This window comes from Triticum dicoccoides, chromosome 4B, assembly GCF_002162155.2.
Source record: "Triticum dicoccoides isolate Atlit2015 ecotype Zavitan chromosome 4B, WEW_v2.0, whole genome shotgun sequence".
In the NCBI taxonomy this organism is placed as follows: domain Eukaryota; kingdom Viridiplantae; phylum Streptophyta; class Magnoliopsida; order Poales; family Poaceae; genus Triticum; species Triticum dicoccoides.
Window position 1 is genome coordinate 160,671,263 of NC_041387.1, and position 72,089 is coordinate 160,743,351.

At 49.1% G+C, this 72,089-nt stretch overlaps 1 protein-coding gene and 1 non-coding gene across 2 annotated transcripts; one reads left to right on the forward strand and one right to left on the reverse strand.

Annotated features, from left to right (window-relative positions):
- Window positions 1-30,785: 30,785 nt before the first annotated feature.
- Window positions 30,786-36,128, forward strand: LOC119295553. The gene is made up of 2 exons (XM_037573978.1): window positions 30,786-33,843; window positions 35,137-36,128. The coding sequence occupies exon 1, from the start codon at window positions 32,291-32,293 to the stop codon at window positions 33,719-33,721; it is 1,431 nt and encodes a 476-aa protein (XP_037429875.1). The 5' UTR covers window positions 30,786-32,290; the 3' UTR covers window positions 33,722-33,843; window positions 35,137-36,128.
- Window positions 32,654-32,760, reverse strand: LOC119296448. Its single transcript, XR_005145215.1, has one exon. It is a non-coding gene; the product is annotated as a small nucleolar RNA R71 (small nucleolar RNA).
- Window positions 36,129-72,089: the final 35,961 nt, after the last annotated feature.

Consider the following 72,089-nt stretch of genomic DNA (forward strand, 5'->3'; position numbering starts at 1 on the left):
CCTTGGTCTCATCACTGAGGGAAATACATATAGCCATTGTGCTACATCATCCCTCCCTCTATGGGGAAATACCGACGTAGTTCTAGCAGACATCACCGATCTGTTCAAAAATATGAACGTTAGGAATCTCGGTGGGACCGACTGGAACAACTCGGTGGGACCGATGTGCTAGGGCTTAGGGCAGACATCATCTTGGTGGTGCAAATTGCATCAACTCGGTGGGACCGAAGTGAAGCAATAAGCAACAGAGAGTCTGTCAAGCCAACTCATTGAGACTGATTGCATAAACTCCGTGGGACCAAAGTGAATGCAATAGACCACAAAGCGCTGGCAAGGCCATCTTGGTGGGACTGATATTTGTATCGGTGTGACCGAACTGTTAGGGTCTCTGGCAGTGGCTATGTCAAAGAACTCGGTGGCTCTGTGTAGAAAGAATCGGTGGGGCCGAGTTTGGAATTAGGATTTTCACATATTTGGATGGAGAAAGTGGGTGAGGTTTTTGGAGCAATATCAGTAAGCACTTTTACCAAGTAGATCATTGGATTTCATATGGACTCAATGTGATCTTGGATCACCTAAATAGAAATGAAAAGTCTTGAGCTTTTGTCAATCTTTGTCCTTAGCATTTTGAAGGGGTTCCACATCCTCTTGTCCTTGCTGCTCCACTTTTGAACCTGTCTGAAATATACCGGATAACACTATTAGTCGAACAAAAGATATGTTGACATTAATTACCAAAATCACCCATGGAGCACTTGTGCTTTCAGAAGCTATGCCCTTATTTCTCTTCTGTCACATGGTCTTATCGGCTCCTGAACATTTCTTCTTGGACTTGCCCTTCTTCTTGAAACTGACGGTCTTATTGACCACCAACACTTGTTTGTTCTTCTGCATTCCAGCCTCTATAGTCTTCAGCATAGCGAAAAACTCGTTTGCGCTTTTATCCATACCATTCATGCTGTAATTCATGGTAAAACCATCGTAAGATGGGCAGAGTGAAGAAAGCACAATATCTGTATCGACTGTTGGAGGAATTCCAAATTCCAGAGAGCAAGCCTATAAACATAGCCAGCTGGCTTCACTATATGCTCACTCATTGAGGAACCTTCTGCCATGTTGCATTCAATCAAGGTAATGGTTATTTCAAAACGTTCGGTCCCTGCCTGCTTCTTGTACAGTGCATCCAGTGACCCAACTATAAATTGAGTACTTGATCGTTCAAAATGCTTCTGTAGTTCAAGATCCATACAAGTCAACATGAGGCACTGGACTGGCTCATAATCATCATTACGAGCAGCCAAAGCATCTACAGCTTCTTGTGGTGCATCCTTTGTAGGTGGATCACCCAGGGGATGATCCATCACATACTCCTTAGCATTCCTGAGAAAAAATCTCAGGTTCTGGATCTAATTTGCATAGTTTCCACCATTTGCAGCCAACTTTTCTTTCTCTGGCATAGGGGATAAGTTGAACATATTGGGATCTACAATGATAAACACAAGATTCACTAAAGACAATGTTCATAATTATTATGCACTAGTGTTTAAACGAACTTTAATATATATAGTGCACTCCCACTCAAACCAATATCTCTCATAATTGAAAGCGAGTGATTCAAGACCCTGATCTCGTTCACAGTCATTAATGTTGACATCACTAATGACGTGAATTTTGACCGGTGGGCAATCTTCTACCGATCATATCCTCATATGGCTCTTGTTCATCTTTCGGTGCTTCATGCTCCCAGCTCAAAAGATTCTTCCAGGACTTCAAGACAACCGAGTGCTATATGCTTGCTCGGTCTGACCTCAACTACCTCTGGATCCCTACCTCCGTGTCCTGCGCTCGCCGCTGCTCGCTCACCTCCCCGTTGTTGCAGCCGCTGCAGCTTGCGTCGCCGTGTCCGCCACATGCCCGCACGGCCTTGCCCACAGCTCGCCGCGCCTAGCGTCGCTTCCCGCCGTGCACTGCAGCGCCGCTCGCGCACCCTGCTCGCTCATCGTCGCCCGGGTTCGGCGCCCGCTCCACCACCCGCGCCCAACCCTTCGCCCATTAGCCCACTCTGCGGCCTTGGCCACTGACCGCTGGGGCCCGCCCTGTAAAAACAAAAATAGAATTTAAAATAAATATCAATTAATTAGTTAATTAAGTTTGCTTAATTAACTTGACATTAATTAAGCTGCTAATTACCTGGTTAAGACTTGTAATTAGATGAAACAGAGAATGACAGGGGGGCCCACCACCTATTGACCTGTCAAACGTTGACTGGTCAACTAGGTCCCCATGGCCCACATGTCATCCTCTGTGTACATTTCTTTGTACACAGGGCTGGGTACCTTTAGCATTTTATCTTTTAATTTTGAATTAAAATAAATTCAGAAAATGAATAAAACTTTGAATATTAATATAAAATAATTTGTAACTCGGATGAAAATACTTTATACATGAAAGTTTCTCAGAAAACATGACAATTCGGAATACGCACTCCATTCGTCTGCTATGCGTCCCTAGCATAGAGAACATGGAACCGTCCCACTCCATTTCACCTGTCCGAATATGCCAAACTCCATGAATACTTTCCCGGATGTTTTCCCCCTTTGCTGGTATCACCTAGTACCGCGTTAGGTCACCGCTAGCACCGCTTATTACCATGTCATGCATCTATTTCCATTGTATTCATTGTTTCCCCTCCTTTCCCTCTGGTAGACTTCGAGACTCACGCCACTGCTCCTGACATCGACTAGACTCTTGATGACCCATCCTTCTCCGCAAAGCTTCTAGGCAAGCAAAACCTCCTTAATCATCCTGATACCGCCTACTCAATTATTTCTACTACTTGCATTAGAGTAGTGTAGCTGTTACTGCTTATCGTTTTGATCCTATACTGCTGCATAGACTGTCTTTGCTACTACTGTTGATACCTTTACCTGCAATCCTAAATGCTTAGTATAGGATGCTAGTTTACCATCGGTGGCCCTACATTCTTGTCCGTCTGCCATGCTATACTATCGGGCCGTGATCACTTCGGGTGGTGATCAGGGGTATATACATACTATACATGATAAAGTGATGTGACTAAAGTCGGGTTGGCTCATAGAGTACCCACGAGTGGTTCATGAACAGGAGGCTGAAAGGACATGTTTCCTGACGGCCCTCTAAGTGAGTCTTTGTGGCGGAGCGACAAGGCAGGTTGAGACACCTAGGAGAGAGAGGTGGGCCTGGTCCCTTGTCGTGTTTACAGTTATTTCATAATAACACGCCTAAAGAGTTTTGATATTTTATCTGAGTTGGTCTTTTTGCCTATACGCACTAACCAACTACACGGGGACAATTATGGGCACTCAGCGTCGTAGTATGATCCAAACCTCTTCAGACATCAGCGACTGAGTGGCGTGCATCGGGTTGGACTGGAACACTTGCACTTGTATTAAGGGGGCTAGGTCTGCTCACCGGCCATGTTCGCAACACGCAGGAGTGCAAAGGGCGATGTGTTGGGGAACATTGCATGGGAAAAAAAATTCCTACGCTCACCAATATCAATCTAGGAGATGCACATCTACGAGAGGAGAGATCGGATCTACATACCCTTGTAGATTGCTAAGCGGAAGCATTAAGAACGTGGTTGATGTAGTCGAACGTCTTCGCGATCTAATCATGATCCGTCCATGAATTCCCGATCAACTGCCAAACGGACAGGACCTCTGCGTTCAACACACGTACGGCTTGATGACGCCTTCACCTCCTCGATCCAGCGAGTGATGGTGTAGTAGCTTAAGTTCTCCGGCAGCACGACGGCGTGATGGCGGCGACAGTGGAGAAATCTCAGCAGAGCTTCGCTAAGCAAACTGAGAGAGAGGAACTACGAGGGAGAGGAAGGGCAGCACTGTGGCAATGAATTGGTGCGGCTGCCCTCCCTCTCTACCTCTATATATAGGGGGAAGGGAGGTGGTAGGGGAGCCCTAGGGTTTCCCCCTAGGTGGGGCGGCGACCACCAAGGGGAGGCGCCCTAGGGTTTGGGTGGTGCCCCTAGGTGCCTTGCCTCCCAAGCAAGGGAGGGCCGATACCCATAGGGGGGCGCACCCCCCTCCTCGCTGAGTGGTTTGGGGCTTGGGGTGGCGCCCAACTCCTTGTGGGCTGGTGTGCCGCCTTCCCTTAGCCCACGAGCCCCCCAACACTTGTCAAGGTCCCCGAAACCATTTTCGGTCTTCCGACGATAACCCGGTATCTCCCGGAACACTTTCGGAATTTGATTCCCATCGTCCTATATATCAATCTTCACCTCCGGACCATTCCGGAGTTCCTCATCATGTCCAGGATCTCATCCGTCCTAACAATCTTCAGTCACCAACACAATAACTCAACTATACTTAGATCATCACCAAATGTTATGTGTCTAGACCCTATGGGTTCGAGAATGATGCAGACATGACCAAGGAAATGTAATAATAGCATGGATAATAAACGATTATCATGAACCACTTTATTACTGCCTCTAGGGATATTTCTAACATGATGGGCCCAAGACCTTTGCGCGCTTAGGCTATAGACCGACGTGCTGGCCTCTCTGTTAAGCCTAGGTAGGGTTGCAACATGTTGATTTTCTAATGACGGGCATGACCCAGGAAAGTGTGTTCAGCCAGAGTGATCGAGCGTGTTGGGCAATGTGGTGCACCCCTACAAGGAAGTTGATGTCCGGACCCCGACTCAATTCACACCGATCTAGCATGTAACACCTCATATCACTTTGCGGCCTCACACACGGTATTCCCACGGGTGTCGCCTTACCAGGCCCGGGACCGTTTGCGCCTTTTGGCACATGTATATGATAGTGTCGCTAGCATCCATATGACAAGGAGCCTGGGCTGACATGGCTAGTCGTGAACCCAAAGTGGCACTAGCTTACAGGTACAGGCATACATGACCCATCAACAAACGTGTCGGTCATCAGCGTGTGAATCCGGACTGTAGCAAATGGGCTAGCAGGACTCCGGTAAACCGGGCTGTAGTAGGCTAACAGGACTCCGGTAGACACCGCGTGACATTTCCCCAAAGGGACAAACACATGAATGTAGAAGGACACATGCCGGCCAGCCTAAGTGTTCCGGAAGAGTAGCAAGCTACCATGGCTCAGTGGAAGCACTAGAAGACATTTCCCGGTAAGAGAGGCTACCAAGGATAAACAACTAGATAGTCAGATCCCACACATACCAAGAATTTCCATAACATACACACAATATGCTCGATATGTGCAAATACAACATGGCAACACAACATGACTCTATAACTCAAGTATTTATTCAATAGGCTCCAAGGAGCGAGATATTACAAACATGGGTCTCATGACCCAACATTCAGAGCACACAAGTCAAAGCACAAGCGGAAGCTTAACATGTTTGAGTACAGACATCTACAAATGAAAAAGGCTGAGAAGCCTGACTACGTGCCAGATCCTGCCGAGGGCACAAGATCGTAGCTGAGGTAACAAGCTAGACGTCGAAGTCCACACGGAACTACTAGCGAGACTGAAGTCTCTCTGCAAAAACATAAATTAAGCAAACGTGAGTACAAATGTACCCAGCAAGACTTACATCAGAACTAACTACATATGCATCATTATCAACAAAGGGGTGATGGGGTTTAACTGCAGCAAGCCAGCTTTAACTCGGTGGCTATTCTGAACTACGACCGCAAGTAACTCTTTTGAGGTGGCGCACACGAGTCCACATATTCACCATATCTATACACCACTATGGATCAGCTCCCGTCTTCCTACGAGAACGCCATCCATAGCACTCACGCTTATCTTGCACATTTTGGAGTATGCACTTTCACTTGTCTATGACCTATACAGGCAACCCAGAAGTCCTTTACCGCGGACACGGCTATTCGAATAGATGATGTTAACCCTGCAGGAGTGTACTTCTTCACACACACTCTCGCCACTTACCACCATGTACACGTCGTGTATCTCGGCAACCTTCAAGCATAAACCTGGCGAGGGAGTTGGCCACGACCTGACTAACCATGCAAGTCTCTAGTCCAGGTTTATCGCCTATTCGGGTTCCATCCGCAAGGAGATCCGGCCCGGGTGTCGCTCACGGCCCCAAACGATGTGTGCAGGGTTCCCAAACCCTCCTCGACAGATGGATCTACGCTTGGTTCACCGTGCCATGGTGCCTAGTCTGTCCCAAGCCCACCTGTACCGGGTGCCACTTGGTAGACTACTAACACTACCTACAAACACCAGAAACTAGTTGCAACTCCTGGACAGAGATCAGGTTGATTAATAAGTCGAGAGGGGCACTTAAGCATTCCAATGCATGGTAGTAACTATTCATGGATCACAAACACAGAACTCAGTTCCTGAGGACGGTTGCAATGAGACAACCCACCGTGTACTCCTACATGGCCTCTCACCGCTACCTTTACCAAATGGTGTTCACACACTTAGCTCTCAACAGTAGGACATGTTCACCACATTCCAATTCATCCCCGATGAATTAGACCTGACTCAACTCTAGGAAGAAGCAGGCATGACAAACAAGCATGGATGAGTAGGCACATCAGGGCTCAAACAACTCCTACTCATGCTAGTGGGTTTCATCTATTTACTATGGCAATGACAGGTCATGCAGAGGAAAGGGGTTCAACTACCGCAGCATGTAACAGTTGAATCGTTGTTGTCCTAATGCAGTAAAAGAGAGAAAGAGCGAGAGAGTGGGATTGTATCGGAATTAACAAGGGGGTTTTGCTTGCCTGGCACTTCTGAAGATAGTATAGTTCTTCATCGGTGTCATTGATCTCATCATCGGAACACGTCAACTGAGAGTGGACAACTACCGGCAACAGAGTAGGAAACACAATCAATGCAATGCACAATATGATGCATGATCATGACATGCAAAAATGATTGTGTTGGGATAATGCCACCTAAACCATATGGTTTGAGTCATTTTGAACCAAAAGGTTCAATCCCAAACCCAACTTATGAATTTAAATAGTGCCTTATCATGTTTTGCACCAAACAGCAGATTTAAGTTGCTTAAACACACATGAAACTAGTACAGATGGATAGATTGGATTTTTTGATCATTTTTCATATATAAATCTTTGCATTTGGAGTTACGGATTAATTTCTATGAATTTTAGAAGTTTTGGGCATTTTCTGAAAATAAATATATCGTTTAGATTTATTTAAAAACCAAAAAAGTGGTTACTGTATCAGCATTACGGCAGTGTGACGTCAGCAAGTCAACATGGGTCGGTCACGTCAAACCTGACCTGTGGGGCCCACATGTCAGTGACTAACTAATTAATCTAAATTAACTAACACTCACCTAGTTTAGTTAGCCGGGCAAGGCCCGCATGTCATGGACCCAGGGGGTCAAATCCCTGGTCAGGAGGGTCAAACCTACTGGCGGCGTGACGCCGGCGAGGCCATACGCGGCGGACGGCTGCGGGATTGCGTCTCCGGCGACCAAACCAACGGTGGAGGCCATCTTCGTGACGAGGAGGCTTGGTCGCATCAACTAGTGCCATTGGTTTCGCCGGAGGTGGCCTAGACTGACGGCAGCGTCCACTTGGGAGGCGGCTGAAGTTTGGCGGGGAGGGGAGAAGGAGCTACAGTGCACGGCGGGGGCCGGTGTTGGTCGTGTTCGCCTCCTGGGAGCTCGGTGAGCACGGCAGCACGCTCAAAAATTGGCGGGGACGACTGTGGCCACGGCAACGACATGGCACGGTGGCAGCAAGCTCGGCCGTGGTCGGAGGACGGGGCTAGGGGACGGGAACGGAGGGGGCGAGCAAGGGAGAAGCAGCAGGAGCTCACAGCGGTCCTGAAGATCAGCACGGGAGTCTCGGGGACGGCCTGGCTGCAGCGAATCGACGACGGGGAGGTCCGGCGACCGGCGGTAAGGAAGATGACGACTGCGTTGCTTTGGTGCCTCCGGGCTCGCGAGATTCGTCAGAGAGGATCCGCTTGAGGTAGCAGAGGCGATGGATGACTCGGGGAGGCAAGGCGTGTGTGGTGGTTGCGGTGGAGCTCGTCGACGTTCTCGGGCAGTTGCGGGCGGTCGCGAGAGAGAGGGGCAGAGAGGGGAATCGCCACGGCAGAGAGAAGGAGAGGGCCAGGGGGTGCGTGGCGGCTTTAGCCGGTCCAGGGCGTCGGCAGAAGCAGGAGGTGGCCGGGGCGAGTGGCCGCCCGCGCGGGGCACACGCCCGACGTTCTTTTGTCCCAAGGAGGAGGAGGACTAGCACTGTGGGCCAGTGGGCCGCACAGTGCTGGGCCAGCTAGGCTGCGACAGGTAAGCCCCAGGTAACTCTCTCTCTCTCCTTTTCTTTTTCTTTCTCTTTTCTAATTCTGACATTTGTTTCTTGACTTAGTAAAAATGGCTAGGCACTTTCAAAAATCATTCAACTGACTGAGGTCATTGTTTGGAATATTTCCAACAGTAAACATTTCAGTTTATGATTATTTGGGCATTTAATATATTTTATAGGATTTAAATGCCCAAATGCAAATACTATATGATTTAATTCAGTGACCCCCAATTGACCTAGAAAAATGTGCAATATTTTCGGCAGAGGTTCAAGACCAATCCAAGGATGATGAACATTTTTGGGAAGGCATATTGGGTTCATTGAAAATATTTTTATTTGAACCTAGTTGAATTCTTTCTGATGCTAGGGTTTGGTCAATCCCCGTTTCAACTTAAATAGAATTTAAACATGATGCAACAAGATGCAAAACACCAGGCAATACCAGAAGCTAGGGATGTGAAAGCTCACCTCCACTAAACAAGAATCTCGTCCCGAGATTCAAGACGTGACGTAAGAAGACATAGGGGACACAAAGCTGACAGGATCTTCACGATCCAACTGTCCTTCTCAAAGATGTCAATTCATTGCTTCATATTGATCTTAACATCTTTGCTTTCGAGATCTTCATCCAACATGATGATGACAGAGAGAAACTGTACAGGAATTGATCTCCTCGAAGATTGAGCACTCAAGATCAACTCATGGAGTGGGATGTAAGAACATCTCTTGAGTTGAGACACGAAGCACACATCTAGAGGGATGGAGTGGAATAGATGATGAGGGTTCACTAGGTAGGCAACAATTTCTCGCTTAAAAAGGTGGTGAATGGTTGTCAACGTAGCGAGGATTTGAGTTGCCAAGATACCATAACGGGCACCTTGGGGAACGTGACTCATAGAACTTCCCTTAAGTGGCAAAAAGAATTACTTCTGATATATAGATCATTGAAACTCTTATACCAGCCTGAGGCAATCACAAACGATTGTTTGAAAGAGTTCGAAGGAAAGTCATATTCAGTTTGGAAAGAAAACTAGAGTTATAAGACAACTCAGCAAACGGAAAGCACATTCCAGATGATGCCAAGGATATAACCCAGTGACTGAGCATGCTCTCAAGAGCTTGAGCATTTCCATATTCATCAAGGTTTTACCATTATCCGTGTCAAGGATCCTGGCGACACATCATACTACCATGATAAATAGTGATGGACGATGTAGATGGAAAAGAAGATAACACCTTCTCAGATTTCACCTTAGTGAGGCCAAGGGAACAGAATCTAGATGATCGACCGAGAGACATTTAGCACTCCGCTTCTAATGTTCTCCTTGATGTGCTAGCATGACCCACTTATTGAAATGGTTTGGTATCTAGGATATCGAATTAAAGGTCGGACTCCGAGAGCTAAAAAATCCATAAAGAACAACTACTGGAGTAAATCCTACGAAATCCTTATGGGGATGTGGCCAACTTCCTCAATCAAGATACTACAATAATAGGTCATCTGGATGGGTGTGTTGGCCACGACATCCACTTTACTAGTTTATAGAGAGACCAATATTATAGTTCTTGGGAAACGTTCCAACCATCATATCTGCCTGAGATTCAAATCTGGTTGGTGTCAGAATATTCCAGACTCATCAAGTCTAGAAAGAAAAATTAAAGTTTGCAACACAAATCAACGAGAAGACATTGCGAGATTCTCGTGGAATGAACTACGATAGCAAGCTCCAAGACATGAGCTGGTTCTGCTACACACATGTGAACATGCTGTCTCAAACAAGCATGACCACGTAGTTGTCTTATAATAAAACACTACCGAGTTCAGATGGGAAATCCATCATCGAGGATATCAAAGTCCTTACATAAGTCCGGATTAGCTCTTAAGAAGGAACTTCATCTCCCTGAACAAATCAATTAGTGGCTTGGTGTGCTACGGAATACATATGGAGTGGAGGTAATTAATCTACCAAACCACAGTATACTTTGCACATGCATGACCGACTTGGGACGATTCCAAAGGAAGCAAAAAACAATCTTTCTCGGATCCATGGCGGCAGCTTACACCAAGTGCACGTGAATTAGAGGAGGTCACTTCTCTCATCTAACATATGCTTCATGAACGGAACATGAAGATAATGCTTATAGAAGTTTCCAATGCTAGTTGGACGTTCAGCATGAATCATGGAGAAGATATCAATGTTGCTGATGGAATCAACAACAATTCATCTAGGTTTCCATATAAGTGGAGTTCCACAATTATGTGAACAAGGTGATAGCATTGGTCAGACCAAGAGATATAATGGTGTATGCTCGAGGAGAAAACCACGAGTAAGACAACATTACGAACATCGTTGGTTCTGATTTGATTTGAGGATAGCCCATACTCAAATCAAAGTTTGGACAAGACAATAAACACAACAACTGATCACGGGGATGAGTTGATGAAGATATCATCTCTCTTTAACACACATCCAAGATACCCCTTAAAATGATCTAAATTGGACAAACTTTTATCTTCCAACTCTCCAAGTTGTTGTTTAACTTATCCAACTAGCTCAGGGTATCCGACACGGATTCTTGGAGAAAGGGTGGTTTGCAAGAAAACCAACTTGATAACGAACTCAACATAGCGGCCAGGTGACGACCTGGTTATACTTCCGAGAAGATAACCGAAAAATCACGAACCACCAATATTTTACTAAGCTCGAGAACAATATTCTTTCGAGGCAAGACGATGTGATAAAATAAGCAAGGGTTGATGCAATCCTAACTCATTGATCGAAGATTGTACCGGAAATAAGGACTAGATAGCACAATCAGTCTTAGAGTGATGACTCAAAAACCAACACGCTAAGAACGATATTTTGCATTAACTACCAAGCAACAAGGTTGCTAGGAGTATTGACTTCACACATCATGGTTCACTTGTCGGCATTATGGTTACAACAACACTGGAATCGAGGAATGAGGAATGAGGAATGATGGAGAGAAGTATCACTACATTAAGAATTCATAGAGGGTGTGAAATCTCACGATACTCTTGCTATGAAAGAGGGTGATACTCCGAGGTAGAACAGTACAAAATCTGGATTGGCATTTGATCTGCGGGATACAACTGCTTTGATCAAATCCTAGAAATGGATAAGGTACTGGAGTTTGATTCTCCTGGTCATTCCAGAATAGAATGGCTTGACTGACCACCAGAATAATAGGTGTCAATGAACACGAGTGCACAACTACTCCTGACTATCAATTGATAGACGAGGGCCAGAAAACAACTAAAGAGGGACAACTCAGAAGAACATGCGATTTTTTGAGTTGTGGATGCATAGATTAGCATGTCGAACGAGTTCGACATATTTCTTCCGGTAACCCATGCAGAAAGGTAGAACTGGCAGAGTCATAGCATAGAATTGTGAACTCGTCGAGAGCACTCTGGTTGTGATCTTTTGGTTCAACGAGGAACTTCTGCCATAAGAAGTTCATGGTATTTGGAAGAAGGATATATCACAAACCTCGAAGTTTATTGCAAAGGCTGCTAATATCCTAAAGGAATGAGCAAACACTATCAACTTGAAGTAGGTAGGGTGAATCTTGGGTTCAGAAACCCAGGAGTAGAATACCTACTACTAAGTGGCATCACGGGATGCTTTTAAGAATGATGGCCAGAATCATCACACTGGGACACAAAACATGGCTAGTTTACTTAGGTAATATTCTAAGACATCTAGGGCCATAATAATAATTCCAACATATATGTCAAGGCAATAAAATACCTCAACACACTGGTAGTGTGGTAGATCTGGCAGGAAAAAACTTCGAAACGGTAAGAAGGGATTTGCAAGTGCATCAGACTATTTTAGAGATCTGGGATGACTCTGACATCATAACGGTTGTAAATGCTCAAAAAAATTTGAGACATCCTGTAAAATGGTGGCATAGCCACTCTACATCATAATATCAAGGTTCCGAGACCAACTTTGAACATACGGAAATAGAAGGAACTGAATTGAGGCTTGAAATCATCAATCCTATAAGTCTACGGATTAGTAACACGTGATCCTGATAGAAGAAGAGAAAACCTAGTTTCTTAACCCCGTAGGAAAGATAGGATGACTCAGATTAGAAGGCATAAGGTAAAGGAGTAAAAAGAGCCTTACTTTCCATCCCATAATCAATTCCCTTATATAACTAAAGAATTTCTAGACTCAACTTCGACCAGTTTGGCTTGGTAATCCTACAGGCAGTCAGGCTCTGATACCAAAGCTATCAGGACCACGACTCAATGGCACACCGATCTAGCATGTAACACCTCATATCACTTTGTGGCCTCATGCATGGTATTCCCATGGGTGTCGCCTTACTAGGCCCGGGACCGTTTGCGCCTTTTGGTAGATGTTATGATAGTGTCACTAGCATCCGTATGACAAGGAGCCCGGGCTGACATGGCTAGTCGTGAACCCAAAGTGGCACTAGCTTATAGGGAAAGGCATACATGACCCAGCAACGAACATGTCGGTCATCATGAGTGAATCTGGGCTATAGCAACTGGGCTAGCAGGACTCTAGTAAACCTGGCTGTAGCAGGCTAACAGGACTCCGGTAGACACCACGTGACATTTCCCCGACGGGACAGACACAGGAATGTAGAAGGACACATGCCGGCCAGCCTAAGTGTTCCAGAGCAGTAGAAAGCTACCAAGGCTCAGTGGAAGCACTAGGAGACATTTCCCGGTAAGAGAGGCTACCAAGGATAAACAACTAGATAGTCAGATCCCACACATACCAAGCATTTCAATAACATACACACAATATGCTCGATATGTGCAAATACAACATGGCATCACAACATGACTCTACAACTCAAGTTTTATTCAATAGGCTCCAAGGAGCGAGATATTACAAACATGGGTCTAATGACCCAACATTCAGAGCAAACAAGTCAAAGCACAAGCGGAAGCTTAACATGTCTGAGTACAGACATCTACAAATGAAAAAGGCGGAGAAGCCTGACTACCTGCCAGATCCTGCCGAGGGCACAGGATCGTAGATCAGGTAACAAGCTAGACGTCAAAGTCCACGCGGAACTACTAGCGAGACTGAAGTCTCTCTGCAAAAACATAAATTAAGCAAACGTGAGTACAAATGTACCTAACAAGACTTAAATAACAACTAACTACATATGCATCACTATCATCAAAGGGGTGGTGGGGTTTAACTGGAGCAAGCCAGCTTTAACTTGGTGGCTATCTTGAACTACGACTGCAAGTAACTCTTTTGAGGTGGCGCACATGTGTCCACATATTCACCATATCAATACACCACTATGGATCCGCTCCCGTCTTCCTACGAGAATGCCATCCATAGCACTCACGCTTATCTTGCGCATTTTAGAGTATCCACTTTCACTTGTCTATGAACTGTACAGGCAACCCAGAAGTCCTTTACCGTGGACACGGCTATTCGAATAGATGATGTTAACCCTGCAGGGGTGTACTTCTTCACACACGCTCTCGCCACTTACCACCATGTACACGTCGTGTATCTCGGCAACCTTCAAGCGGAAGCCTGGTGAGGGAGTCGGCCACGACCTGACTAACCATGCAAGTCTCTATTCCAGGTTTATCTCCTATTCGGGTTCCATCCGCAAGGAGATCCGGACAGGGTGTCGCTCATGGCCCCAAACGATGTGTCCAGGGTTCCCAAGCCCACCTCGACTGATGGATCTCCGCTTGGTACACTGTGCCATGGTGCATAGTCTGTCCCAAGCCCACCTGTACCGGGTCCCACTTGGTAGACTACTAACACTACCTACAAACACCAGAAACTAGTTGCAACTCCTGGACAAAGATCAGGTTGATTAATAAGTCGAGAGGGGCACTTAAGCATTCCAATGCGTGGTAGTAACTATTCATGGATTGTTGGGGATATAGTTACTGAGTGTAAACCGCCCAGGAGGGGCCGGTTCACGCTCATCTATATGGAAGCCCATGAAGATGAATGCTATGGCATTTTAACTATGTAGGCTTATAGGCCCAGAGCCCAATGCCGGATTAGGGCCCATAGTAGTAAACCGGCATAGATGTATAACTTGTATTGTAAGTTAGGGAAAGAAAGAGAGCGAGCCGTACACTTGTATGAGCCGGCCTCGAGATTCTGTAAACCGGACGGGCGTCAACCTGTGTATATAAAGGGACGACCCGGCGGCGGTTCAGGGACAAGAAACAACAGCTCGAGAGAGAGGTAAAGCGGATTCGCTCCCTGCTCATCGAGATCAATCAATCCCACAACAACTGGATCGTAGGCTTTTACCTTCACCTCAAGGGGCCGAACTAGTATAAATCTCTTGTGTCCTTTGTTCTCGTTTAATCCCTTTAAGCCAATCTCGTTGCGATGGCTCCACGACTAAGTCCTCTGCTAGGACATCTGATGTGTTAATTCCACGGCAGTTGGCACCCACCGTGGGGCTATCGCACGATGGTTTCGAGTTCTTAAAGGGAAACTTTGAAGGACACAAAGGGTACACGGTTGGCCGGATGACCAAGAGTCATCGCGGCAAGCTCGACATCAACGATGCAGGCTCGGGCCCCGAGGCCGGCTCAATCGAGTACGGGTACTGGGTCCCCTTTGGCGGAATTCACGTTTTCATCAGCAAGATCGGTGAACCGGGCTGTGAGCCAGACATCTCCACCGACCTCGTCGAAATGGCTCAGCATGCAAGTCCTGCCCGGGTTCAGCCTGCCATGAAACGTGCGTTCATAGGGTTCATCCATGGTGCGGAATCTGAACCGGTGTCCGACGGTGAGATGGACATCTACTCAGATGGTGAATCATCCACTGGCGAAACCGGGTCGCTGTACCAATTGCAAGATGGCCGGATTGGGGGATATTCCGATGGTGACAGTATTCCGGGCCCGTTTGAACCGCCAAACCGGGTTGTAATCTTCATGGCTGGTACACAACCCACCGTTCAATCTTCATCTACAGAAGCAATGATCTCTGGATCGGCAGCGGCGGCAGGAGGCCCTGCGCACCGGTCGGCTCAAGTTCTTGCTGGTTTGCTGGATGCTTTGACGACATTGTTGACCACGGCAGTCACCTCGGAGACCCAAGATCAGCATAATGCGGATGTTACAAAACTAAAGGATCAAATAACTCAGGCCAAGGCGGACTTGGTGGCTGAGGAGGTCAGGATGAGTGAAGAGCAGGCCGCTTTAGATGCCCAATCACAGCAGATCCAGGCACAGAATTACCGGCTTATGTTGGATCAGAACGCGTCAAACAAAGTAATGAGGAGGAAGTACTGGTCCCGCCAGCCACTGGTTTACGAAGGAATGAATCTCTTCAATACACCAGGAGTCGGGCCTAGTAATGCGGCAGCGGTAAACCAAACCGAGGCACCTGGGGCGGCGCCAGATCAGCCGCGGGTGATGGACCCGCCTCAATGGACGGACAACTTGCCGCAATACATAGCAATGCCACCAGGTCACTTCTCTAGCCTTTGGATAACATGATTGCTGCAGCGTCACATTTGGCGGCTATTCCGATGGAGGGTGATTCACTGGCGGCGGTTGAGACACGACGGGCCAGGGATCTTCTTCAAGCCGCTGTTGTGCAGCAGCAGGCTTATTCCTACAGCCAAGATAGAATACATTCAACCCCCCGTCCGAGCAAGAGTTATAGCAGTCACATGGATGAACCGGCTGTGTCGAGTAGTGCGCGGCGCCACGATGCCCCTCGTGGGCCTAATCCGGCGCACGGCGGTATGAATGCACAGGATGTGGTGAACAACAGCAGAGCACAACGTGAAGTAGAGTTAGCAGCACAGTTGGCGGTGCAGTACCAGAATCAACCCGCTCCGGTTCAGCCAGCGGCATCAGTTGAACGTGGTTTGGCCATTAGCTCTTGGGGAGTACCATGCCTCACCCCGGCTCTGCGTAATGTGCGGCTGCCCAAGGATTTGAAGGGTCCGTGTAAAGTGCCTAATTATACCGCCGATCAACCCCCCGAGGCGTGGGTTGAAAGTTATGAGATGGCAATGGAGATGCTAGATGTGGATGAAGTGGCGTGTGCAAAATAATTCACCATGATGTTGGAAGGAATGGCTCGTACCTGGCTGAAGAGCATGCCCGCTAACTCGATCAGTTCATGGAGTGAGTTGAAGGCCCGGCTTATAGCAAACTTCAAGGATACGTGCAAGCAACCCATGTCCATTGTGGATCTGGCTGCATGTGTCCAAGGAGAGAACGAATCAACAACTCATTGGGTGCGTCGGGTTTCGGAAATCCTGCATTCGTCAGGCCGCATTAATCCTGATACGGCAATCGTGACCTTGGAGGGTAACTATCGGTTTAAGTCACTAAAGATGAAGTTGGGACGGCTCAAGCGTCACTGCAATGATATGGGAACGCTTATGGCAGCTCTGGTTAAGTATGCTGATTCTGATAATACCAAGGACCCCGATTCTGATGAAGAAAAGCAGGAGAAAGGAAAGAAGACTGCCAGTACAAAGAGACAGCATAACCAGGCGAGCCACAGAAACAATGGTAAGCGTAAAGCGGACAATTCAGATTTTGTGGCTAACACCAATATGCAGGATAATATGTAGCGCCGTCAGGGTTAACCGCCCCAGCGCGGTGGAGGCATGAATCTGGAACGGTTGTTAAACCAGCCCTGCCCAAAGCACGGGACAAAGGAGGTTCCAGCCACGCACCTCTGGAAGGATTGTTTCATCATGAGAGAATTCAAAAACTCTGATCTCTTTCAGTATGATCAGGGTCCATCCAACGGTTCTGGTCCAGGGTTTCACGTGTCGGGTTATGGCGGCGGCGGTTCAAACTCAGGATTTCAGAATAATCAAGGCAATCAGAACAACCAAGGTGGTCACAATCAATAGAGTAATCAGGGGAATCAGCAGCAGTCGGGTTATCAGAGCAACCCGAAGCAGTTAAATGGTGGACAAATATCATGTTTTCACTACTAGTCTGTGCAAACGCGATCAGAAGCTCCATAAAAAGGGCAGTAAACTCTGTTGAGCCGGCAGTGCCCCGTTATCTGCGCTGGTCTGAACAACCTACTGTTTGGAGTCGGGACGATCATCCGCCCCGGGTTGACAATCCAGGCCACCTAGCTTTGGTGGTTGCACCGCAGGTTGGAGGTTATAAGTTCACCAAGGTGCTCATGGACGGAGGGAGCAGTATCAATATCTTATATTATGAAACCTTCCGGCGTATGGGGTTAACAGATAAGAATCTTAAACCGTCCAACACCGTTTTTCACGGTGTGGTGCCTGGTAAATCGGCTTACCCAGTTGGTAAGATACCTCTGGTGGTGGTGTTCGGTGATGATCATGATTCAAGATCAGAAACAGTGACCTTTGAAGTGGTTAAAATCAGAAGTCCGTACCATGCCCTGTTTGGACGGCCGGTTTATGCTAAATTCATGGCAAGGTCGTGTTATGTTTATCTGCAGCTCAAGATTTCGGGTCATAAGGGGACCATCACTGTTCACGGTAGCCGCAAGATTGCTCTGGAGTGTGAGGAAGGTGATGTGGCTTATGCTGAGTCGGTTTGTGCAACGGAGAAGTTAAAGTTTTATAAGGACAATGTTGATCCGGCAGATATGACTTCTCTAAAGAAGCCCACTACAGAGCATGATCCGGCTTTGAAGTTTAAATCGGCCGAGGAGACTAAATTGGTTGATTTTGTTCCTGGCTATTCATCCAAGCAGTTCAGCATCAGTGTCAACTTGGATCCAAAATAGGAAAGCGCGCTCATCGAGTTCATCCGTGAGAACCGGGACATCTTTGCATGGAAACCTTCTGACATGCTAGGTGTACCGAGGGAACTCGCTGAGCACACTCTTAACATTGATCCGAAGTTCAAACCGGTCACACAGTTTCTTCACTGTTTTAATGAAGAGAGGCGCAAGGCCATTGGTGAAGAGGTAGCCCGGCTATTGGCAGCAGGGTTTATTGTGGAAGTGTTTCACCCAGAGTGGTTGGCTAATCCGGTGTTGGTACTTAAGAAAGACAGCACTTGGCATATGTGTGTGGATTACATAGATCTGAACAAGGCTTGCCCAGCTGATCCCTTTGCCCTCCCTTGTATTTATCAAATCATTGATGCTATGGCGGGTTGCGAGCGTTTGAGTTTTTGGATGCTTATTCTGGTTATCATTAGATCAAGATGGCAGTTAAGGACCAGGAGAAGACAGCTTTCATCACTCCCTTTGGAGCCTCCTGTTATGTGTCTATGCCCTTTGGGCTCAAGAGTGCCCAGGCGACTTATCAACGCTGTGTGCAGAATTGTCTTCATACTCAGATTGGGCGCAATGTGCATGCTTATGTGGATGATATTGTGGTAAAATCCAGGAAAGCAGAGACACTCATAACTGATTTGCAAGAAACGTTTGATAACCTGAGACTTTATAGAATGATGCTCAATCCGGCTAAGTGTGTTTTTGGTGTACCGGCTGGCAAGCTCTTGGGTTTTCTGGTGTCAAACCAGGGCATTGAGGCTAATCCGGAAAAGATCAAGGCTATCACATCCCTGGCTAAACCGGCATGTATCAATGATGTTCAATGTTTGGCGGGTCGTATCGCGGCTTTGAGCCGGTTTATCAGCAGGTTGGGAGAAAAGGCATCCCTCTGTATCAGATGTTGAACAATACATATGATTTTGTCTGGAGCGATGCTGCTGATGCGGCGTTTGAGGACTTAAGAGGTAGTTAGCTGAACCGCCAGTTCTTGCTGCTCCAGTTAATGCCCGGGCTATCAGCGTCGCTATTGTGGTGGAGTGCAAGGAGGCTGGGAAGGAGTACCCGGTTAAAAGGATAGTTTATTATATCAGTGAAGTGCTCATTGAGTCAAAGCAAAGATATCCGCATTGGCAGAAGCTGGTGTATGGGCTTTTCATGGCAAGTCGAAAGCTTAAACAATATTTTCAAGGCCATCCCATCATAGTGGTCAGTTCCGCTCCTTTGGGGGATATAATCCAGAACAGCGAGGCAACTGGCCGGGTTGCTAAGTGGGCCATTGAGCTTGGACCACACGGTTTGAAGTATATGCCGCGAACAACTATCAAGTGTCAGGCCCTTGTGGATTTCATCAATGATTGGACAGAGTTACAAGCACCGGAGGAAAAACCGGACAACACATACTGGACTATTCACTTTGATGGGTCCAGGCAATTGGAGGGCTCGGGGGCTGGAGTTGTCCTTACTTCCCCTCGAGGTGATAAAATTCATTATGTTCTTCGCTTAATGTTCCCTTGTGCTAACAATGCAACTTAGTATGAGGCCTTACTCCATGGTCTTCGAGTTGCTAGGGAAATGAAGTTAAGTCGGGTACGATGCTTTGGAGACTCGGACCTAGTGGCCCAGCAAGTTTCAGGTACTTGGGATTCTAAGGATCCACTCATGGCGGCTTACCGATGAGAGGTGGATATTGTTGCTAGTTACTTCAAGGGTTATCAAGTGGAGCACATTGATCGGCACAAAAATGAGGCAGCTGATGCTTTAAGCCGGCTGGGATCTCAGCGTAAACCGGTGCCGCACAATACCTTTCTAGATGTCTGGCACAACCCATCAGTTCAGTTGCCTACAGAGGATGACCTCGCTATTCCTGATCTGGAGGCACAATTGGTGGCCGCTTTACATATTATTCCTAATTGGACGGTTCCATACTTGGCGTATATGAACCGGGGCGAGTTACCAGAAGATGCTATTTTGGCCAGACAGATAGTACGGTGATCCAAGTCCATGGTTATTCACAACGGCGAGTTACACCGTTGCAGTGTCTCTGGTGTGTTCCAGCGTTATGTTTCTCCTGAAGAAGGCCATGAGATTCTACGAGAGATTCACGAAGGAGACTGTGGTCATCATGCCAGTTCAAAATCCTTGGTTGCTAAAGCTTTTCGTCATGGTTTCTATTGGCTGACGGCTCATGCTGATGCTAAGGACTTGGTGAGGCGGTGTGACGGTTGTCAGAAATTCTCACGACGAGCTCATGTTCCGGCTCAGGAGCTACGAATGATTCCCATCACTTGGTCATTTGCTACTTGGGGGCTTGACATGGTAGGGCCTTTCAAGCGATCCAAAGATAAGAAGACCCACCTGTTGGTGGCGGTTGACAAGTTTACTAAATGGGTTGAAGCAGAGCCAGTAAGTAAGTGTGACGCGGCCACGGCGGTTCAATTCATCAAAAAGGTGATCTTCCATTTTGGTTTTCCACACAACATCATCACAGATAATGGCACGAACATCTTCAAAGGTGAGATGGAGGACTTTTGTCAACGAGAACACATCCGGCTTGATGTGTCGTCCGTGGCTCACCCCCAGTCTAATGGTCAAGCTGAGAGGGCTAATCAGGAAATTTTGAAGGATATGAAGCCTTGACTTATGGTTCCTTTGAAGAGGATGCCAGGTTGTTGGGTGGAAGAATTACCATCTGTTCTATGGAGCATAAACACCACCCCCAATCAATCTACAGGTTATACACCTTTCTTTATGGTTTATGGGGCAGAGGCGGTACTCCCAAGTGATATTCGTCATGACTCGCCCCGAGTTGCCAACTATGTTGAAGCGGACAACGAGCAAGCATGTCAGGAAGCACTGGACCTGTTGGATGAAAAACGGGATATGGCATTGGCTCATTCGGCGGTTTATCAGCAAGACCTGCGGCGTTATCATAGCCGCCGGGTTAAAACAAGAACCTTTCAAGAAGGCAACTTACTGCTTCGGCTCATCCAGGATCAAACTGATATGCACAAGTTATCCCCACCTTGGGAAGGGCCTTTGTGGTCAATAAGAATCTGCACAACGGATCATACAAACTCATCGATGTTCGAGAGCACAAAGACTCACGCAAATCGGAGGAGGAGACCCGTCGGCCGTGGAATATCGCTCATCTACGGCCTTACTACACCTGAGCCATAGCCTCTCATTATGTACATTTTTTGACAATGTATATATTATGATCAATATAATAAACTGGCATCCTTGCAACAAGCAGGGCCTCTTCCGTTCTTCCAATATTTCTTGGTTACAAGGGGGATTCTGCTTATAAAGCGATGTCATGTTTGTCTATTAAACCGGCTATCATGCCACAATAAAGGTTGGGAGCTTCACACCCAAGGGGCCAAAGAGAGTATTATTGCTAAAAGCACAACTCAATCATAAGCACCCATTGAGCACAGCTCACAAAGTTACTTGGGGGCTCTTTGTGCAAAGCAACAAAGAGTTTGAAAGGACCCTTGTAATTGGCTATCAAGCCACGGCTTGGAAGCCTGGTGTATTCAGCTAAAACCCCAGGTTAACCTGCCTTCATCAAGTAAGCCACTCCTATCCAGGTAATCCTGGCATGACCCGTCAAACGTTTGACAAGTCAATCTTATACAGACCCTGAACTTGTCAAAGTTAAAACGACGATTGGTTAGTTGGAGGCCCATCTTAAAAGGCTTTGCCAAATGGTTTAACTCAGCGGTCTGGTAGCCCATGAAAAGCCTCAAATTTGGGCCTGGCAGCCCTTGAAAAGCCTCGACTACAAGTTTTTATTTGATTTTGTTTTTGCAAAGTTTTATCTCTTCTGACAAGGTTCTAAGTTAAACCGGCGTCTACTGACCCGGCCCGACTATATGTCATTACATCAACCCGGTGTTTCATAACACGGCGTGGCTTACAGTTCAGTTGTTAGCACATAATAAATTATGAACCGACATCTCTTAAATCCGGTCTGGCATTGACTATAAGTCGCCAGGATGATCATCCGGTGTTTGTCATAACCCGGCATGAGCTATTATGCACCAGCACAACATGGTGGGAGTTTTCAAAAACTCCAATTTGGGTTTTCAACCTTACAACAAAAGTTGGTAAACCAACGAAAGTGATTTAATATCACAGGTATGATATATTTCGTATTTTATTACTTTATAACCTTGGATATGAAAATTCGGGTTCTGTATTGAGTATGATAAGCCGTCCGGCGGTAAACCACCAGGATATGTTTAAGTTTTTCAAATTCAGTAGGCAGGATTTTATAAGAAATAACAAGGCAAATAAAGCAAGCATAGCAACAATCATGCCAGATTACAATATCAGGTAGAACTGCACGATGGCAGAAGGTCAAAGTATTTCCACTAGCCTATTACAAGGCACTTTGATGCCCAAAAGAATAATTGTTTGTTGCCCACAATGCTATAGGTGAAAATCAAACCGGCTCCCGGATTATGATTCGTCACCAGGCTGACGTGAAGTTGAAGGATCATCTCACGTCGGTTCAACCTCCTCCTCCTCACCCAGTGGCTGGAAGTCAAGGGTGGCCCAATCAATCCTGGTTAAGGCTTGAAAGACAGCTTTGTTGCTTATAAGATTGGACGTTTCAACATCAGGGGCATAGGTGTGCTTACGGATTGGAGGGATAAGATTCTGTGCTTCTTTCACAGCCGCGTCAACCCGTTTGTTGTCTGTGTCATAGCTGGACCGATAGACAGAGAAGTCAACCTCTTCAGCCAATTGGCTTGCCAGCGGGTGCATCTCTTTTGTCAAGGCTTTGAGGGCTTCATTATCAAATTCTAATCCGTCTTCTTGTTGACCAGGATAGCCCTTTGCGATATCTGCCGAATCAAGATCAGCAATCCAAGCTTTGGCTTGAGTTAGTGCTGTTAAAGCGCCAGCTCTTGCAGCAGATAGCTTTACCTCTTCCATCTGGGCCGGGGTTATAGATAATTTGGTCAACGTATCCTTGATCAAGGTAGGTGCCGGTTTGTTGAAGGAGGCCGCACAGATGACTCATTGAGCACCAGTATACAATTGTTCTATCAACGTATAGGCTGCTTTCAACTACATCCGCATATCCGAGCCTAGATGAGCAATACGACAACCTGCAACGGTTTAAGAATTTGCTGCTAAACCGGTAATTTCAAAGATGTTTAACAAAGGTTCTCACAAAGAGTACTTACCAAATATTGCTGAAGTCATAGCATTGACTTGATGCTTTAGCCCAGTTAGCTCCTCTGCCACCGGTTTAAGAGCTGCTTCGGCATCTTCTGCTCGCTTTAATAAAGCAGCCTTCTCGGTTTCCCAATTCACCCGCTCGCTTTTGAAACCATCCTTTAATTGCTCCATGGCAGTTAAAGCACCCTTCAGTTCATCTTTGGCGTTGGAGGTTTCTGCTTGCTGGGACTTGATGTTTTCTTGAAGATCAGCAATATGGGAATCTTAGTTATTCAAGTCAGCCTGCAAAAGACAGATGATGAAGATGTTAAGATTTTTCTCAAAGTCCCAAGCACATAACAAGTTATACACTTGGCACTTGGGGGTTAATGCGGATTGCTTCTTTTTTGACTATTTTTTAAAGTCCCAAGGCTCAATACAAGTATTAATCTTGGCACTTGGGGGCTAATGCATAATTGATCAAAAAATCAACGGCGAAGGAAATTCAACAAGGGCAAGTTTTCAACAGAAAGTCCCGGTTCATCTCGAGGAGATAAACCGGCCCTTGGGGGCTACACAGTTGAAGTCTGTTTTATCTAAAGTCCCGATTCATCTTGAAGAGATAAACCGGCCCTTGGGAGCTACAATGGAGTTGATATACAATACAAAGAAAATTTATGAAGTGTTTGGAATGGAAGTTACCTCATAGCGCTCCTTCATCAAGTTGACTAAACCGGCCTCATAGCCACGGCTTTTATATAGGCGGTTTAGGTATCCAGAGTGAAGTTCTTGAGCGGGGAGATGAGCATAGCTTGACAGATCAGTCTTCCATTTGCCTTTCCCTACGGCAGCAGATTCACTTTGGCACTGTGCTTTGACAAAGCGACAGGATTGCTAGGAGAAGTATGGCCAAACCCGGTAATCACAACATCATCAGTTGCTTTATTTGGGCTCGCCGGTTTATCTGAGGCTTTGATTGGGCTCGGCGGATCAGTAGCTGGACTTGGAGGATTGGCAGCTGGGTTTGGTGGATTGACATGAGGACTAGCCGGGTTAACCTCTGGCGGATCAACATAAGTGTCGTGACCTTGTGGCACATGATCATCCATAGCAATATCGGCATCTCCACCAGCACCTTCTGAGGTCCTCTCCGGTTCAATATCATCAGTGGGGGCATTGGTTTTGGCTTTCTTGCTGAGTCAGGCTTTGGCGCTACAAAATGGCAAACAGAGGTTAAATTGGTAAACTGGCGCAAGAAGGCAAAGCTAAAATTATTATACTTACCCAGGGACGGTCTTGAGGGGAGGCATTTGCGTGGTTGATGAATCGCCAGAGGATGAATTGGAAGTTACCTGATAATTTGAGTCAGACGGATTAAGAGGGTATCGGAAGTAACCCGCCAACGAATAAGACTTGTTAGAATTACAAGAGACCTCTGCACGGCGCTTCCGGATTGGGGTATCAGGTAAACCGGAGGAAGTGACTTGCTGGCCACTATGCCGGGTTGTGCGACGGGCTTCAGGATGCTGTGGATCCAAATGAGTGAAAGGATGTGAACGTTTCACTTTCTCGACTGCGCGATGGAGTTTTCTTACTGCCACAAGATCGGAATTGGAGGAAAGAGAGATTACCACTACATGGTCAGCACGGCTAGCTTCCGCATCATCCTGGTAATGGTCGTAGTCAATAAGATGTATGAAAAATGAACCAAGGGAGTCAAGTTCTACCCCTTGTTCCGAGTCATCAACATCTTCGGGCGGATCAGAGGACTCGGTAGTTTTCTTCTTGGCTGGCCTCTTTGTGGCCTTGCTCTTGCCACGAGGAGCCCTCGCCGGTTTGTCTTGAGCTTTTGCCGGTTTGTCTTGAGTTTTCCTCTTCCAGAAAGGATCTTTGGCCTGTAAGAATAAAACAAAAGTCTATCAGAAAAATGTTAAAGCAAAGACGGATTGAAAGCAGAAGGGGAAAATCTTACCGCTAGCGGTTTGTTGGAGGCATAAAAGGGACGCAACCTAGTCTTGCTGCACTTAGAAATCGGTTCATCTAGCATCTTTTTGAGAGACTTAGTGACTTCATCATCGTTCATCTGTATTTCAGTGGTCCTTGACATCCCCGGTATACTCATGCATCAACCTGGTGCGGCGGCTTAAGGGTAGGATACCCCATGAAACCCAGAACGGACGAGGTCCATGCCGGTTAAGCCGTTTGCTAGAAGATCCCGGAGCTTAGCAAGTTGTGGTGCATATGTTTGTCATTCTTTGGCAGTGAGACGCTGAGGCAGTGGATGTCCATTGCTGAGCCGGTAAGCACGGTAACCCGGCAGAGGGTTTTCATCAGCAGGAGCGGTGTTCTGACAGTAGAACCATGTTTGATTCCAATCCTTGGGGTGGTTGTGATGTTTGGCATGAGGAAAATCGACTTCTTTCCTTTTTTTGAATCGACACTCTGCCATGTTCAGTATTGGGGCCGTCAGAAAATTCAGTATGTCGGTTTAAGTGGAAGAAGTCTCTGAAGAGTTCAATAGTCGGTTCTTCTTGTAAATAAACTTCACAAAACACTTGGAAATTGCAGATGTTGGACACAGAGTTTGGTCCAATGTCTTGAGGATGGAGTTGGAAGCTGGCAAGTACATCACGGAATTTTTTTGATCCGGGAGGGCTAAACCCTTGGTCCAGATGCTGCATAAACACAACCACTTCTCCATCTTGAGGTTCAGGAGGGTTTTCGGCACCTGGGACTCTCCAATGAATGACTTCCTTCTTTGCCAAAGCGCTAGTTAGAACATATCCAGTGAGTTGTTCTTCTGTGATCCGGGAAGGAACCCAGTTGCAAGAGGATAATTGCTTGGCCATTTTTGAGGACAAACTCTAAAGGAAGTGCAAACGCCAGTTAACGGTTCAAGATTGATATGCACAAACCGGTATCAAACCAGAGAATGTAATCAAAGCATGTGTGTACATTAAACCGGATATGGATGTTTAGGAAAACACAACGGTTTACGTAAAGGCTAATGGTACCTGCCGGATTTTCGTTTTCTATAGGTTAAACCGCCTACAGTGGTATGAAGGACAACAGATCTGAAAATTGCTAAGTGCTACACAAACAGGTTTCATAGCTAAGGATTATTATTATGGATCTAGCATAGTTCAGGAAAAGGAAAAATATCAAAGCCCTAAAATGGCGACAGCGGAACAGAAAGGATCTAGATGGGGTCTATTCGTAGTCAAAAGGATGCTATGGTGAGGGGAACTAAACTATAGCTTCGGCCGCAGAAGAAAAAGGTCAAGTTGATCTAGATTCGATGAGGTAGTAAAGGCGAAACAATGAGCACAGACAAACACTGATGAACACAGATGAGCACCGAAACCCTAATGCATATCTAGGGTTGAGGGAAGAAGGCTTACCGGATTCATAGGAGTAGCAGAGGAGAGCCGCGGATCTCTGGTCTATTCAGGTTGATGCAACGGCCAGGGATGATGCAGCGCTTGAAGGTCGACGGCGGCGGCAGAGCTATCGGGCTTCAGCATCGAGAGGAAGAAGAAGAAGTGCGGAAGGGGAAAGGGAAGGACCCCTGGGCCTATTTATAAGGCGAATGGATAAGTAGGCAAGCGCGAGAATCGAGGAGCCGGAAGCAGTGAAATGGGGCACAGCTGTCGCCTCGATCTTTGGAGTCAGTTATTGAAAGGGAATCTTTATGAGTTTTTTATGAAGATGATGTCATGGCGGTTTACGGTGATTTCCGAAGATGATGTCATGGCAGTTTAAGGTTAATATGAAGATGTTTCAGATCAGAATTTTTCTAAGTTGAAGATTGACATGAACAGGTTCAAATCAGTCTGGGGCCTAATGTTGGGGATATAGTTACTGAGTTTAAACTGCCCAGGAGGGGCCAGTTCACGCTCATCTATATTGAAGCCCATGAAGATGAAGGCTATGGCATTTTAACTATGGAGGCTTATAGGCCCAGAGCCCAATGCCGGATTAGGGCCTATAGTAGTAAACCGGCATAGATGTATAACTTGTATTGTAAGTTAGGTAAAGAAAGAGACCGAGCCATACACTTGTATGAGTTGGCCTCGGGATTCTATAAACCGATCGACGTCAACCTGTGTATATAAAGGTACGACCCGGCGACGGTTCAGGGACAAGAAACAACAGCTCGAGAGATAGGTAAAGCGGATTCGCTCCCTGCTCATCGAGATCAATCATAACCACAACAACTGGATCGTAGGCTTTTACCTTCACCGCAAGGGGCTGAACCAGTATAAATCTCCTGTGTCCTTTGTTCCGGTTTAACCCCTTTAAGCTAATCTCGTTGCGATGGCTCCACGACTAAGTCCTTCTGCTAGGACATCTGACGTGTTAATTCCATGACCTGGATCACAAACACAGAACTCAGTTCCTGAGGACGGCTGCAATGAGGCAACCCACCATGTACTCCTACATGGCCTCTCACCACTACCTTTACCAAATCATGTTCACACACTTAGCTCTCAACAGTAGGACATGTTCACCACATTCCAATTCATCCCCGATGAATCAGACCTGACTCAACTCTAGGCAGAAGCAGGCATGACGAACAAGCATGAATGAGTAGGCACATCAGGGCTCAAACAACTCCTACTCATGCTAGTGGGTTTCATCTATTTACTATGGCAATGACAAGTCATGCAGAGGAAAGGGGTTCAACTACCGCAGCATGTAACAGCTGAATCGTTGTTGTCCTAATGCAGTAAAAGAGAGCAGGAGCGAGAGAGTGGGATTGTATCGGAATGAACAAGGGGGTTTTGCTTTCCTGGCACTTCTGAAGATAGTATAGTTCTTCATCGGTGTCATCGATCTCATCGTCGGAACACGTCTAGTGAGAGGGGACAATTACCGACAACAAAGAAGGAAACACAATCAATGCAATGCACAATGTGATGCATGATCATGACATGGAAAAATGTCTGTGTTGGGCTAATGCCACCTAAACCAGATGGTTTGAGTCATTTTGAACCAAAGGTTCAATCCCAAACCCTACTTATGAATTTACATAGTGCCTTATCATGTTTTGCACTAAACAACAGGGTTAAGTTGCTTAAACATACTTTAAACAAGTGTAGATGGATAGATTGGATTTTTCTGATCATTTTTCATATATAAATCTTTGCATTTGGAGTTACGGATTAATTTCTATGAATTTTAGAAGTTTTGGGCATTTTTTGAAAATAAATAAATCGTTTAGATTTACTTAAAATCCAGAAAAGTGGTTACTGTATCAGCATTATGTCAGTGTGACGTCAGCAAGTCAGCAGGGGCCGGTCAGGTCAAACCTGACCTGTGGGGCCTACATGTCAGTGACTAATTAATTAATCTAATTTAACTAACACTAACCTAGTTTAGTTAGCCAGGCAGGGCCCGCATGTCATGGACCCAGGGGGTCAAATCCCTGGTCAGGAGGGTCAAACCTACCGGCGGCGTGACGCCAGCGAGGCCAGACGTGGCGGAGGGCTGCGGGATTGCGTCTCCGGCTACCAAACCAACGGCAGAGGCCATCTACGTGACGAGGAGGCTCGGTCGCATCGACTAGTGCCATTGGTTTCGCCGGAGGTGGCCTAGAACAACGGCGGCGGCCACTTGGGCGGCGGCCGGAGTTCGGCTTGGAGGGGAGAAGGACCTACGATGCACGACTGTGGCCGGTGTTGGTCGTGTTCGGCTCCTCGGAGCTCGGTGAGCACGGCGGCATGCTCAAAAATGGGCGGGGGCGACTGTGGCCACGGCAACGAAATGGCATGGCGGCGGCAAGCTCGGCCGTGGTCGAAGGACGCGGCTAGGACACGGGAACGGAGGGGGCGTGCAAGGAAAAAGCAGCGGGAGCTCACAACGGTCCTGAAGATCAGCATGGGAGGCTCGGGGACGGCCAGCGAATCGACGACGGGGAGGTCCGGCGACCGGTGGTGAAGTAGATGACGACTGCGTTGCTTCGGTGCCTCCGGGCTCGTGAGATTCGTCAGAGAGGATCCGCTCGAGGTAGCAGAGGCGATGGACGACTCAGGGAGGCGAGGCATGCGTGGTGGCTGCAGTGGAGCTCGTCGGCGTTCTCTTGCGCTTGCGGACGGTCGCGGGAGAGAGGGGCAGAGAGGGGAATCACCACGGGAGAGAGAAGGAGAGGGCCAGGGGGTGCGTGGCGGCTTTAGCCGGTCCAGGGCGTCGGCAGAAGCAGGAGGTGGCCAGGGCGTGTGGCCACACGCGCCCGACGTCCTTCTGTCCCAAGGAGGAGGACGACTGGCACTGTGGGCCAGTGGGCTGCACAGTGCTGGGCCAGCTAGGTTGCGAGAGGTAAGCCCCAGGTAACTCTCTCTCTCTCTCTCTTCCTTTTTCTTTCTGTTTTCTAATTCTGACATTTGTTTCTAGACTTAGTAAAAATAGCTAGGCACTTTCAAAAATCATTCAACTGACTGAGGTCATTGTTTGGAATATTTCCAACTGTAAACGTTTCCGTTTATGATTATTTGGGCATTTAATATATTTTATAGGATTTAAATGCCCAAATGCAAATACTATATGATTTAATTCAGTGACCCCCAATTGACCAAGAAAAATGTGCAATATTTTTGGCAGAGGTTCAAGACCAATCCAAAGATGATGAACATTTTTGGGAAGGCATTTTGGGTTCATTGAAAATATTTTTATTTGAACCTAGTTGAATTCATTCTGATGCTAGCGTTCGGTTAAACCCCATTTCAACTTAAATAGAATTTAAACATGATGCAACAAGATGCAAAACACCAGTCAGTACTAGAAGCTAGGTATGTGACAGTTGATCTATTTGAATAGCCGTGTCCATGGTAACAGGACGCTTGGAGTTGTATTCCGGCCTCTGACATTTAGAACTGGATACTTAATAAAACACACCCAGATAAGTTCGAGAGACAACCCGGTGATCGCTCTCCCACAGGGCGATTAGGGGAGGATCACCGAGTAGGATTATGCTATACATTGTCACTTGTTACTATACCAACTACTCTCTCTTCTACTGCTTCAAGATGGAGGCTGCCAGAAGCGTAGTCTTCGATAGGACTAGCTTCTCTCCCTCTTATTTTGGCATTCTGCAGTTTAGTCCATAGATTCTACCCTGATAAGTGCATTTCATATATATAATTTGGCACTCAAATTTAGCATCTATCGTGATATATCCATCCATTCTTACTATGAACTGTGATATATTTGGATGAAAATCATATAAAAGATCATTTACTACTCAGTGGTTTGTTTTGCAGAAAGTGCGAGAAGGCACTATAAATCTTCATGATTCCGACATTGAGGATAACTATAAGAGTTAAGGGCAGGAAAGATGAAGAGGAACAAGACAAGGAGCTAGAAGAGATGAAGAAAGGACTTGGGTGAGAAGAAACGAAGTAAGCAGAGGTGCAAGTTAAAGGAGAGAGGGACCTTCTTGTGAAGAAGAAGAAAAGGAGAAGGGCCAATGTGCAAATGGGCAGATCTGATCGGAGGGGAACAAAATCCCTAGCGGCATCCTTCTTTCTCCTTGGGCCTGGCATCTCACCTCTCTCCTTCTCCACCACCAGCCGCCGCCACGGCCAGGCCGGCGTGGTGGTGCGCCTCCGCAGCTCATCCATCCACCAGCACCACCATCACACGGCCATCCCACCACATCACCCATCTCCATCCACCAGCGTTGCATCACCACCTCGCGCCATCCATCTCCCACCTCCAGCACCACCGCGCCTCAACCCCACGCTCGCGCGCCCAACCAGACGAGGCGTCTGGTGTCCTATGCGACTCTCCCTGCCCCCTACTGAATCTGTTGCTGCTCTTCTTGTTGCGCCCGACCTCTGATGCTCCTTCTTCCCCTGCCTTGCTGCTGCTCTCTGCCTAACCTCCCCACGCCTCTGTTGTTCTTCTTGCCCAAACCATGCTGTTACTCCTTATCTGAACCTACTGTTGCTAATGCGCTCTGCTGCTTCTTCTCCCATGTCACTGCTGCTGCTCTTCTTTTCTTTCCCCTACTGCTGCTCCTTCTCTGAACCTCACGATGCTGCTCCATCTCCTAAACACTGCTGCTCCCAACTCCCTGCTGCTATCTCTCTCTACTTCCCCTGCTACTCTTCTTCTCTAAACCTACCTGCTGCTGCTCTCTCTCTCTCTCTCTCTCTCTGAAATTTCTGTAACTTTGAGAAGTTTATTGTTCAGTACTTTGTAATATTCAGCATTGAGATGTTTTATTACATGTAATATTCAGATTTGTTAAGTGTAATATCCTACTATTTGGTTCAGTTTCGAAGTTCAATATAAATGCTTGATTCGTATGTCCTTTGTCCTGACTAGTTGATACCTTGTCACTTTGAGAAATATTTGACTTGTCATACTTTGTTTAGTGAAATAGTATTCTTCATATGTGTGTGGTGTCCTATGATATATATACATATGTGTGTGTTTGTAATGTGAGTTATATCAATTCTGTCGTATATCCATGATTCTTCTCTCTGTACATGTTAGATAAACCAATGTGTTCTAGTCTTGTTGATTCTCTTGTGAGATGATGTTCGCCTGTGTTAGTGTTCTAATTTCTCAAGCATATAGAAAATACCAAAAAGAGAGTGAGTGCAATCTTAATCTCCCTATGTTGTTCTGCATTTTCTTTGTCATCAACCTTGTTTAGTTTAGGTTTATTTTCTTACATTCATAATCTGAATTGTGTTACCTAGCTTTAGCCGAGCATAGTTGCCGTCGCCTAGTCCCTGTGGAGAACACGACATCCGTAGTTTGGGGCGTAAAAACCCCGCTATACTTTCAATAGATTATTTTGGCACCGTTGCCGGGGACTAGCGTCGAGCGATTGTGTTAGGCTATAGACTAGATTTACTTTAGTTCCTTGTTCAATTCGTCGTGTTTTTCATTTTCAGTGTTTTTCCTCTACTTTCCCCCATTGTTGCTTCGGCTTATTAGGATACTAACCTTCCAACTAGTGTTTACTGTTTATGAGTGTGTGTAGGGAATCATAAATCTTTGGTGGTTGTTCTATAGTTACACTTGGTTAAGATATGGCATTGCTTCGTGATCTTTGGATGCCAAGTAGTCAATGTTATATCACAGGACCGGTTTGGCCAACTATTGAGGTAGAGAATTTTGAGATGAAGCCTGGTCTTATTGCTTTGGTTCAACAACAACAGTTTGGAGGACTGCCCACTGAGGATCCTTATGAGCACTTATACCGAGTCATGGAGTATTCAGGTCCAGTCAAGTACCATGGAGTTCCTCAAGATGCTATCAAGTGCATGCTATTCTCATTCTCCCTCCGCGATGATGCTCGTGCTTGGTATCGATCCTTGCCATCAAGGTCATACAGTTGGAATGAGATATCGCGAGCTTTCTTGGATAAATATTTACCACTACACAAGCAGTCCACAATTCGAGATGCGATCTTCAATTTCGTTCAGCGTGAAGGCGAGAGCTTGTATGATGCTTGGGAGAGATACAAAGCCTTATTCAGGAGATGTCCTAATCATGGGCTCGAGAGATGGTTAGAGTTGCAGATATTCTATAGAGGATTGACTTCGAACACTCGAGTTTATGTCGATATGGTAGCGGGTGGAGCTATTACAAACAAGACACTTGATGAAGCTTTTCTGCTGATTGAGAGCATAGCTTTCCACCAACTTCAGTGGTACAATAAGAAGCCCACATCTGATTCATTGGTTTGCTTGCAAAAAATCACTACACCTCAACCACCAATTCTTACACAAAAGCTCGAGCCTCTATCTCAGTTTGACAAGGTTGAGCTTGCATGGATTATATTTGACGATGATGACACCATTCTAGTGGACACACACGCTACAGATCATCTAGATACTAGTGTTGGAGATTCAGTTTTGCATTGTGATGATTCTTCCATGGATGAGCCAGAGCTGCAGTTCGTTGCTTTTGATATTGAGGAGTCACCTTTAGTTGATATTGATCATGTGCTGCTAGAGCCAGATATGGACAAGTTCGCCTTTGATGATGTTAGCCGCATTGATTCTTCAACACTTGAGCCTGAGATGGAGAGCTTCATGGTTGATTATGGTGAGGTGGATTCAGATGTCAAGGAGTCAAGCTCTATTTCACTTGTTGACACAAGTGCGGTGGAAATTTCTACTACCACACCTCACTTGGTATCTTCAATTGAGGTAGTCCTGAAGCTTCTTCCCAAGTATCTTAGGTATGATATCAGCTTTCTCGACAAGATATGCCATATCATGGATACAGCCTATGCACCATGCGATTTATTGATGATATCTATTTATCATATGCTCAATAGATATGCTTATGTGATAGGATACTCTATTGATGACATAGAGGGCATTGTCCCTATCATTTGTATTGGCTTGGTTGTTCAGTGTGCTTTCAGGTTTATGCTTGTGCACCATTCATTGCGGGCTAACCAAGTTCGAGATGACATTCCCTGGGATCCTGGTGGATTCACGGCATGGTGATGAGGATAAGCAAGGAGCACACATGAAGAGAGAAGCTGGAGCATGCATGAGGAAGCAAAAGGAGAGGAGTCGCAATGCACGAGGATGTGGGAGTGATCGAGTGAGACCTACATCAAAGCCCGGTGAGCTGTTCCGTGACCCATTCTGAATATCATAAATACATGCTCAATTCAATTGCTAGTTGGGTTGCCTGAGCTAGTTATTACTTGTTGTCAAGCTGAAATTCACCTTTGGCATTGTGCTTGATGTGAATTTGTGAACTTGATTTCTGAATGCCTTGTAAACTAGTGATCTACACCATGCATGCTTTGCTGAAATTTGTGGAAGTTATTAGTTTTGAGTGCTCAAATCCTAAGTACACTAGAAAACAATCATTTTCTGTTTTTACCTTGATACACCTAGATCACCATGTTTAGATGCTGAATTTGTGCTAAGTGTGTTCCAATTGAGAGCAATCACCTAACCACTATGGATTAGCATGCTATGTTCCCTAGATCGGTAGCATGTGAACCAGACATGGGGAAGTGATGATTCCTATTTTTGTGCTTATGCGTTGTTCATTTAAGATAAATAATAATGAATAAATAAGTCTGGCTACCTACAGTAGCATGTCATGTTCCCGGGATCGGTGGCATGTGAAATCGGGTTAGCTTGGGCAGTAATTAATAATAATAAAAATGTAATTGTTGAACCAGGTGTATACCATGTTCTCGGGATCGGTGGTATGTTCCTTTGGGGAGACAAACAAAAAAATTAATAAAAATTGGTTGAGCCAGGTGTATACCATGTTCTCGGGATCGGTGGTATGTTCCTTCGGTGAGACTAATAAAATAATATGTGTGTTTCTTTCAAATTCAATAAGTGGTTCAACCACAAAGTCATATTTCTGCAAATAAGAGATTTAATTCTAGTTCTTTTTGTTCTCGGGATCATGCTCTCTTTAGGAACCATTTGGCGCAGTCATCATTTAAACTTGTTGATCCTCTTTTATCACTGTAAAAGTTTAAAATGGTCATGCTTACTAGTATCCTACTGCTTTGTAGCACTCCTAACCATTAATTTTCACTAGCTAAGTCTGAAGCATGCCTTGTTTGGAGATCTATTTTACCAGGACATTCCTTACTCAGTTTACTGTTCATTATCTTGCCTTTGTCATATTCCTTTGCTTGAGGACAAGCAAAGATTTAAGTGTGGGGGAACTTGATAAGTGCATTTCATATATATAATTTGGCACTCAAATTTAGCATCTATCGTGATATATCCATCCATTCTTACTATGAACTGTGATATATTTGGATGAAAATCATATCAAAGATCATTTACTACTCAGTGGTTTGTTTTGCAAAAAAGTGCGAGAAGGCACTATAAATCTTCATGATTCCGACATTGAGGATAACTATATGAGATAAGGGCAGGAAAGAAGAAGAGGAACAAGACAAGAAGCTAGAAGAGATGAAGAAAGGACTTGGGTGAGAAGAAACAAAGTAAGCAGAGGGGCAAGTTAAAGGAGAGAGGGACCTTCTTGTGAAGGAAGAAGAAAAGGAGAAGGGCCAATGTGCAAATGGGCAGATCTGATCGAAGGGGAACAAAATCCCTAGAGGCATCCTTCTTTCTCCTTGGGCCTGGCATCTCATGTCTCTCCTTCTCCCCTTCTTCTCCACCACCAGCCGCCGCCACGGCCAGGCCGGCGTGGTGGTGCGCCTCCGCAGCCCATCCATCCACCAGAACCACCATCACACGGCCATCCCACCACAGCACCCATCTCCATCCACCAGCGTTGCATCACCACCTCGCGCCATCCATCTCCCACCTCCAGCACCACCACGCCTCAACCCCACGCTCGTGCGCCCAACCAGACGAGGCGTCTGGTGCCCTACGCGACTCTCCCTGCCCCCTACTGATTCTGTTGTTGCTCTTCTTGTTGCGCCCGACCTCTGCTGCTCCTTCTTCCCCTACCTTGCTGCTGCTCTCTGCCTAACCTCCCCACGCCTCTGTTGTTCTTCTTGCCCAAACCATGCTGTTACTCCTTATCTGAACCTACTGTTGCTACTACGCTCTGCTGCTTCTTCTCCCATGTCACTGTTGCTGCTCTTCTTTTCTTTCCCCTACTGCTGCTCCTTCTCTGAACCTCACGATGCTGCTCCATCTCCTAAACGCTGCTGCTCCCAACCCCCTGCTGCTATCTCTCTCTACTTCCCCTGCTACTCTTCTTCTCTAAACCTACCTGCTGCTGCTGCTCTCTCTCTCTCTCTCTCTCAAATTTCTGTAACTTTGAGAAGTTTATTGTTCAGTACTTTGTAATATTCAGCATTGAGATGTTTTATTACATGTAATATTCAGATTTGTTAAGTGTAATATCCTACTGTTTGGTTCAATTTCGAAGTTCAATATAAATGCTTGATTAGTATGTCCTTTGTCCTGACTAGTTGATACATTGTCACTTTGAGAAATATTTGACTTGTCATACTTTGTTTAGTGACACAGTATTCTTCATATGTGTGTGGTGTCCTGTGATATATATACATATGTGTGTGTTTGTAATGTGAGTTATATCAATTCTGTCCTATATCCATGATTCTTCTCTCTGTACATGTTAGATAAACCAATGTGTTCTAGTCTTGTTGATTCTCTTGTGTGATGATGTTCGCCTATGTTAGTGTTCTAATTTCTCAAGCATATAGAAAATACCAAAAAGAGAGTGATTGCAATCTTAATCTCCCTATGTTGTTCTGCATTTTCTTTGTCATCAACCTTGTTTAGTTTAGGTTTATTTTCTTACATTCATAATCTGAATTGTGTTTCCTAGCTTTAGCCGAGCATAGTCGCCGTCGCCTAGTCCCTGTGGAGAACACGACATCCGTAGTTTGGGGCGTAAAAACCCCGCTATACTTTCAATAGATTATACCCCTTTATGTAGATCTGATGTAAGTCTTGTGAGTACTTTGGATGAGTACTCACGGTTGCTTTGCTACCTCTTTTCCCTCTATACCCGGTTGATGTGATCAGATGGCGGATCCCAGGAGCCAGCTACCGCCGACGAAGATGACTACTATCCCGATGGTGCCTACTACTACGTACAGGCCGCCGACGACCAGGAGTAGATAGGAGGCTCCCAGGAAGGAGGCCTGCACCGCTTTGATCTATATCCATGTTTGTGCTAGCCATCTTATGGAAACTTGTTTAACTTATGTCTGCACTCTGATATTGTTGCTTCTGCTGACTCATTTAGTGTCACCCCTAGTTGGTTTTGGAGTATTGACGACAAACGTGGTTGAGGGACTAATGTGATTGTGAGATTCACAGGAGAACACAGGTAGAAGTCCCTCATTTATTCAGCTTACCTATTATAGATGACCCCTAAAAATATATGAAGACATTGAAGACAATGGTGGTCCATGAAGACATTCACGTCGAAGATAATGACGTGTGAATACATTCACTTGACATCAATGGAGTGCGAAGATGTAGTTTCTTTCGTTGGTTTATTTTCTTCTTTCTTGAGTCATAGGAACCACTGAACTATTAAGTGGGGTCCAGGTGAACAAAGTCTGAAAACTAACGTGATGCTCAACCCAAATCCTATGTCTTCGAGTGAAGATAATAAGAGAAAATCTTATTCGGAGTTGGATGAGTCAGCTTTACTTGTAGTCCAAGTCTAGCTACCGCATGTGTTTGAAATCCTACCATTGGACACGTGTCAGTTCTGTAGGATTATGGGATCCGCAAACCCTTGATAGGTTCAAACTCAGGGGGGGTGCAGATATCTCAACCTACCCAGCCTGCCTACTCGCGATCCTCCTAAGCCTAGCGTGACAAGCTCAAAGAGACAAAGAGACACAATAGTTTATCCTGGTTCGGGCCACCTTGCAATTTAATACCCTACTCCAGCGTTTTGGTGGATTGCCTCGAAGGGCTGAGGATGAACTAGTAAAGTGGATGGACTGGCCTCAGGAGGTGAGGTGTTCTTGAGCTGGTGTGGTGTGACCTAGTTCGACTTGTTCTGCCTCTATGGTGGTGGTTGGTCCTATTTATAGTGGCCTTGGTCCTCTTCCCAAATGTCGGCGAGAAGGGATCCCACAACGGCCAGATTTGAAAGGGTACAAGTTACAACTTATCCTGACAAAAGTAGTCTTCTCCTGCGAAAAGCCTCTGGTCGTGACACTGCGGTGGGCTCGTTGATGACCTCCATCCTACCTTCCTGGCGGTCTTGGTCTTGTTGCACCAGAATGGAAACCTTCGGCTAATTCCTCGAGACTCCGCGCCTATGGCTTGCCTCCCTTGCACCAAAGAGGAAACCTGCACTCTGCACCCGCGTGGCACCCGCCTGGCCTTGGTCGTCATGGCTCACATCAGCTGACCCTCGTGAGGTGATCCTTGCATAGAACTCTCCGCCCCTCGGAAGCCAGCCTGGGGAGGCCGATCCCCTTGGGGGTCTTGGCATCGTCCGCCTCGCGAGGCTTGGCCCCTCGCGAGGGTCTTGTGTTGTTGATGCTGAAGCTGGGCCGTACCAGGCCGTCGATGGAGCCAGGTGGTGGGCCACAGGTAGGCAGGGCTGGATACCCCCAAATCCAGGACGCCGACAGTAGCCCCGGGGCACAAGGCACGCTCAGACTTGGCTTCCACGCGAAGATAAAGGGCAAGTGCGGAGCTCCGCGGGCCCTAACCGCCTGCAGCCTTGATGACACATGGCGGTTGATGGGACGTGGGCGACTCCGCTCCCCCACGCTGCCTCGGCAACTATTTCCATCAGACAAAAGGGTTGCCGTCCGCCGCCAGGCTTTTATTGCCCCTTATTTGCCTTGCTCTAGATCCCCTTCTCCTAGCAGCAAAATAACTCACCAGATCTGCCGATTTTCCCCCCAATCTCTTGCTCGATGGCCGCTTAGAAGACCACGTCTTCTGCCTCGGCTGCCAGCTCCACCTAGTACGAGCCAGTGCCGCTGGCGCCCTGTGTGGCCGGGGAGAAGCTCCAGACTGCGCACGTCCTGACGGTGAGTGAAGACAACGAGTGGAAGGAGATGGCGCTCCGGGTTGCCACCGCTGTGCTGGAGCCTGCGAACGACACTTTCTTTACCTTCTTCATGCACAACGTCTACTCGGGGCTGGTGCCCCCATTCTCCCGCTTCTTCTACGCCGTTCTTCACCACTATGGCCTCCATGTGCTCCACATTCATGCCAACTCCATCCTCCTCCTGTCCATCTTCGCCTTCTACTATGAGGCGTTTATGGGGGTGATGCCCTCCGTCGCCATGCTCCGCCACTTCTTCTTCCTTCACATTACTGGCGAAAATCCGGTTGGGTGCATCAACTTCGTTGCGGCGCGGGGTGGTAATGCAATCTCCCGCGCCGGGAAGAAGGTAGATGATGCCGTGAAGAGTGGGTTCTGATGGATGCCAAGTGCTCCCAGAGCTCGTTGGAGCTACCGACCAAACTCCCCGTCTCCGACAAGGGGTGGTATTCTAAGAAGATCACCGACCCTTCCATGACGCCGTTGGTAAAGAAGATGGAGAAGGACCTAAGGAGCGAGAAGCTGACGGGGGCATGTTCACCAAGGAGTTCTTGAGGCAGTGCATAGCGCCTCTCCAAGATCGCTCCCGCCCCCTGTGGAAGCTTGGCGGCGTTGACGACAAGATCCACCTACGCCAGGATACCCTTCCCGAGGAGGAGCTAAGCAAGGTGTTGCTATACTTGACAGGGAAGGACCCGACTTATCCTCTGGAAGATTGGCTCCCGCTGTACTGTCGGGATGACGTCAAGGAGGTTGCCGCTGCTATGCCGGTCTTCGATGAGTTTGGGCTTGTGCGGGCAGGGCCTTCCCCGCTACCTACCGCCTTGGTGCACCTTTCCTCCGACGATCAATCCTTCGAGGCCACCGAGGACGGGGTTGTGGAAGAATACTCTGCCCCGCAGTAGAGGGAGCTCCTCCGCGACTCCCCTGACAATGATGATGATGAGCCTCCAGTGGTGGAGGTGTCGTGCCCTTCTGGAGTAACCACGAGATCAGGGTGTCCTCTTCAAAGCAGCCCAAGCGGGCGACCATGAAGAAGGGCAGGACCGTGCTGCTTCCTCCGGGCAGTGTTCCGCCTTCGCCGACTATGTCCCGAACGGCACCAACCGCGAGCTCTCCTGCTCCCAGCAGTTTAGCACTGGCTGCCCCGCCTCAACGCCCGTTGTTGTGCCTGAAGAGGAACTATGTCTTTGCCGGCCAGTAAGTCGTTTCCTTAGCCTTGTTTGTTGATTCTTGAAGCGATGCTTTGCGTCTTTGTCTGTCATTAGGCATCAGCCGTCAAAGAAGCAGAAAGAGGACACGGAGGTCACTTAGGTCGAGGGCGTTGAAGGGGCTGCCGCGGCCCTGTCGAATGTGAATGCCGTGGCCCCGCAGCTCTGGAGGTGGTGCCGTCTCCCCAGGGCGTGGAAGCCCATCCTCAGGTGGTGCCAGTGCGTTTGGCGAGGCCGACCCCACCGACACCCACTCTTGCTGCGGCTGCTGAGGTTTACTGGCCTCCGGAGCCCCCGGTCCTTCCTGAGGCTGAGGTTTCTTCCGTCTTCGCACCGAGGGCGTCTCCTCCCTTTCCCAACTTGTGGTCGAGCCATGGCACTCCTGCCACCTCCGGGGCCCTGGAGAAGGCATGGGCGTCACTGGACCTCCTCCAGGGCAAACATCGGGGCCTGGATCGTCGCTCAGCGCAAGGACGCCTGGGGATGATTTCTGGTTGGCTTCAGGCCGACGCGTCTATCCGCGCGGCCTGGGGATATGCGGAGGAAGCCCAGAGGTGCTTGTGGTGGTTGCCTCCGAGCGCAACCTGGCGCGGAAGGATGCCACAGAAGGTGAGGATCAGTGCCGCGTGGTGGAGGATGAACTGAAAGCTCTTTAGGATCAGCAGGCTGCCCAGGCCAGCCAGCTCCAGGAGCGGGAGGAGAAGCTGAAGGCCCAGGAGGCTGCCATCGCTGATCGAGGCGCCGAGGTTAAGAAGTCAGCCTTGGAGCAGGCTGTGGAGCGCGACCGCCTGACGAAGCTGAAGGAGGAGGCAGAGGCGGCGCAAGCGGCCCTTGTCGAGGCCAAGAAGGTGGCCCCCTTGGAGCGCAGCACCCTTTCCTCCCTCGAGGTAAATTTCCACAAGGCTCTGAAGTCGCTCTTTGGGGACGATTACTCGAAGAAGGCGGCGGTGACGACCCCGAGGGATAGCCCTGCTACTCTGCTTCCTGAAGTCTTGGTGGTGCTCGAAGATGCTGTCAACGGGGTTGCCTCATTGGTGGAAAGCGAGGCGCGCTCACTTTCTTCCTTAGTGTTGACGTGTGTCTTCAGCCATCTCTATCTTCAGGATGCCGGCTTCGACCTCTCCTCCTTCCTTACTCCGATGGACTCCGGCTCCCAGGATTCTGCTGCTGCCACCATGAAGAGCTCCATGGACGCCATGCTGAGTAAGTTCTTGGTCGTCGGTCCTCCGACCGAGGTGGTTCGAACGGGCGACGCGCCTGGCATCGAGGCTCCTCTAGAGGGCAATGGTGATGCCCACGTTTGAAGAGGTGGCTTGGGGACACTGCTTTTCCCTGTTCGTCCTATATCATGTAGCTTGCCTCGAGGAAGCGTTTAAGACTGTTTGCTTGGAACAATATGTTTTGTAATAATTAGATTATGTTCCCTCAACTTTTCCATTCACTTTGTTGTTCTGCGTCTACAGAGCCAGGCCCCGCGCATATCTCAGCCGCCGTTGGGTCGTCCGGATCACCAGGACGAGCCCAAGGGGTGAGGGGCTACGTGACTAGTTAGGCTCCTGAGATGCGATGCTCAGGAGTCCTCCTTGACGTGCGAATAGCTTAGGAAAAGGTGAAGGAGCAAGCCTTGGTGTTCTGCGTCGGCAGTGCCGGGCCCCACGCATGCCTCAGCCGCCTTTGGGTCATCCGGATCACCATGACGAGCCCAAGAGGTGAGGGGCTACGTGGCCAGTTAGGCTCCTGAGATGCGATGCTCAGGAGTCCCCCTTGACGTATGAACGACTTGAAAAAGAAGGGTGAAAGCCCGGCCTTGGCGTTCTACGTCGGCAGGGCCCAGCCCCGCGCATGCCTCTGCCACCGTTGGGTCGTCCGGATCACCAGGACGAGCCCAAAGTGTGAGGGGCTATGTGACCAATTAGGCTCCTGAGATGCGATGCTCAGGAGTCCCCCTTGACGTACGAACCGACCATCATACCTTTTCCTCACCGAGCTCTTGCTTGGGAGGGGTGCGTGAAGACCAGGCCCGTGAGGCCTGGCGAGGTGGGGTACGGAAGGCGTGAGCTGAGCGCAGCCCCCGTTCCCAGCCCCCTCGCGCTACCCTCCCGAGGGACAGCAGCACGGTGAGGCAGGTCACTGAGCCTAGAGGCTCCCTAAGGTTAATGTGGCCACGAGGCCACCCCCAGTTGTTTATCACTAGCGTGGAGCATAGCGCTTTTGCTCTTGCACGGGCATAGCCGCTCCTCGGCAGTGTCAACGGCCAGCGCAGAGCATGGTGCTTCCACTGGCACGTGGGAGGGGGCTCCCTCTGAGGAGAGCCCCCGGGGCGTGTACAGCCCATCCCTGACACGTGGCTTGCATGACAGGGCCGAAGAAGGTGTGTATGGGCACCCGTGAGACAGCGCGGGACTCACGAGGCCCTACCTCAAGGCGGTTTGTGCCTGTTCTTGATTGGGGATGCTTGTGTTAATCCTGCGAGATGGTTAGGCAACCTGCACCGAATGAGTCTCCTGAGGTTATTGCATGAGAAGGCCAGAAACCAACGACCCTAGGAGGTGACTTGAACGGGGCCGGCCCGCCAGACAGAGCTTAGCTGTTGGGTTTATCGATGTTGTAGGGACGGACCCAAGCACACACGCCGTGCCCAGTCTTCTCATGAAAAGATCCCGAGGAAAAATAGCCGGCGCGCGGTTCCCTTGGTCACGAGGGCACTAGGTCGCATGACCTTACTCATCCGCCAGTGATTAGCTCATGCGAGAACAAGGCACCAAGGGCCACGGGAGGTGACGTACACGGGGACTGGCCCGTGAGCCAAAGGTCAGCCTCTTGCATTTAGCAACGATGCAGGGATGGACCCGAGCACAGACATCATGCCAGTCCTTAATCATGAGGCGGTCGCAGGAGGCCTTGCAAGGGCGCTAGACGTTGCTAGCGACGAAGCGTCGGTGAGGCAGTTAATAATTCAAAAGTAGCTTGCAAAGGATTGTAACTGGCTCTGATAGATGCAGAAGGGATACAAGTCGTAGGGACGGACCCACACGGCCTGGGGATGATGCAGCCCGAGGGGCGCCCGCAGATTGAACGAACTAAAGTGATGTCACCTGGTACCGTCACTGAAGAGGTGTTGAAGTAGCCAAAAAACGTGCGCCACTGGAGTCGTTCTTCACGAGCCACTCCAGTGCTGAGCCTGGGGAGGCTTAGAGGGCCTGGGCGGCTCCTGAAGGTGCTCCTCCATCTCCGCCAGGATCGCCTGGTGCCTGGCCTCGCAAGCCGTCAGGGCGTCCCTCATCCAGCGTTGGAACGCTTCAGCCACGCCCGGCAGGCCGAAGGGCATGCAGACGTAGCTATGAGGTGGACCCTCGCATCGGCCAACACGAGATGGACACATGAGCTACCGAGACGTGGCCTGTTGAGCTCGGGAATGTCGATGCAGACGCGGAACCCTTTACCCTCGCCAGGGACCGTGAGCTGTGCCACGCGGCAGGCAACGATCGCCTTGCAGAGCCCTTTCTTCTTGAATCTCCTTGATTGCCTTGCTGATGAACTCCTGAACGCCTGGTGCCTCACGCCTACTGCCTTCTCTAGGGAAGCATGCTCTGAAGAGCACCTCCACATGGTGCCCGAGCGCCTCCCTCGTGACCTTGGCTAGGTCTGAGGCGCCCTCGAGGAGAGCCCCCGAGCCCAGCCTGAGAGGGGCATCGGGCGCGCCTTCCTATATGATGGGTGAAGGTGCCGCGTCCGGGGACGCGAGGCTCAGCACGGCATCCTCGAGCAATGCTCTTTCACGAGACCCCTGTCCCAGATGCAACCTCTTCGTCTTGGGGGCAACCTCAGGAGGGAGGGCGCCGTCTTCGTCTTCAGGGTTCTCGACTGCTGCAGCCTGGAAGGTGCGCTCGAGGAAGCACACCCGATCCTTCACTTGGCACGCGACCATGATGACGCCGCCGCTTCCTGGCATCTTGAGGATGTTGTAACCGTTGTGCGTAGCTGCCATGAACTTGGCCATTGCCAAGTACCCTAGGATGGCGTTGTAGGGAAGGTGGATGTCGGTAACATCGAAGTCGATGAGCTCGGTGAGGTAGTTGTTGCGCTCACGGAAGGTGGCATGGAGGTGAACCTGCCCTATCAAGTGTGTAGAACCGCCGGGCACTCCTAAAAATGGCTTGGTTGGGTGAAGCTGGCAGTATGGCACATGGAGCCCGTCGAATGTCTGAACAGACAGAAGATTGAGCCCTTCTCCGCCATCAATGAGAGTCTTGGTGATGACCACATTACTGATGACAGGGGAGAATAGCATGGGGAGTGCGCCAGCGGCGGCCGCGCACTTGAGCTGGTCTGAGCAGTTGAAGGTGATGGCACACTTGGACCACCTGAGAGGGTGAGTTGCTTCGGGCTTGGGGAGTGTCGCGTTCAGCTCGCACATGAACTGCTTGAAGATGCGGTGGGAAGCTGGGGCTTGTGAGCCGCCCAAGATGCAATTGATGGCTTGAGGCTCCTGGAAGCCCCCAGCCCCTCGTCCTGGTGGTGATCTTCATTCCTTCTTGGCGGTGGAGGTAGAGCAGCATTGCCCTGAGGGCGCTCCTAACGAGGCTTCTCTCTCCAAGCGCCCTCGCGAGGGTGGCCCTGCCAGCGATCCTCACGGGGCTGGTCGCGCCACTCCTGACGATGGTCGCGTCCGTCCCAGCGTCCTCCACCTCGGCCGCCTCAACGACCGTAGCCTCGATAGTTGCGCTCGAGGCGTCGACCGAGGTGCCTATCGCGGAGGGCCATGAGCTCCTGGCAGTCGTTCATGTTGTGGCTGTGAACATTGTGGAAGACACAGAATGGTCGGTTGCTCTTGGATGACACGGGGTGGTCGCATGCGTGCTTCATCTCTAGTTCGGCCACAAGCACGGCTGGCCCCTTGCGCTTCACGTCCTTGGTCTTGGTCTTCTTGTCTTCCAGATCAGTATCGGGGAGCTCGAGGAGGGAGAGGCGTTCCTCCTCATCCCTCGCGCACTTGTTCGCCATGTTGAACATCTCCAGAGCGGTGCAGAGATCCTCGTGGATGGTGAGATCCTCCTTCATCTTGACATCACGGACGCCATCAGTGGATGCTGAAATGATGGCCTCGTCCGACACCTTGGGGACCTTGAGGAGAACATTGTTGAAGCGCTGGATATACTTCTACAGGGTCTCTCCAGGTTGCTACTTGATGCGATGCAGGTCACCCGCGGCCGGCAGACGGTCACGAGTGCCCTGGAAGTTGGCGATGAAGCGGCTGCGCATCTCCTCCCAGGAAGAAACAGACCCCTCGGTCAGGTTCAGGAGCCGAGAACGCTCACCATCCTTCTCGTCGAGAACCAGCTCACCATTATCTTCTCGTCGCCGCTGGCCGCCTCGATGCTCAGCTCTTAGAGCCGCAGTAACTCGGCGGGGTCGGCGGTGTCGTCGTAGTGTGGAGGCAGGTCAGGCTTGAACTTGCTTGGCCAGACAACGTTGCAGAGCTCCGAAGTGAACGCGTGACATCCTGTCGTAGCCACCAGAGGTCTTCGAGGGGTCGGAAGCTGGTCTTGGTGCACGCGCACCACCACCTCCTGTGTCGGCACGCGGGCCTGGTGCTGCGGTGCTGGAAGCACGCGCGCTTCTCCTTGGGGATGCTGCACAACTTAGCAGCTCACATCCTCTTGAGCTGGTGCAGGTCGCGGCAGCTCGCACCACGAAGGCACACGCCTTGGCTCGATGATGACGCCCTAGGCCGGAGGTGGTGGATGAGCCCCATGCGCCACGTCGCCCGCTGCAGGTGGTTGCTGAGGCTGCGAGCGAGCCGGCTTGGCGGAGCCCCCATGCACGACGCTGACGAGCTCAGTGATCCGCTCGAGCCACTACTCTTAGAGGTCACCAGCCGGGCGGTTGCGAAGGAGCTCCCGCGCCATGAGTAGAGCGTCCTGCGCATCCGCCTGGCCACGACGCGCGTGGGATGACGAAGTTGTTGGGGTCAGTGACTGGGTAGCGGTGCACCCGTCACGATGCTTTGACGGGTGCAGCGATGAAGCTTGCTGCTCGTGGCCGGCAGGGCCTGTGGCGGCGGTAGCCACCGGAGACGGAGCGCGGAGGGCACAACCCTCACCCACCGGGGCCGTCTGGGCGACGAGGGCGGCGACTGCGGCCTGACGCTTAGCATGAGCCCGGCGTGCGTCGGCCATGGAGGTGTCAGAGTGGCGGTGGGTCAGTCGACGGAAGAGAAGGTCCGACGCACACCTACCTAGCTCGCCAAATGTGAGATTATGGGATCTGCAAACCCTTGATAGGTTCAAAGTCTGGGGTGCGTGTAGAGATCTTAACCTACCTAGCCTGCCTACTCGTGATCCTCCTAAGCCTAGCGCGACAAGCTCAAAGAGACAAAGAGACACAACAGTTTATCCTGGTTCGGGCCACCTTGCGGTGTAATACCCTACTCCAGCGTTTTGGTGGATTGCCTCGAAGGGCTGAGGATGAACTTGTACAGTGGATGAACTGGCCTCAGGAGGTGCGGTGCTCTTGAGCTGGTGTGGTGTGAGCTAGTTTGACTTCTTGTGCCTCTATGGTGGTGGCTAGTAGTTTTTATAGTGGCCTTGGTCCTCTTCCCAAATGTTGATGAGAAGGGATCCGACAACGGCAGGATTTGAAAGGGGACAAGTAGTACAACTTATCCTGACAAAAGTAGTCTTCGCCTGCGAAAAGCCTCTAGTCGTGACGCTGTGGTGGGCTCGTTGATGACCTCCGTCCTGCCGTCCTGGCGGTCTTAATCTCATTGCACGAGAATGGAAACCTTTGGCTGATTCCTCGGGACTCCACGCCTGTGGCTTGCCTCCCTTGCACCAAAGAGGAAACCAGCGCTCTGGGCCCTCCTTGCGACCGCCTAGCCTTGGTCGTCATAGCTCACGTCAGCTAAGCCTCGTGAGGTGATCCTTGCATAGAACTCTTCGCCCCTCGGAAGCCAGCCTGGGGAGGTCGATCCCCTTGGGGGTCTTGGCATCCTCCACCTCACGAGGCTTGGCCCCTCACGAGGGTCTTGTGTTGTTGATGCTAAAGCTGGGCCATACCAGGCCGTCGATGGAGCCACGTGGTGGGCCGTAGGTAGGCAAGGCTGGATACCCCCAAATCCAGGATGCCGACAGGTCCCTTAGTGACCCAGGGTCATTTCAGACATATCATGTCGGGTTGCCTCTAGGCTATAAATAGCCCACACCGTGAGGGAGTTCTGGATTAGGGCGTCCTCGGACAGCCGGACTATATGCTTATGTCGGACTGTTGGACTAAGAAGATACAAGATTGAAGTCTTTGTCCCGTGTCCGGGTGGGACTCTCCTTTGCGTTGAAGGCAAGCTTGGCAATTCGGATATGTAGATTCCTTCTCTGTAACCGACTCTGTGTAACCCTAGCCCCTTGCGGTGTCTGTATAAACCGGAGGGTTTAGTCCGTAGGACGAGAACAATGATAATCATAGGCTAGCTTCTAGGGTTTAGCCTCTACGATCTCGTGGTAGATCAACTCTTGTAATACTCATATCATCAAGATCAATCAAGCAGGAAGTAGGGTATTACCTCCATAGAGAGTACCCGAACCTGGGTAAACATCGTGTCCCCCGCCTCCTGTTACCATTAGCCTTAGACACACAGTTCGGGACCCCCCTACCCGAGATCCGCCGGTTTTGACACCGACATTGGTGCTTTCATTGAGAGTTCCACTGTGTCGTCACCATAAGGCTTGATGGCTCCTTCAATCATCTACAACGATGCAGTCCAGGGTGAGGTTTTCCTTCCCGAACAGATCGCGGATTCGCACTACGGGCGAACTCGCTTGGCCATCTGGAGCAGATCGATAGCTATGCCTCTGGCCATCAGGTCAGGTTTGGAAGCCTGAATTATACTGTCGACATCAGCGGAGACTTGATCTTCAACGGATTCGAGCCCATGACAGGTGCACCCTACAGTCGTGACAAGCATGACCTAGATCTGCCATCGGACGGTGTTCAGGAGATCACACCTCCAGCTGCCCTGGCTTTAGATCCAATGCAGATAGTGCCATCCGAGGACGGGAGGATGGACCCCGCCATAGAAGCCGCACACTTAACGACGATAGAGCCAAACACAGATTTCACTTCCAATGAGGTCTGTGTCATCGGACCCTCGGACTCGTCCCCGGCCATAGGCTCCGAACCGCGTGTATCCGCACCCATTGGATCTAACTGGGCGCCGATCATGGAGTTCAGCTCCATGGATATCTTCCAGCACTCGCCCTTGGGCGATGTTCTAAACTCATTAAAATCTCTCTCTTTGTCAGGAAACCCTTGGTCGAACTATGTCCAGCTTGAATGGGAAGCGGAAGACGAAGGAATTCGTTACCCACCCATCACCAACTTAATAGCCACTGTCGACGACTCAACCGACATGCTTGATTTCAACTCCAAAGACATCGACGGTATGGATGACGATACCGGGGTAGAACAGGAACCACCGCCCATAGGGCGCTGGACAGACACCTCATCATATGACATATACATGGTGGCCACACCCAAAGGAAACAATGGCGAGGAGCAAAAGGATGCAACGACTCCTGAGAAGCAGCCAAAAGCGCCGATGTCAGCGACGCCGCTCTAAACCCTGCCATAGCAAAAACAGCGATACCGGTACAAGAAAGAATAACACCCCGGACGATGCCGAAGACAATGAAGACCTCTCAGACCCCGCGATGAAGCAAGACGAGCAAGGAGACGGCGAACACGGTCCGGGGCCGCTGTCCGATCACAGCGATGCCGAAGACAAAACTTATAAAACTGTCTCCGGAGAGGATAATAGTCCGCACAACGATGCACACATCATCCCGGAAAAGCACTTGGAACAAGAGAACCTCCACAAGAGGCCTATTGCCACCGCAAGGAGCTTGATGAAGCAGAAGCAACGGCTTAAAGCTGCGCAGGATACACTCAACCACAGATGGAACGAAGCGACCAACACTAATGAAAGATACGACGGTGATCACCAGACAAAGAGCTACCCAAAATGTAAGCTGCTTCCTGAATTCGGCGACGAGGCTATCATGCCCATTCCACCGAACACTACAGCCGTCAGACCCACGCCACGACACACCCAAGTACAGTGGCGCCGCACACCCCCTGTGCTCCACCGATGAGGTGCTGGATCATGAATTTCCAGAGGGGTTTAAACCCGTAAACATCGAGGCATACGATGGAACGACAGACCCTGCAGTCTGGATTGAGGACTTTATTCTTCACACCCATATGGCTCGCGGAGACGATCTCGACGCCATCAAATACCTTCCCCTCAAGTTGAAAGGACCAGCTCGGCACTGGTTGAAAAGCCTCCCCGAAAATTCCATTGGAAGCCGGGAGGAACTCGAGGACACTTTCAGGGCTAATTTTCAAGGGACATATGTCCGACCTCCAGATGCAGACGATTTAAGTCACATAATTCAACAATCCGAAGAGTCATCCCATAAGCTTTGGAACAAGATTTCTCACCAAGAAGAACCAAATCGTTGACTGTCCGGATGCCAAAGCCCTAGCAGCTTTAAAACACAGTGCCCGGGATGAATGGCTTGCCAAACTCCTCGGCTAGGAAAAGCCTAGGACAATGGCAGCCCTAACAACTCTTATGACCCGCTTTTGCGCAGGCGAGGACAGTTGGTTGGCCCGAAGCGGCACCAGTGATCCAGGCACATCCAAAATAAGGGATGGCAATGGAAAACCGTGACACAATAAAAAGAAGTGTCGAAATAATGAAGACAGCCCAGACAACACAACGGTAAATGCCGGATTCAGGGGCTCCAGACCCGGTCAACGGAAAAAACCATTTAAAGGCAGCAGAGATGGTCCGTCCAGCCTAAATAAAATTCTAGACAGGTCCTGTCAGATTCATGGCATCCCCGAGAAACCTGCGAAACACACCAACAGAGAATGCTGCGTCTTAAAGCAGGCCGGAGGGGCCACGAGCTCTCCAACACTTCATGGGTTTGACACCCGCGGAGATGTACAAACTGTTCTTCGGATCGCAAGAGATGCACGCGGACTTGACCGAGGACGCTGGCCTAAGCTGCAATCTCCCGGATACTCAAGTAAGTAGCCCTGTGTCTGGACATATTGTCCATTTATTTATCATGGGTTTGCCTTTTAACCAGCTATCCCTTGGACAGGAGTGGATAGCGCAAGCAAAACTGATACGGTGTCCGGCCCCCCTCCCTGAGATCACGCCGGATCCTGTGTTAGTCAAAATGTTGGAGGTTGCGCCTTCAGAGGAGGGCGGAGGGGGGCACAAGGATACTACCACCTCTGTCAAGGAGGCTTTCAGTAAGGGGGGAATCGAGAGTCCCTCCTTCCACAGGGAGAAGAGGACTGCTTCCGAAGACCCGGAGGCTAAGGCCTCAAAGCGGGGAAAGAAATCTGTACCGGAAGGTCCTGCGCCGGGAGGAGCCCCGGCCGTACTGTCTCTTCAGAGGAATCAGCCCTCCAGCGAGCCGTAAGTAAAAAAGGGGAATTTTTGTAATAGGGGACGCCCCTGTATTATTTCCGAAGGTAACCAAAGTCTTCACCTTGCAGTTCGGATCTCAGCCCATCTCAGTAGAGCTCATCTTCGGGGGACCTTCGTCCGGAGATGATGGAGAGCGAGACGCCTCCATCTGCCGCCCCATCGGGCGGGGCGGACGACCCTGAGGTGTCGTCACGAAGGGTCTCCCCGAGTCCGGCGGGGCCGGAGAGTTCGGCACCAATTGGAGTATGGCCGGTGGAGCTGCAGGATTTTCTCAAGAGGGCGTCTATCTCAGAAGATCACCGCACATTAATGAGTATGGTGATTGAGAGGATCTCATCCGCCGAAAGCGGGTTGTTTGGGGCCGTCAGAAATTTGCTGACGGGGTTTGAGGTACGCAAAAAATGACATACCTTGGACAGTTTTGCACATGGAGTGCGCCCTGTATAGATAGTAGCCCCTGAGACGTGGTATGCTGTCGAAAGCGACAGCGTGCCAAGGATCATAATCTCAGTTATGGAATGTCGCCTTTCCTATGCAGGTGGCGGAACGTTCGGTGGCTAGCCGGATTGATGGAGTTGCCGAACTGAAGAGGCAACTCAATGTTGCGGATGCGGACATCGCGCTGGTCAATAAACGACTTAACGAGTCGCAAGGTAGGTGGTTGCTCCGCGGTTGCCTAGTAAGGGAGCTGATGCCCGTTCCTTACAATTTGTATACTTGATGCAGATGGCGCCGCTGCTGTGGAAGACCTTCGAGCAGAGCTTGCTCGAGCCAAGGAGCAAGCCACGATAAGTGATGCGGCTTCCTCGAAGGCAGCGGAAGAGCTAAAAGCCGAAAAGGCTGCTCACTGCCGAAGCAGGGAAGAGATGGCCGGAATGGCCTTGAAATTAAAAGATGCTACCAACCGTTGTGAGGTTCTTGAACGAGAACACCGAGTGGAGCAAGAGCGCCTGAAGAAGGCCGCCGCCAAAGTCAAGGATGCCCGGAGTGAGATGCGGGCTATGAAAGAGGAACTGCGTCAAGCCGGAGACATTGCGGCTGGAAAGCCCTTTCTTCTGCGTAGGAAGTTCATGGATCCGAAGTATGCTCAGCTGGGCCAGTTGTGTGCTGTGGAGGATCCTTATTTGGATTTGGCGGCGAGTGCGGCGGACGTAGTCGTGCACTTCCGAAGCCAGAAGGATCACGAAATGTAAGAGCTTTACTGGTCTCAATTCCATAGTCCGGAGCGTCCACTTCCGTTGACTGATCGGCTGGCTGAGTGGGCTGAGCTGAATAGACTGTCCGGACTTGCCATGACGGATGTGGTCGCTCATTTATGGCCGGAAAGGCCCAAGCCAAAGAGCTATTTTGGCTTGTTGCAGCAATTCCTTGGGGCGGTGCCGCATATCAAGGCAATGAAGCGGTCGGCATGCATAGAAGGTGCACGGATGGCTCTCGCCCGTGTGAAGACATACTGGGCGGACATGGATGCCACCGCTGTTGCATCCCGGGGTTCGAAAAAAAGCCGATTACCTACCGAGCACTATTTTGAGGAAGTCCTGCAGGGGGCTCGTTTAATATAGTCGCAGTGCTCGAAAGATGTCATGTTCAAATGACGTGTATGATTTGTGAGATCATGTTTATAATGCCATAGCTTTTTATACTTGTGCGTTCAAGTATCGAACTATCTCCTGTGCGGTCGTATATGTATGTATAACCTGAAAGATTGCAGTCTTTGGCTTCAGCCCCCACGCACATGGTGCGGGGGTGTTTGCAAAAAGAAAAGCGCTTTTTCACACTTAATCCAACGTCTTGGTCCTTTTTAAGGAGGTGATAGCGTAGCAAACTAGGCAACCGGACTATAATGCTTTATCACTTTCACTTAGCCATAGGAGCTCGAAGGTGGGGCTACTATATAGCCCCTAGAGGCACCGCGCTCTCCTAACTCGGGGTGCGTAAGTGCCTGACCGGGAAGCGGTCCTTCGTCAAAGCGGAGGAATTCTAAACATTCCAATAGTCGATCGAGTGGTTGACCAGTCTCTCGCTATATCATGACAGTCAGTTTTCGGCTTTCTCTACTGAGGTGCTCGCCCGGCCGAACCGGGGCACAATCGCAGTAGTTCTCCTGGTGCCGCGTTGGCCGATGGAGCGGAACGTAAGGCAGCAAAACACAGGAGCCGGGAAAACCCAACATTTGACCAAAGACATGATTCGGAGCTGATGCATATAAGGCCTAACTCGAGACGCCGAACACTCCCTGAGGTGTTCGGTCTTTATGATACCGGGCAGAACAATGCCCTAAGCCCCTAGTGTCCAGGTACAAGCAGGAACTTCTGACGCGGCCGATGCCAAAACGCCAGCCTCCTCCTCGGTTATGGTAGAAAAACAGGGGATGTGTATCAACAAGAGACAATAAGAAAGGTTTACGCAGGGTCTTAACCTGAAAAGAATCCTTGCAACGGGTCCCTGCTGCACGTCTGCACCTGTGTCTCCATTGTGCTGTATCCTGGACGGGTGTAGCACGTGCTTCATCTGTAAAAGAGAAGGACTTAGTTCGGAATAAATATCGTGCAAAAGTTGTATTTAAAATAAAGTATAATTTGGAAGATGAATAAAGTTGAGCTTTATTGGCTCTCATCGTTTATACGCGCGGCCCCTTGTAAAGGGGTATGCGGCTGGGAAGCCCCTTGTTTAGTTATGCCGGACTCGCCTAACCGTGTCCGAGGTCTGAATGACCTGTTTTTAGGGGCTTTGACCTGCAAGGTCGGATTAGTGTGTGGCTATCAAGGCAGTCTCACGTTCTCCGTGGTCGAGGAACACTCGGAGTTACTCTTTAATGAGATTATGCCGCATGGACCGGGCATTTTAAGTGCAAGAGACGCGTAATGTGGTATTGCATTAAAGCAGGCGAAAGCTTCGCGTCCCCGTAGTGCTTAAGGGCTACTGTTAAATGGGGCGATATGGAGAGTGAGCTTTTCGCGGCCGAGGTTGTCGGATGAACCGAACACAACCTCTAGTGGTACAGAGCCTGTACAATTGGCTTGAAGGTCTGGCGTCACTCCTTTGAAGGAAGTGCTGCTACGGCGAATTTTGGTAGGGTCTACCCCCATTCTGCGGATGGTGTCCTGGTATGGCAGGTGCCGCACTGAGTTTCGTGTTATCACATGAAGTGAGTTCACTGTTTTGACTTCTAGTGGGAAAGTCTTCTGTTTTCCGGCGTGCTGCTTGTGGGGTTCGTCGTCTTCGCTTTGTGCGTCGAGCCCCTTGTGTTCGGCGTTAAGTCGGCCGGACTGCTTGAAGACCCAAAAATCTCTGTGGGTATGGTTTGTAGGCTTCCCGGAGGTACTATGTATTTGACATAGGCTATCCAGAATTTTGTTTAGGTTGGATAGCTCGTCACTGTTGTCCTTGAGGGGCAGTGTTTTGTTACTCGGTCGAGAGCTTTTGAATCCGGCGTTGACCGCCGTGCTATTTGGGCCATTTTCCTTATTCCGGCGCTGATCTTTTCTGCGTCGTGATTTCCCATTTCCATCCCTGACTTTGGATGTACTCGGGTCGCTGGTGCTGCATCTAGCCAGCCAGCTGTCCTCCCCTGCGCAAAAGCGGGTCATGAGGCTTGTTAGTGCGGCCATTGTTCTTGGTTTTTCCTGGCCGAGGTGTCTGGCGAGCCATTCGTCTCGGACGTTGTGCTTAAAGGCTGCTAAGGCTTCAGCGTCCGGACAGTCGACTATTTGGTTATTTTTGGTGAGGAACCTGTTCCAGAATTTGCATGCTGACTCTCCGGGCTGTTGAGTTATGTGACTTAAATCGTCTGCATCCGGAGGGCGAACATAAGTCCCCTGAAAATTTGCTCGAAACGCATCCTCGAGCTCTTCCCAACTTCCAATGGTATTTTCTGGGAGGCTTTTGAGCCAATGCCGAGCTGGCCCTTTGAGCTTGAGGGGTAGGTATTTTTTGGCATGGAGGTCGTTTCCTCTGGCCATATGTATATGTAGGATATAATCCTCAATCCAGACTCCGGGGTCTGTTGTTCTGTCATATGCCTCTATGTTTACGGGTTTGAATCCTGCTGGAAATTCATGATCTAGTACCTCATCGGTGAAACATAGTGGGTGTGCGGCGCCCCTATATTTGGGTGTGCCGTTGTCTTCAAATGCTCGGCGGGTTGTGTTGCTTCCTGGAGTCTTCTTTTTTGGCCCATAGATGGACCTGATCGGGTCATCCTTTTTCCGAGGATCTTTATGCTGATCGTGTGCCGGCTTGTGTGCGGCGCCCCTTGCTGCTCTTAGCCTGTCATCTGGTCGTCTATCCGGCCAGGCAGCCTCTTTCTTTTTTGACTGCGGGGGCTCTAAGGCCTCCTCGTCAAATTCGGGCAACAGCCTGCGCTTTGGGTAGCTCTTTGCCTGGTTACTAGCGCCATATTTATCTGCGGTATTGAGTACTTTGCTCCTTCTCATTCTGAGTGCGTCCTCCGCTGTTTTGAGCTTCCGCTTTTGCTCCTTCAAACTTCTTGCAGTGGCGACGAGCCATTTATGAAGGTTCTTATGCTCTGGCAATGTGTTCGGCGTGAGATCGTCTATGCTCTTGTTTTCGCCGGGGATGGGTTCCTTGTCCAGTTCGTCATATTCGGATGGTTGCTTGGTGGCATGTTCGCCGTCCACTGCTTCGCCCTGCTCTAAGGCCGGGTCCGTATGGGTGCCGTTTTTATCGAGGCGGGACTTCGGGCGGCGCTTGCGTCACCGTTTTGGTTGTTTGTTGGGGGAGTTGTCCTTCGCCCTGTCCCGTTGTTCCTCATTATCGCTTCCTTTTGGTGTATCCACCATGTATACGTCGTGAGTTGGGGTGGCTTTCCAATGCCCGGTAGGTGCTGGTTCTTGGTCATCTCCGGCATCGTCGTCCATACCATCGATGTCTTCGGAGTCGTAGTCTAGCATGTCGGTTAGATCGTCGACAGTGGCTACTAAGTGGGTGGTGGGTGGGCTTTGAATTTCTTCGTCGTCCGCATCCCAACCGTCCTGACCGCAGTCCGGCCAGGGCTCTCCTGATAACGAGAGATACTTTAGCAAACTCAAGATGTCGCCGAAAGGTGAGTGTTGAAAGATGTCCGCGGCGGTGGACTCCATGACCGGCGCCCAATCGGATTCGATTGGAGGGGGCGCGGGAGATTCGGAGTACGACAAGCAGTCGGGCACCTCGGAGTCACGAGCTTTATGAGGGACAAGGTCAGTGTTCGGCTCTATCGCCATAGAGGTTGCAGCCCCCGAGGCGGTGTCTAGCCATCCGTCCTCGATCTGCGCAGCTGGCTCCGAATTGAAGATCAGAGCGGGCTCGAGTGCGGCCTCCGGGGTACTGTCCAGCTGCAGAGCTAAATCATGCCCGTCATGACAGTGCGGCGCGCTTGGCTGCGGCTCGAATCCATCGAAGATCAAGTCCCTGCGGATGTCAGCCGTGAAGTTCAAACTTCCAAATCGGACCTGACGGTCAGGGGCGTAGCTTTTGATCTGCGCCAGATGGCCAAGCAAGTTGGCCCGCAGTGCAAAGCCGCCGAATACGAAGATCTGTCCGGGGAGGAAGGTCTCACCCTAGACTGCATCGTTGTTGATGATCGAAGAAGCCATCGAGCCTATCGGTGACGACACAGAGGAACTCTCAATGAAAGCACCAATGTCGGTGTCAAAACCAGCGGATCTCGGGTAGGGGGTCCCGAACTGTGCGTCTAGGCGGATGGTAATAGGAGACAAGGGACACGATGTTTTACCCCGGTTCGGGCCGTCTTGATGGAGGTAAAACCCTACGTCCTGCTTGATTAATATTGATGATGTGTGTTACAAGAGTAGATCTACCACGAGATCAAGGAGGCTAAACCCTAGAAGCTAGCCTATGGTATGATTGTTGTTCATCCTACAGACTAAAGCCATCCGGTTTATATAGACACAGGAGAGGGCTAGGGTTACACAGAGTCGGTTACAATGGTAGGAGATCTACATATCCGTATCGCCAAGCTTGCCTTCCACGCCAAGGAAAGTCCCATCCGGACACGGGACGAAGTCTTCAATCTTGTATCTTCATAGTCTTGGAGTTCGGCCGATGATGATAGTTCGGCTATCCGGAGACCCCTTACTCCAGGACTCCCTCAGCCCCGTTCAAAGGTTTCTTTTTAGATTAAGACCCTGTGTAAACCTTTTTTATTGTCTCTTCTTGGCTCACACCCTCCTGGTACTTAAAATGACCAAGAGGGATACCGACGTTATTGGCGAGCTTATGATTCGCCGATCTAAAATAGACGTTACAGTAGCAATCAATGTGTTTTTGGGATCTATGCTCTCACCACAGCCGCTCTTTCGTCACGCCGGATTAATGCACATACCTGGAAATTTAGGGCTCATTATCGAGGGCATTATTCAGCCTAGTATATGTTGTAAAGTCCGAGTACCTTCGGGTGTGTTCGGCGTCCCGAGTTTAGCCTTATATGCATAAGCTCCGAATCATGTCTTTGGTCAATAGTTGGGTTTGCCCGGCTCCTGTGTTTTGCTACCTTACGTTCCGCTATATCGGCTAAGGTGGCGCAGGGAGAACTACTGCGATTTGCCCTGGTTCATCCGGATGAGCACCGAAGTAGAGAAAGCCGAAAACTGACTGTCATGATAAAGCGAGAGACTGGTCAACCACTCGATGACTTAGTGGAATCTTCGCGATTCCTCCGTATTAACGAAGGACTGGTTTTCCGGTCACGTATGTAAACGCATCGTATTTGGACAAACGCGGACATACCAGGGGCTATATCGTAGCCCCACCGTCAAACTCCTATGGCTAAGTGAAAGTGTTAAAGCTATATAGTCCGATTGCCTCGTTCGCCGCGTGACCACCTCCTTAACGGACCAAGACGTTGGATCAAGTGTGATTACGCGCTTTCACCGAACACCCCCACGTTATACGCGAGGGGGCTGAAGCCGACGACTGCAAACTTTCAGGTTATATACATATATACATAAGCAGCCGCACAGGAGGCACTACAATACTTTACGGGCAAAAGTATAAATATAGCCTTTATTATCAAAAGCATTGTTTTTACAATCAAGATACATGTCATTCGAACATAGTATTCTTTGACCACTAAGCCTCTATTAAACAGGCACCTTCTAAGACTTCTTCAAAATAGTGCTCGGGTGACTCCTGGCCCCCAGGTGGACCCCTGGTTGCAATATCGGTGGCCTCCATCTTCGCCCAGTATGTCTTAACACGGGAAAGGGCCATCCGCGCAGCCACTATGCACGCCGACCGCTTGACAGCGTCGATATGCGGCACAACATGTATAAATCGTTGCACCAACCGAAAATAACTATCTGGACTTGGTTCCTTCGGCCACAGGTGATCCACGACGACCTTCATGGAAATTCCGGATAACCTGTGGAGCTCGGCCCATTCGGCCATTTGCTCATTCAACAGCAGCGAACGCCTTCGAGTACTGAACTACGACCAGAACAATCTTTCTGCTTCATGATCTTCACAATCTTCGAAATACTGCGTCGCATCAGCAGCACTCTTTGACAAATCCAAGTATGTGTCTGAAGAACTCCACAATTGATCAAGAGGGGCATACTTCGGATCGCTGAATTTTGTTGGCAATAAAAAGGGCTTCCGAGCCGCGATCTCACCGGCTTGCTGGAGCTCCTCCCGAGCCGCTCTGATCTCAGAGTGAGTTTACTTTGCTGCTTGTAAGGCCTTCTTTAGGTTAACCATTTTTGCTTGGTTCTCCCTTTCGAGAAGCTCATATCGGCTAGCGGCATTTTGTAGCTCAAGAGCCATGTTGGCTATTCTATCCTCACTCTGGCGATGAGCAGCCTATTCAGCTGTTAATTCATCAGCTGTCTTCACGGCAGCCGCATTGCCTCTCCTGGCTTGCTCCTTGGCCCGGGCAAGTTCTTGCCGAAGGGTCTCCACGGCGGCAGCACCATCTGCAGTCAAAGCCTATCATAAATCCTAGCATCATGCTCTTGTTAATATTTGCTGATCACCCAAATATACATACCATGTGCCTCGTCAAGCCGCTTGTTCACAAGCGTGATGTCTGCATCCGCCACATGAAGTTGCCACTTTAGTTCGGCAAATTCAGTAGTCTGGTCAGCCACCGGAGCTGCTGGTGTCTGCGTACAAAATTGGCACCATCATTACCTCAGACTATGATCCTCTGCTCGCCTCGTCCGGATGGCAACCAGAGTATCAGGGGCTACTATCTAGACAAAGTGCACCTTGCATTTATGGACAATCAAAGAATGTCACTTTGCATACCTCGAAGCCTCTTAGCAGGCTCGTAAAAGCTTCATCCAACCCGCTTTTTGCGGATGATATCATCTCAACCACTGTACCCATTAAGGTACGATGTGCCTCTGAGATAGCCACTTGCCGCAGAAGACCCGTCAATGTGCCCGGTTGTATATCAGACAGTTTGGGCCTTTTTCTGTTGGTCTCTGAAGGAGCTGAAAACCATGGACTTCGGGCGGCCGAAGAGTTACCTTCTGGTCTTGTCGGATCGGGGGAGATCCTCTGGGACAACACCTAAGGGTCGTCCGCCTCATAAGGCGGAGAATTAGGAGGAGGCGTTTCGCTCTCCATCATCTCTGGAAGAAGATCCCCCGAGGACGAACATTGTTGAGGGAGGCTATAAGCCAAACTGCAAATCATATGTCTCGGTCGTTATTCTTAGGAAAAGAACAGGGTATGCTTACTAAGCACCTTTGTTTACTTACGGCTCGGTTAACGGCTGGCTCCCCTGTGGGCGATGTGTGGCAATGTTGCCCTCTGGGGCAGGGCCCCCTGATGAAGGTTTCTTCGCTTGTTTGGAGACCTCTGCTTCCAAGTCTTCGGGGGCGGCCCTTTTCTTCCCGTGGGGAGAGGGGTAGCTAGATTCTTCTCCTTGTTCATCCTCCGGCACGGGGGAACTAATTAACCCAGTTAGGATGCGTAATGTACCTCCAGCATGAAGTCCGCTGTTGGCTTCCCCATTCCTCTCATTGTCCTCCCCTGATGGCACTTGATAAGGTGCGCGATCCAGCATCCTGGTTAGTACAGGATCCGACGAATCTTCGGGAAGAGGGGTCAAACACCTGATCCTCTCCGCCTTTCTTATTCAGTCCTGGCCGAAGGTGGATTCTCAGAATAATGTTGTGACAAATATAATGACAACATGTTTGGTCGCGGAATTACTTACCTGGGTATCTGGACGGTTGCAGTCGAGGCCTCCCTCCTCTGTTGTGCCCGGACACTTTCGTGATCCGAAGAATAATCGATACATCCCTTCGAGCGTCATGCCGAAGAAGTGCTGAACAGTTCGCTGTCCTTTCGGGTTGAACTCCCACATGCGGAGAGGTCAACGTTGGCATGGCAGGACTCGACGAACTAACATTACTTGGATTACCTTGACAAGATTGGTGTCCTTTTTGATGAGGTCGTGAATGTGGCTTTGCAATGTCCGCACATCATCAACCGATCCCCAGTCCAGCCCCTTGTTGACCCATGATGCAAGCTGTGGCGAAGGAGCAGAGCGGAAGGCTGGGGCGGCCGCCCACTTTCTACCTCGGGGTGCTATGTAAAACCAGTCCCGTTGCCATAGGTCGGAAACTTCCGGGAAGGAACCCTTTGGCCATAAATCATCGACACCTTTTCTTATTATAGCACCTCCGCACTCCGCGTGTCGCCCGTTGATCATCTTCAGCTCCACATTGAAGGTCTTGAGCCATAAGCCGAAGTGTGGGGAGGAGCAGAGGAAGGCCTCACACACGACGATGAACGTTGAGATGTGAAGGAAGGAATCGGGGGCTAGATCATGAAAATCTAGCCCATAATAGAACATGATCCCTCTCAACGAAGGGATGAAGACTGAAGACTAGCCCTCAAAGGAAGTGCGAGATGAATACGACACTTTCATTGGGTTTGGGAGTAGGAATAACCTGCCCTTGAGTAGGAAGCCTGTGAAGGATTTCAGCGGTCAAATACCTAGCCTCCCTAAGCTTCTTGATGTCCTCCTCTGTGATGGAAGAGGCCATCCACCGGCCTTGAAGGTTGGATCGGGACATGGTTGAAGGTCCGGAGAGCTTGGACTAAGCCTTCGGTGTTGGACCTCGAGGTAAAGGAAGGGAAGGATCAGGCGTGGAAAGAAGAGGACAGGTCTTGACCTCTTTATAAAGAGGATGAATGTCAAGCGTCCTCCACGCGGCCATTTGGAACTTGCCTAAACCAAGGAGTCGTACTAATGGAGCGGTTGGGTTACCCACGCCCGTATTGATGAGAATCCTTTGATAAGGGGACACGATCTCTGCTTCGTCAAGACATGCCAATAAAACTGCCTCGGAAGACGTGTAGTGGCAGGTTGGAAAAAAGGTTTGAATAAATAACAGGGCCGTGGCGTGATGTCACGCTAGGTAAAAGTTGTCAGCAGATTAGAGTCATGGAATATTGTGCTCTCTATGGTGGTCTATGGAATTTGTCTTGTAGAGCCGGAGACAATTCTTGTGTTCAAGGTCTACTTTGGAGTATTCGGAGAAGGAACCCGCCTTGCAATGCCGAAGATAATCTGTGCGGCGGACTCATCGTCATTGAAGCCTGGTTCAGGGGCTACTGAGGGAGTCCTGGACTAGGGGGTCCTCGGCCAGCCGGACTATATGCTTATGCTGGACTGTTGGACTATGAAGATACAAGATTGAAGACTCGTCCCGTGTCCGGGTGGGACTCTCCTTTTCATGGAAGGAAAGCTTGGCAATTCGGATATGTAGATTCCCTTCTCTGTAACCGACTCTGTGTCACCCTAGCCCCCTCCGATGTCTATATAAACCGGAGGGTTTAGTCCGTAGGACGAGAACAATGATAATCATAGGCTAGCTTCTAGGTTTTTGCCTCTATGATCTCATGGTAGATCAACTCTTGTAATACTCATATCACCAAGATAAATCAAGCAGGAAGTAGGGCATTACCTCCATAGAGAGCGCCCGAACCTGGGAAAACATCATGTCCCCCGCCTCCTATTACCATTAGCCTTAGACGCACAGTTCGGGACCCCTTACCCGAGATCCTCCGGTTTGACACCGACACCCCCTACACCATTAATTGGTTGCTGCTCAGATTTAGTACATATCTTTTGTCATTTGGGAGGAACCCACCTCCGAAGCCTTTGAGAGAGAGTCCTTGCGAGAACAAAACCCAAAACACCCAAAGCCCAAATAATGTTGGCATCACTGAAGTCTTTCTATCCGCTTGATGTGAAGACTTATTACACTTGAAGACTGTGTATCTTCCAATCGGTTAGGCTTCACATTCTAACGATCCAAGAGTCATTGTGGATCGCTGGTGAACAAAGTCTGTGAAGGTTTGGAAGTCTACCTTGAAGACTTACCAGAGTGATTAGGCAAGGACTAAGTGTCCTTAGCTCAAGGGGAATAAGGTGAAGACACGGTCTTCTGAGTTCAATCTCAGCCTCCCTAACTAGACGTACAGTTGTCACGGAAACTGGAACTGGTCTACCAAATCCTTGTCGTCATCAAGCAACTAGTTCTATCACTTCACCCTTTACTTATTGTTTAGCTTCATGAAGTCATTGCTGTTTGCCCTGTTTGACTTCATTGTCTGAAGACTGTCACATCCCTGGTCCTGTTATGCACTAGGCTAGACCCTCATGTGTGCATCATGTTTAAATTCAAATGAAATTTGAATTGGGGAATTTTCAAAGCCTCAGAAACCTTCTAAAAATGATCAACATTAAAATCTTCTCAAAGAAGTCCAAGAAAATGTTCCTTTTCAGCTTTGAAAAATATTGGCAAGAATTAAATGCAAACCAATATTTTTGGAGTGACTGAAACATTCATTTTGGGGCCTTTGAATTAAATAAATAGCTATTTGCATTGGATATATATTTGATATATAAATAATATATGTCCAATAATTACTGGAACATTTTATGTGGTTTGGTATATTTTAGTTCTAGCCACATAACTATTTTCAGGATTTTATAAAATGGTTTAGTATTTTACTAAACTAAAACAACACAGAACAAAATAGATAAATAAAAACAGAAATAGAAAGAGCAGAGGACTACCTGGCGCTCACCTCAGCCCACCTGGCCCAGCTCCTCCAGCCGGCCCAGCCCACCGCCGCCTCCCTCCCCTGTCGTCTTCCTCCCTCGCCAGAAGGGCAGAGGCGAGGCGTGGCGAGCGCCGACGCCGCCCCGGCCACCTCCTGCTTGCCGCTTCGCCCTGGCCTCTTCGGGTGAAGCCACGCAGCCCCCTCGCTCCTCTCTCTCACTCTCTCCCGACCCCTTCTCCCTTTTCTGCTCTCCCCCTCTCGCGCCCAAGCGCGCTCGTCGCTGCCGTCCACTGCCACCACGGCCACCGGGCCTCCCTCGCTTCCCCGACCAGCCCACAAGCTCCGCCACTCCGTCCTCGACCCACCTCACTGAGCCTTGCCCCTCCAGAAGCCCCCGAATGGCCTCACCGAGCTCGTCTTCTACCTCGGACCCGCCGGCCATCACCGTCAAATTCGTCGGCTCCGGACCGTCCCCGACCTCGCCGAGGCCACCGCTGCACCCGCTGTGAGCTCCGCCAGCGTTTCCCCCTCTTCCCCTCTTTGTTTGATTGCCGTAGCCGTCGCCCCCTTGATGACCGAGATGCACCGCCGCCTGAGCTCGCCGTCGACGATGCTCCGGTGACCAAATGGTCACCCTGGAGTGTCCAACCTACTCCTCGCGATGTGTTGCACCCTTCTAGCCCCTTGCCCCGCTCTTCTACGCACTGAAACGCGATCCCGCGCGCAACCGAACTCCGGTGGCCACCTAAGGCATCGCCGGCGCCGATTCCGGCCGCCCCGACCCCAACCGACTCCACCAGAAGTTGCAGCATGTTCCCAGTTACCCATAGCCACCCTCCGCGGCTCGTTTGGTTGCCGAAACGGCCAAAACCACTCTCGCCGCCGCGTCGGGCTCACCGTCGGCTAAACGCCGGCGACCGTTGACCCTTGACCGGCGTGGGTTGACCCCACTGCCCAGTTTGACTCTCCCCTCTCTCCCACTGACATGCGGGCCCCGCCCGGCTAACCAAGTTAGTTAGGGTTAATTTTAATTAGGTTAGTTAGTCCAGACACTAACACGCAGGGCCGACAGGTCAGTTTGACCTGGGCCGCACGTTGACCTGCTGACATCACTATGAGGTCATGCTGACGCAATAGACCCCTTTTCCGGATTTAAATAAATCTTAAATGATTTAATAATTTCAGAAAATGGTATAAACTTCTAAAATTCATAGAAATTCAACCGTAACTCCAAATTAAATAAATTATATATGAAAAATTATCAGAAAAATTCAAGGAATCCATCTGTACCATTTTCATGCATGCTAGAACAACTTATAGCTGCTGTATAGCACAAATCAATTAAATGGCATTTGAATAATCACATATGGAGTTTGAATTTGAATCTTGTATTCAAACCAACTTCATTTAATCTGTTGCTAGTTGCATTAGCTCAAAACACATTCATATTGCCATGTCATGAGCATGCATCGTATTGTGCATTGCATTGATTGTGTTCTTCTTTGTTGCCGGTATTGTCCCCTCTCGATAGACGTGTACCGGCGATGTGATCGATGACACCGATGAAGAACTATATTATCTTCAGAAGTGCCAGGCAAGCAAAACCCCCTTGTTCATTCCGATAAAATCCCACTCTCTCGCTCCTGCTCTCTTTTACTGCATTAGGACAACAACGACATATTTGTTACTTGCTGCGGTAGCTGAACCCCTTTATCTGTTGCATGACCTGTCATTGCCACAGTAAATAGATGAAACCCACTAGCATGAGTAGGAGTTGTTTGAGCCCTGTTGTGCCTACTCATTCATGCTTGTGGACATCGGGAAGGACCGAGGCGAGGGAAACTCCAATGCTGGTGGACATGAGCTTCTGGCGATGGTGGTCTCAGCGCTACGGCGCCGCGTAGCCGAGGGAAAGGGATAGGGAAGGGTCACCGGACTCCGAATGGTCTTCTGGTGGAAGTAGCAAGGAGAGGGAGGGCTCACTTTGCGTGAATTCGAGCCAAGGATGAGGCGGCAATGGTGACCGAAGGAAGGGGAGAGGGGGCTACGGTGCTCAGAGAATATAGTGGGGAGGGCGATGAGGAGTGGAGAGGCTCGGGCAAGCTATATATAGGCACGGGGAGAGCTCGGGAAGGCTCTAGGGTGAGGTTCATGCTTGTTTGTCATGCCTGCTACTGCTTAGAGTTGAGTCAGGTCTGATTCATCGGGGATGAATCAGAGGTGTGTGAACATGTCCTACTATGTGTGAGCTAAGTGTGTGAACACGATTTGGTAAAGGTAGCGGTGAGAGGCCATGTAGGAGTACATGGTGGGTTGTCTCATTGCAGCCGTCCTCAGGAACTGAGTTCTGTGTTTATGATCCATGATTCAGCTACTACCATACATTGGGCCCTAAAATATGACCCCGCTCGACTTCTTATTCACCCTAGTCCTCTGTCCAGGAGTTGCAAGTAGTTTCTGGTGTTTGTAGCTTACTGGAGGCCGTGGACAGCGCTGACCGTAGGGGTGGGCTGTGATGCGGTAGGTACGTGGCACGGTGTACCGGATGCCCGTTTGGTATCTCGGGAACCCTGTTCACATCATTTGGGGCTGTGAGCGAAACTCCGGCCGGATCTCCTCATGGATGGAACCCGAATAGGCGATAAACCTTGACTAGAGACTTGAGTGTTTAGGTAGGTCGTGGTCTACACCCACGTCGGCTTTCGCTTGAAGTCTGCCGAGCACATGTCGTGTGCAGACGCTAAGTGGTGGAAACATGTATGAAGAAGTACACCCCTGCAGGGTTAACATCATCTATTCGAATAGCCGTGTCCGCGGTAAAGGACTTCTGGGTTGCTTATATCAGTTCATAGACAAGTGAAAGTGGATACTCTAAAATACGCAAGATAAGCGTGAGTGCTATGGATGGCGTTCTCGTAGGGAGACGGGAGCGGATCCATAGTGGTGTATTGGTTGGTGAATATGTGGACTCGTGTGCGCCACCTCAGAAGAGTTACTTGCAGTCGTAGTTAGCTTACCAACCGAGTCAAAGTTGGCTTGCTGCAGTGAAACTCCACCATCCCCTTTGTTGATAATGATGCGTATGTAGTTAGTTCTGATGTAAGTCTTGCTGGGTACATTTGTACTCACGTTTGCCTATTTTATGTTTTGCAGAGAGACTTCGGTCTCGCTAGTAGTTCCACGTGGACTTCGACGTTTAGCTTGTTACCTCAGCTACGATCTTATGCCCTCGGCAGGATCTGGTAGATAGTCAGGCTTCTCAGCCTTTTTCATTTATAGATGTCTGTACCCAGACATGATAAGCTTCCGCATGTGCGTTGACTTGTATGCTCTGATTGTTGGGTCATGAGACCCATGTTTGTAATATCTCGCTCCTCGGAGCCTATTGAATAAATTACATGAGTCGTAGAGTCATGTTGTGATGCCATGTTGTATTTGCACATATCGAGCATATTGTGTGTATGTTATTGAAATGCTTGGTATGTGTGGGATCTGACCATCTAGTTGTTTATCTTTAGTAGCCTCTCTTACCGGGAAATGTCTCCTAGTGTTTCCACCGAGCCATGGTAGCTTGCTACTGCTCCGGAACACTTAGGCTGGCCGGCATGTGTCCTTCTTCGTTCCTGTGTCTGTCCCTTCGGGGAAATGTCACGCGATGAATACCGGAGTCCTGTTAGCCCGCTACAGCCCGGTTCACCGGAGTCCTGCTAGCCCAGTGCTACAGCCTGGATTCACTCGCTGATGACCGACACGTTCGATGCTGGGTCATGGATGCCTGTCCCTGTAAGTCTGTGCCACTTTGGGTTTACGACTAGCCATGTCAGCCCGGGCTCCTTATCATATGGATGCTAGCGACACTGTCATATACGTGTGCCAAAAGGCGCAAACAGTCCCGGGCAAAGGTAAGGCGACACCCGTGGGAATACCGTGCGTGAGGCCGCAAAGTGATATGAGGTGTTACATGCTAGATCGATGTGGCATTGAGTCGGGGTCCTGACAGCTTTGGTATCAGAGCTTGACTGCCTGTAGGATTACCAAGCCAAACTGGTCGAAGTTGAGTCTAGAAATTCTTTAGTTATATAAGGGAATTGATTGTGGGATGGAACGTAAGGCTCTTTTTACTCCTTATACTTTATGCCCTTCTGATCTAGTCATCTTATCTTTCCTACGGGGATTAAGAACTAGGCTATCTCTTCTTTCTATCAGGATCACGTGTTACTAATCTGTAGACTTGTAAGATTGTTGGATTTAAGCCTCAATTTAGTTTCTACCTCTGTATGTTAATTATTGATCTCGAAACCTTGATATTGTGCTTCTGAGTGGTTATGCCACCATTTTTGTGAATGTCTCAAATCTTTTCTGAGCATTTACAGCCGTTATGCTGTCCGAGTCATCCCAGGTTTCTAAATAGTCGGATGCATTTGCAAAATCCTTTCCCTCTGGTTTCGATGTTCCTTTATGCCAGCTCAATCACACTAATTGTTGAGTTGAGGTATTCTATTGCCTCGACTTATATGTTGGAGTTATTATTATGACCCTAGGTGTCTTAGGGGATCATCTAGTAATTTAGCCATGATCTGTGTTTCCAGTGTGATGATTCTGGCCGTCATTATTGAAAGCATCCCGTGATGCCATTTAGTTAGTAGGTATTCTATTCCTGGGTTCTTGAACCCGAGATTCACTCTACTTACTTCATGTTGATAGTGTTTGCTAGTTCCCTTAGGTTATTAGTAACCTTTGCGATAGTCCTCGAGGTTCATGGTACATCCTTCTTCCAATTACCATGAACCATTCTTGGCAGGAGTTCTTCTGAACCAAAAGAGGACAACAAGAGAGCTCTCGATGAGTTCTCCATGCTATATTGTGACTCTGCCAGCTCAACCTTTCTGCATGGGTTATCCGGAAGAATTATGTTGAAATCGTTCAACATGCTAATCCATGCCTCCACAACTCGAAAAGTTATATGTTCCCTTGAGTTGCTCTCTTTAGTCGTATCCCGACCATCCTCTATCAGTTGATAACCAAGAGTATATGTGCATTTGTGTTCATCGATGCCCTATTATCTCTGTGGTCTGTTAAGCCATTCCATTCCGGAATGACTAGGAGAAACAAACTCCAGTACCTCTTCCATTCCGCAGATCAAATTGCTAATCTTGCTTTTGCTCTATTCTACCTTGGAGTATTACCATCTTTTATATCGGGATTGTTATAGGAACTGCATACCATCCTATGAACTCTTGGTAGTGATACTTCTCACCATTATTAGTCATTCCTCGGTCGTCGTGTTGATGCAACCGGAATACCAACAAATGAATTGTGATGTGTGAAATCAATACTGCTAGCAACTCCGTTGCTTGGTAGTTAAACGGACGATAACCTCATTCTTAGCATGTTGATTTTTGAATCATCGCCCTAAGGATGATTGTGCTACCTAGTCCTTATTTCCTGGTGCACTCTTTGATTGATGAGTTAGGATTTTGTCAAGTCCTCGCTCATTTGATCATATCATCTTGCCCTGAAAAGAAAGATTGTTCTCGAGCTTAGTAACATACCGGTGGTTTTTGATTTTCCGAAGATCTTCTCGGAAGTATTACCAGGTTGTCACCTGACCACTGTGTGGAGCTCGTGATCAAGTTGGTTTCTTGTGAACCACTCTTCTCCAAGAATCTGTGTTGGATATCCCTGAGCTAGTTGGTTAAGCTAGACAACAACTTGGAGAGTTGGAAGATAAAAGCTTGCCTAACTTAGTTCGTTCCAAAGGGATATTCTTGTGTAGTGTGTGTTGAAGAAAGATGATATCTTCATCGATTGGTCCCTGTGATCAGTTGCTGGACCTATTGTCTTATCAATCCTTTGATTTGAGTGTGGGCTATCGTCAAATCAAATCAGTACCAACGATGCTCGTAATGTTTTCTTATTCGTGGTTGATCCCTCGAGCATACACCATTACATCTTTGGTCTGACCAATGCTATCACCGTGTTCACTTAACTATGGAATTCCTTTTACAAGGAAACCTAGATGAATTGTTGTTGATCCCATTGGCAACATCCTTATCTCCTCCATGATGTTGTTGAACATTAAGCTAGTGTTGGAAACTTTTGAAAGCATTTTCTTCATGCTAGCTCATGAAGTATTTGTTTGATGAAAGGAGTGACTTCCTCTTATACACGTGCATTTGGTGAAAGTTTCCGCCGTGAATTTGAGAAAGATTGTTTTGTTTCCTTTGGAATCATCCCAAATCAGTCATGCACACGTGCGAAGTATTCTGTAGTCTGGAGACTTGCAACCTTCATTCTATATGTGTCCCTAGCACACTAAGTGTCAGGACCCCGACTCAATGCCACATCGATCTAGCATGTAACACCTCATATCACTTTGCGGCCTCACGCACGGTATTCCCACGGGTGTCGCCTTACCTTTACCCGGGACCGTTTGCGCCTTTTGGCACACGTATATGACAGTGTCGCTAGCATCCATATGATAAGGAGCCCGGGCTGACATGGCTAGTCGTAAACCCCAAAGTGGCACAAACTTACAGGGACAGGCATCCATGACCCAGCATCGAACGTGTCGGTCATCAGCGAGTGAATCCAGGCTGTAGCACTGGGCTAGCAGGACTCCGGTGAACCGGGCTGTAGCGGGCTAACAGGACTCCGGTATTCATCGCGTGACATTTCCCCAAGGGGACAGACACAGGAACAAAGAAGGACACATGCCGGCCAGCCTAAGTGTTCCGGAGCAGTAGCAAGCTACCATGGCTCGGTGGAAACACTAGGAGACATTCCCCGGTAAGAGAGGCTACTAAGGATAAACAACTAGATAGTCAGATCCCACACATACCAAGCATTTCAATAACATACACACAATATGCTCGATATGTGCAAATACAACATGGCATCACAATATGACTCTACAACTCAAGTAAGTATTCAATAGGCTCCGAGGAGCGAGATATTACAATCATGGGTCTCATGACCCAATAATCAGAGCATACAAGTCAAAGCACAAGTGGAAGCTTAACATGTCTGAGTACAGACAACTATAAATGAAAAAGGCTGAGAAGCCTGACTATCTACCAGATCCTGCCGAGGCACAAGATCGTAGCTGAGGTAACAAGCTAAACGTCGAAGACCACGCGGAACTACTAGCGAGACTGAAGTCTCTCTGCAAAAACATAAAATAGGCAAACGTGAGTACAAATGTACCCAGCAAGACTTACATCAGATCTATCTACATATGCATCATTATCAATAAAGGGGTGGTGGGGTTTAACTGCAGCAAGCCAGCTTTGACTCGGTGGCTATCCTGAACTACGACGGCAAGCAACTCTTTGAGGTGGCGCACACGAGTCCACATATTCACCATATCAATACACCACTATGGATCCGCTCTCATCTCCCTACGAGAACGCCATCCATAGCACTCATGCTTATCTTGCGTATTTTAGAGTATCCACTTTCACTTGTCTATGAACTATGCAAGGAGTCCAAGTTTCCATATCCGAGGAATCCGGCTATTCGAATAGATAATGATAACCCTGCAGGGGTGTACTTCTTCACACACGCTTTCGCCACTTATCGCCCTGTACACGTCATGTACCTCGGCAACCTTCAAGCGGAAGCCGGGCGAGGGAGTCGGCCACGACCTGACTAACCGAACAAGTCTCTGGTCCAGGTTTATCGCTTATTCGGGTTCCATCCGCAAGGAGATCCGGCCGGGGTGTCGCTTACGGCCCCAAACGATGTAAGCAGGGTTCCCAAGCCCACCATCCGGGTGCCACTTGGTACACCGTGCCACTGTGCCTAGTCTGTCCCAAGCCCACCTGTACCGGGTGCCACTTGGTAGACTACTAACAGTACCTACAAACACCAGAAACTAGTTGCAACTCCTGGACAGAGATCATGTTGATTAATAAGTCGAGAGGGCTTGGAGCGCCCGGAGCCCAATGTGTGGTAGTAACTGGTCATGGATCACAAACACAGAACTCAGTTCCTGAGGTCGGCTGCAATGAGACAACCCACCATGTACTCCTACATGGCCTCTCACCGCCACCTTTACCAAATCGTGTTCACACACTTAGCTCACACACAGTAGGACATGTTCACACGCCTCTGATTCATCCCCGATGAATCAGACCTGACTCAACTCTAAGCAGTAGCAGGCATGACAAACAAACATGAATGAGTAGGCACAACAGGGCTCAAACAACTCCTACTCATGCTAGTGGGTTTCATCTATTTACTGTGGCAATGACAGGTCATGCAAAGGATAAAGGGGTTCAGCTACCGCAGCAAGTAACAAATATGTCGTTGTTGTCCTATTGCAGTAAAACAGAGCAGGAGCGAGAGAGTAGGATTTTATCGGAATGAACAAGGGGGTTTTGCTTGCCTGGCACTTCTGAAGATAATATAGCTCTTCGTCGGTGTCATCGATCACATCGCCGGTACACGTCTATCGAGAGGGGACAATTACCGGCAAACAAGGAAAAACACAATCAATGCAATGCGACAATATGATGCATGCTATGACATGGCAATATGAATGTGTTTTGGGCTAATGCACTTGGCTATGATTTAAATGAAGTTGGTTTGAATACAAGATTCAAATTCCAACTCCATATATGATTATTTAAATGCCCTTTATTTGTTTTGTCCAAAACAGAGGACAAACATTGTTCAAACATGCATGAAAATGGTACAGATGGATTCCTTGAATTTTTCTGATAATTTTTCATATGTAAAACATTTAATTTGGAGTTACGGTTAATTTTCTATGATTTATTGAAGTTTAAACAATTTTCTGGAATTTTCTGAATAAAAATAAATCCAGAAACATTACTGCGTCAGCCTGACATCATCATGACGTCAGCAGGTCAACTGGGTCGCCTAGAGTTAAACCTGACGTGTGGGGGCCACACGTCAGTGACACAGGGCTGGTTTGGGTGTTTGACAGGTGGGTCCGGTCAACGTTGACTTGACTAAGTCAAAATCTGACACATGGGGTCCACAGATTAACACTAATCTAAACAGAAAAATTAAACTAACCTAATTAGGCTCGGGGCCCACATGGCAGTGGCACTAGGGTTGGTTTAGCTGGGTCATTAGTGGCTAATGACGTGCCATGTCACCGGCCACCGGAGTTCGGCCGGCGGCGACTCGAAACGCGGCGGATGTTCACCGGGGTTGCGCTACGGGCGGCGGCTGGACGCGCGAAGGCTACCAGAAGGTAGCCCGTACACGGCCGCACCTAGATGGCTGCACGAGGGGCCGCGGGGTGGCCGGAGACGATGGCGGCGAGCACTTCCGCGGTGGCCGGAGTTCGGGCTGGGGCAGGGACGCGGCTGCAGCGCTCGAGCGAGCAAGCGGAGTGGAGAGGCATCCTCCTGGAGGCGCCAGGAGCGTGTCAGTGCCCCTGGAGCGAGCAGGAGAGGCTCGGGAACGCGGGCTCGCCGGCCATGGCGGACGGCGGCCTCGGGTGTCCTCGGGGCTACGGCTAGAGGGCGGGAGCAAGCAGGGGGCAGAGGGGAAATGCTCAGGGGCTCACGGTGAGTTCGAAGAGAAGGTCAGCGTGCTCGGGGAGGCGGCGGAGACGGTGAA

Excerpts from the sequence above, each read along its gene's own strand:
- LOC119295553 (XM_037573978.1), top strand. The coding sequence starts at position 32,291 with ATGGCATTGCTTCGTGATCTTTGGATGCCAAGTAGTCAATGTTATATC.